Source organism: Podarcis filfolensis (genome assembly GCF_964270895.1).
Source record: "Podarcis filfolensis genome assembly, chromosome: 2".
In the NCBI taxonomy this organism is placed as follows: domain Eukaryota; kingdom Metazoa; phylum Chordata; class Lepidosauria; order Squamata; family Lacertidae; genus Podarcis; species Podarcis filfolensis.
In genome coordinates, this window is record NC_139605.1 from 106,597,688 (window position 1) to 106,659,504 (window position 61,817).

The window sequence follows — 61,817 nt, forward strand, 5'->3', positions numbered from 1 at the left end:
TAGTGTTTCCCCTTTTTTCTTTTTACTGCGTTCAAACTCTACCCCCCTCCCCAGTATTTGAGGGGTGGTAACAAAGGACACGGAGGGAGGGAGGGAAGATTAAAATGTGACAACAGAGGGTGGGGCAGAGCAACCCACGACCAGCAGTGGGAAAAGAAACAGCATTTTGGAAAATGTGTGGCCAGGTATTAGTTACATTTGATGAAAAAAACAACAAAGTAAATAATGTTTTAATTAGCAAGTATGCCCTGTGACGTTTTAGAACAACGGATCTAATGGGGGAAATACTTTGGCAACTATGGTGTTGCGGCACTCTTCTCACTTTCAGGCCGAGGGAGTCGACGTTTGTCCACAGACAGCTTTCCGGGTCATGTGGCCAGCATGACTAAACTTCTTCTGGCGCACCGGGACACCGGGATGGAAACTAGAGCACACGGAAATGCTGTTTACCTTCCCGCCGCATTGGTACCTATTTATCTACTTGCACTGGTGTGTTTTCGAATTGCTAGGTTGGCAGAAGCTGGGACAGAGCAACGGGAGCTCACCCCGTCGTGGGGATTCGAACAGCTGACCTTCTGATCGGCAAGCCCAAGAGGCTCAGTGGTTTAGACCACAGCGCCACCTGCATCCCATAGGAGGAAATGACGTTAAACAGGTCAGTGTAGATCGAGCCTAAGGTTCAGTCATGAAGCACACCTTTGAGCTGGTCATTCACTCTCAGCCTAGCCCACCTCACAGGGTTGCTGTGTGGATAATAATAATAATAATAATCATAATCATAGGAACACTAAAAGTAAAGGCACAATGTTTTTCCAAGAAAAGGGGAACTGAAAATGGCTTGCCAATCCAAAGACTGTAAGCACATCAAGTTAAACATCCTCAGGCAAAGTAAATGATACGACCAGGAAAGGTCAGGTATTTCTCTCCTGGGGGCTTCCTTGCTGTGACATGCCGCTCTGTTGAATTTTGCCAAGCGGCTTTTAGTATTCAGGCTTAACGATCACAATCTGTATTAAGACTGAAACTTTGAAATGCAATTCCCTTAATTGGCGTTGGTTGGTGAATATTAATAGATTCTTATGATATAGCTAGAGGCTAATTTCTAGGGTTGGAGCAATGCAGTCAGGCTCACACGGAAAGCCAGACTGCCTCCATGTGAGCAATCAGTGAGCAAAATGTGCCATGCACTCAGAGAGCTCCATCTGCCATAGCTGGCAGTGGGAACAATAGGATCTGGATCCCAGCCACTGTATGTTTACATATTCGTATTTGTACTGATGTCGTGAAATCTATATATAAGGAGGATGTGAACTGGAGTTTTGAACCCCCTGGGGTCCATCATCTATTTCCCTTCAGCCTCGTGATGCCACACCTTGGCTGGATCTACAGTTATCTGTAAAAAGGCTATTAAAAGCTATTTTTAAAAATGTTATATGGCTTTCAATGCAATTTCCCATTGCTGATGGATTGCTGCTCTGCAGCACCCTCTGGTGTTACATTTTTATAATGCATTTTTAATGTTAGAACCGACCAGTGTAGATTTGGCCCTTGTTTCATCCTGGCCCCTGTTTAAAAACATGAGCTACAACTAATTTCAGGAGTAAGAGATTTGGGAGGGAGGGAAAGGGAGATGGAGAATGGTGGGCTAGCTTATCCCCTGCACAACCTCCATTCCAAGTGAACTGCTGACAAATCCCATTGGTATTTGTTTCAGGTCTTCTTAGCATCCCATGTAGAGATGAGGGAGAAGTTTGATTCAGTTTGCATTTAAAGACAAATCTATCAAATCCATCCTTTCTAAAACAATACAAGAACCGAAGCACAGCCATCCATTGAAATTCAAGCTTCTCTGAATTTTGCATCACAGTTCTCCAAACGATGTTTACAGAAGAAGGATATATTCGGGGAAAGTCTGCATAAAAATGAATATATTTTTTGGGTAAAATAACAAACAAAAAGTGCACCATATTCGGGGAGATGGTTTGTGTACATTAGTCAAAGCTATGTGGAAAAAACAGGTGTTTATTAGGAGAAATTTGCACTAAAATGCTGACAATTTTTCTTTTTAAAAAAATGCTTTTAATTGGTGTTTCATTTAATACAAACAAACAAAATACAGTAAAATTCAACAATCATTTACCCACACTCTGCTGAGCATTGATTTCCTTCCCTCCCTTCAACAGGTTTTCTTATGTCAGTTACTTTTCCACAGTTTCTCATTGTATCCAGTCCTATCTACATCGTAATATTTATTTCAGTCCTGCCAGTGTCTTCAGATTTCCACAGTTATTATTTATGTCCTCCATAAATTTACTCCAATCTTTTTGGAATTTTGTTTCCTCCTGATTTCGGATTCTACAGGTCAGTTTTGCTAGTTCCGCATAATCAACCAAATGCTGATGAATTTTCAGTGGGTTTTATTTTGTTTTCCAAGTTGCTGCAAAAATGAGGTGCGCTGAATTTAAGATGGGGAAAATGAGGACCAAAACTGACAGATCCATCCACCTCTAATCTCTTGTCTCTGCACTGATAAGTGGCACAGTATGTGTATGGCAAGGGAAACTGGTTCTGTTCTTCTCAAGGGAGCAAGTTTGGCTCCGGAGCCTTCGGTTTCTAATCCCGATTTTACCATGAGAGATACATACCTGGGATGAACCTATGTTGTTGTGTCAGGCTCCATTTACCTTTGAGGATGCTTGGATAAGAGGGATTACGGTGTAAGTGGCTGCGAGACAGATGAAGAGAGAGAGAGTGTGTGTGTCTCAACCTGGGAGCCAGCCAATGAGATATGCCTGAGAGGTGCAAATGATACTGTACTTATTTCCATTATGATGCCTCTCATATTGTTTCATCTCTTTTATGGGCTGTTTCATGGCCTATTTTGATGAGTTTGCATTGCCTAATGCTGTTTTTTATTGCTGTAAGGGTCTATGTGCCCTCCTCAGCAGCGCTGCCTTATTTCTCCCCATGCAAACCGGTCATGAATCGCCTTGGCAGGCAACTCAGCAAACCGCTAAGTAGTATCAGAGTGAGGCTTATGGTTCGCTAGGCAGCCCTGCCTCCTGTCAGAGCTGATAACCTTCAGGCAGGGAAAGAAGTACAGCTGCTCAATTGCAGCCACTGACCCCTTTCTCTCATTCATATATATATATATATCACACACATATCTCACATATATAATAATAATAAATAATAAATTTTTATTTATACCCCACCCTTCCTGGTTCAGAAAACCAGGCTCAGGGCGGCTAACAACAAATTTAAAACACTTAATTGACGCAACAAAAAACAGCATAAAATACCAATAAAATAACAATAAATTCAGAATTCAAAAAGCAATTTAGGGGGGAAATCCATCCAATAAACATTAGATGATCACCAGGGCTAGCTGGCTAAGTTAGTCCTATTTGGGCCAGCGTGGAGACCAGGGGAGAATTAGCTATGGGATTCCAGAGTGGGTAATCTTCATAAAAAGGGGAGGGGGAGGGAAGGAAGGGGAATAAAAGATCAGGCTAAGTTCAAGTTGAAAGCCGGGTGGAATAGCTCTGTCTTACAGGCCCTGCAGAAGGAAGTTAAATTCTGCATGGCCCTGGTCTCATGGGACAGAGCATTCCACCAGGTCGGAGCCATCACTGAGAAGGCCCTGGCCCTAGTGGAGGATAATCTGTCTTCCTTAGGGCCCAGGACCTCTAAACTATGATTATTCATGGACCTTAAGGTCCTCTGTGGGGCATACCAGGAGAGGGGGTCCCGTAAATACGAGGGCCCTAAGCCATCATATACCATGAGTCATGAAATTTAATGAGGCATTATAGGACAGCCAGTGTAATGTAGTGGTTAGATGAGAGGGGTATAATTAATAAAATTAATAAAATTAGTTATTATTATTATTAGAGTGATTGGACTAGGATCTGGGAGACCAGGGTTCCAGTCCCCACATGGCTATGAGGCTGCGGGCAGGGTGGGGTTGTGCCTGCCATTTTCTTGCAGCTAAACCTATCTCACCGGGTTGTTCTGAAGATGAAATAGGTGTGTGCATGTATTCTACTTTTACCTCCTTGGAGGAAATGTTTGGGGGGGGGAGGGAAAAAATGGAGGGGGGAGAAACAATGTGGATGATGTATTTTGTTAAAATTATTGTGTTGAAATTTATAATAAAGATTTTTATAAAAAAGAGGACTGCCTCTTTCCATATGAAGCTTCCCAGACCCTGAGAACATCTTTTGAGGCCCTCCTTCGTGTCCCTCCTCCTTGAGAAGTCCGGAGGGTGGCAACATGAGAACGGGGCCTTCTCTGCAGTGGCTCCCCATCTGTGGAATGCTCTCCGCAGGGAAGCTTGCCTGGCTCCTTCATTACACACCTTTAGGTGCCAGGCAAAAACATTCCTTTTTAACCAGGCCTTTGGCTGACCTGTTTGACATCCTATACCCTTTTAAAATGTGGCTCTTTCTTGCGGGGTGTTATCAGGTTATTGTTTTTATTTTTATTTTATATATTGCGATCTTTTCTGAGAACTGCCCTGAGACCTCCGGGCATAGGGAGGTATATAAAACCGATAAATAAATATATCCCAGAGACACAAAGGCTGGGGCTGCCTGAGGAATAGCTGCCCCAATCCAAAACCAGGCATCTAATTCTGGTCACACCCTTAATTTAGGGGAATTAAGACTGATCTCAACTTGTTCCTTAGTTAACAACAACAACAAAAAAGCCAAGCCAAAGCATTCCTGTTTTCTGGACACAGTTTACTGAGCTTAATAAGGATTTCAATCGGCTCCATTGACCTGAAGTGAGAGTTAACAGCACATTAACCCTTTGTTGTGAAGGGCAACCCGCAACCTGCCACCATGGCAGGAATTTTATGATGTTGAGACCAAGTTATTTCAGACCTCAGTGATTACATGCTCCCTTTGGAACACTGCAGAGAGTTGCTGCACACTGAACTTTCTGTGTCCCCTGCTGGAAGCTGGAGATATATATATATATATATATATATATATATATATATATATATGCAGATATGAATGCAGCATTAAAGCAGTGAGTCTCCCTTCCCTGAACTATTTGGCACTATCTTCTTGGCACACGTGCTTCTGCTGCTCAGAAACGTTTAGAGAGAAAGTAGGAGCAGAATGATAGTGAATAGGGGGAAAGGAAGAAGAAGAAGAAGAAGAAGAAGAAGAAGAAGAAGAAGAAGAAGGGGAGGAGGAGGAGGAGTTTGGATTTGATATCCCGCTTTATCACTACCCAAAGGAGTCTCAAGGAGGCTAACATTCTCCTTTCCCTTCCTCCCCCACAACAAACACTCTGTGAGGTGAATGGGACTGAGAGAATTCAAAGAAGTGTCACTGGCCCAAGGTCACCCAGCAGCTGCATGTGGAGGAGCGGGGAAGCGAACCCAGTTCACCAGATTATGAGACTACCGCTCTTAACCACTACACCACGCTGGCTTCCTCTCTCATAGCACTCAGGGCCATTCAGTGAAGCTGAATGTTGGAAGAAGAAAAAGAAAATACTGCTTAGCACATGGAAATTATGAGCCATGCTCCCGCAAGATGGAGTGATGGCCACGTCTTTATAAAAGAGGATCAGAAAAATTCATGGAGCATAAGGCTAGCAGTGGCCACAAATCACTATGGCAAGGTGAATTCAGTCATTTCCTTCAGGTGGTCTTACTGAGGGGCAGGGGGACCAACAGGGTTTTCTGGGGCCAGTCATCATCTTCTTTGGCGATCACTCGAAGCCGAGTAAGATTGTCTTCCATGAACATGGTTTTAACAGTGAGTCTGTAAGTGACTCGTCCGTAAGTGACACGTCCTTCCACAGTGGGGACCGAAGTTTCTGGACAGGAGTTGATCATGGTGAGGGTTTGCCAAATGTGCCTTCCTCTTTTTCTGTTAAATCGTTTTTATTAATTTTCCAGTAAAAAACATCCAATTAACATATAAAATCATAATCCAATAAAAAATAAAAAAGACCAAATTATCATCCAAATTATAATTATTAATTTTGGGGGGCTTCCCATAGTCTGGACCTTGAAGCATATCTCCAAATCTCAATCCTGCCTTTTCTCGTTGTTTCCATATTTTCCACATCTCAATTTTAACGCTTCAAACTTCTCTGTCTCTGGCTCTGCGATTCTCAATTATGTAAATGTGCCTTCCTCCTAGCACGTTTCTCCCTTCCGTCCTGAGTTCAAGCGTCTTCAAAGCCCATGACACCTTTGGTAAAGGCAGTTCTCCAACTGGAGCGCTCTCAGGCCAGTCTTTTCCAGTGGTCGTTTTTTATATTGGGATGAGCCCCATCTGTACCGGTTTCTATGCTACATTTTTTCAAGATTTTCCTTGATAGTGTCTTTAAACCTCTTTTGTTGTCCACCAGTATTACACTTTCCATTTTTAAGTTCGGTACACTGTATGTGGATTGTGCCCTCCATCCTATTCGCAAATAGAGGGCACAGATTTGGCCATCTCACAGACATTTCATAGAAGATTTCATTTCATTTTGAACCATAACTTTGTGTTTGTGTGTGTGTGTGTGTGCGCGTTCTGAGGCCAAACACCCTGCTGCCACCCCAGTGATGGGGTGGGGTGTGAGGTTCTGCCTGGGCTTTCTGCCCAGGAGAAGCTCTTGCAAAGCCTCACCCCCCTGCTTGCCTGGGGTAGATTTGGCAAGGGATGTGGGTGACGCTGTGGGTTAAACCACAGAGCCTAGGACTTGCCGATCAGAAGGTCGGTGGTTCGAATCCCCGTGACGGGGTGAGCTCCCGTTGCTCGGTCCCAGCTCCTGCCCACCTAGCAGTTCAAAAGCACATCAAAGTGCAAGTAGATAAATAGGTACCACTCTGGCGAGAAGGTAAGCGGCGTTTTCGTGCACTGGTCTGGTTTGCCAGAAGCGGCTTAGTCATGCTGGCCACATGACCCGGAAGCTGTACGCCGGCTCCCTCGGCCAATAAATCAAGATGAGCGCCGCAACCCCAGAGTCGGCCATGACTGGACCTAACGGTCAGGGGTCCCTTTAAGTTTACCTCTCCTTCAAGAAAAGCTTCTTTTGCTTCCCTCCCAGCAGGGAGACTTTGCGAGGGGTTCTCTTAAGGAAAAGGCCTTACAAAGCCTCGCTGGGGGGTGGCAGCACAAAACAGGAAGTGCCACGCTTTTTTGCCATGTCTCCCACACCTCCATCTCCACCACAATCCCTCAATCAAGAGTGCAATTCCTTTTCTGCACATCCCCCCTTCTTGGGGAGGCTGTTTCAAGCTAGCAAGCTATACTGGCAGCCTGGGTTTAAAGCCTGAATGAAAAATGTTTTTTTATGCCAGCAAGCACTCTCAGATGTTACATAGTCACAGTTTGACTCTCACTCAACTGCTTATCAGCTGTAACAAACAATTTGTAGTTAAATTCCCCCCATGATTAAATCCACGGGGCGCTTTGAAGCCTTGAGGGTGTGTATGTGGGGGGTGGGGGTGGGAACGCTGAGTGAATTGTGAATCATTCCCCGGATCCAGCGGCTGGGCGAGATGCTGCCTCTCTTCCCATCTGCTGGCCTACGGTGGGGCAGCGGGAGGCAAAGCGTCTTCATCTTCACAGGGTCCTTTTATTTATAATATATGATGCACAAAGATGACATGTCAAGGAGGCCTGCAGTCATGGAGTGGAAAGGTTCTGTCTTGCCTCCCAAGGCGAAACTCCAGGCAGGGCCAATTGCAACCCAGTGTTGGCACTGGGATGGAAAAGAAGCTGTGGCTTATTTATTTATATTTTTTTTACAAACCTCCAAACTGTTTGGCAACCAGAAGTCAGGTCCCTGTGTGTGGTAGCCACCAGACTATTTGTTGGAGAGCGCAGTGGGAAAAGAACAGCACAAATCAGAGAGAACAGGGCAATTTAGTGTTGATTGCCTATATATTATTATTATTATTATTATTAATTGAATTTATATACCGCCCTATAACTGGAGGTCTCAGGGCAGTTCACATAAAAGATCACAATACAGTGGTACCTCGGGTTACAGACGCTTCAGGTTACAGACACTTCAGGTTACAGACTCCGCTAACCCAGAAATAGTACCTTGGGTTAAGAACTTTGCTTCAGGATGAGAACAGAAATCGTGCTCTGGCAGTGCGGCGGCAGCAGGAGGCCCCATTAGCTAAAGTGGTGCTTCAGGTTAAGAACAGTTTCAGGTTAAGAACAGACCTCCAGAACGAATTAAGTGCTTAACCTGAGGTACCACTATATTGCCCTATACCTGGAGGTCTCAGGGCAGTTCACATAAAAGATCACAATACAGTGGTACCTCGGGTTACAGATGCTTCAGGTTACATACGCTTCAGGTTACAGACTCTGCTAACCCAGAAATAGTACCTTGGGTTAAGAACTTTGCTTCAGGATGAGAACAGAAATTGTGCTCCAGCGGTGCGGCGGCAGCGGGAGGCCCCATTAGCTAAAGTGGTACCTCAGGTTAAGAACAGTTTCAGGTTAAGAATGAACCTCCAGAACGAATTAAGTTCTTAACCTGAAGTACCACTGTATATAAAATCAAAGTAAAAACAATAACCCAATAGCACCCCCCCCAAGAGCCACGTTTTAAAAGGGCATTGGATGTAGATCAGGTCAACCAAAGGCCTGGTTAAAAAGGAACGTTTTTGCCTGGCACCTAAAGGCGTGTAATGAAGGCGCCAGGCGAACTTCCCTGGGGAGAGCATTCCACAGATGGGGAGCCACTGCAGAGAAGGCCCCGTTCTCGTGTTGCCACCCTCCAGACAAAAATACTGGCAGGATTATTGTAATAACCTGCGACTACATAAGTGTATATATTTAAAGAAGATAAATAAGTGAGTAAATTAAGTGAATTTGGATATGCAGAAGATATTAAAAATAAATTTAAGGAACCTCAGAAAGATGGGGAAGGAAGTCAAGTTTTGAAATGTCAAAATGATTGTAAAATTGTTGACATGTATATATCTGAAAAGTATAATTTATTTATTTTTTAAAAAAAGATGGGCCTGGCACTGGATTCAGCAGGCTCTTCTTATGATAGCGAAATTAAACCTCAATTTTTTTTAGGTAGAAGACCTCTAAATATCATCCACTGGTAGTGATGGGAGAAATGCTGTAGTCTTGCTTGTGGGTTTCCCAGCACTTGGACACTGTGGGGAAGAGGAATCAGAGCCTAGATAGGCCTTCATCTGATCCAACATGGCTGTTCTTACCCGGCCTAGCTCTTTTGGAGATGCTAAACCCACCTTGTCAACAAAGGTCCGTATAGTAAAAGCTATGGTTTTCCCAGTACTGATGTATGGAAGTGAGAGCTGGACCATAAAGAAGGCTGATCGCCGAAGAATGGATGCTTTTGAATTGTGGTGCTGGTGGAGACTCTTGAGAATCCCATGGACTGCAAGAAGATCCAACCTCTCCATTCTGAAGGAAATCAGCCCTGAGTGCTCACTGGAAGGACAGATCGTGAAGTTGAGCCTCCAATACTTTGGCAACCTCATGAGAAGAGAAGACTCCCTGGAAAAGACCCTGATGTTGGGAAGGATGGAGGGCACAAGGAGAAGGGGACGACAGAGGACGAGTTGGTTGGACAGTGCTCTCGAAGCTACCAGCATGAGTTTGACCACACTGCGGGAGGCAGTGGAAGACAGAAGTGCCTGGCGTGCTCTGGTCCATGGGATCACAAAGAGTCGGACATGACTAAACGACTAAACAACAACAAACCCATCTCTGGCCTGTACCACTTCATACCGCAGGTGGGGGATTGAACAACTGAATGCTTCTCCATCTCTGTAATTCTCTCTGTATAAAAAGCTAGCTCTTAGGAGACAGAATCCTGACCTCATTTTCTTCCCAACCTGGCAGTTTCTGACCTGCAGCAATCTTGGTGATTTGTTGTTGTTTTGGTGAGGAGGAACATTCATTCAAGTGAGATCCTTGGCAGTCTGCAACATTTATATGGCGTTCTCCATTTGCCAAATGTTCACCCAATATTTGATATCTGCATTTGACATCTGATGTTTGAAATCAATATCTGGTAGCATTTAACAACACTTGACAGTTGGCAAGCAGCAGCGTTTAGTGCACGGCACTGTTTACTGATTCACAATGGGATTTGAAACTTGACAGTACTTGACAGCTGACAGTTTATCCGATTGCAAATTTGACGCCTACCGAAATCATAACAATCAAGAGGTGCCAATGTATTTAAGGCTGCAATCTTGTGTGTGTGGATTACCTGGGGAGTAAGTCCTATTGAACCTAATGGGGCTTACTTCTCATAGAATCATAGAATCATAGAGTTGGAAGAGACCACAAGGGCCATCGAGTCCAACCCCCTGCCAAGCAGGAAACACCATCAGAGCACTCCTGACATATGGTTGTCAAGCCTCTGCTTAAAGACCTCCAAAGAAGGAGACTCCACCACACTCCTTGGCAGCAAATTCCACTGTCGAACAGCTCTTACTGTCAGGAAGTTCTTCCTAATGTTTAGGTGGAATCTTCTTTCTTGTAGTTTGGATCCATTGCTCCATGTCCACTTCTCTGGAGCAGCAGAAAACAACCTTTCTCCCTCCTCTATGTGACATCCTTTTATATATTGAACATGGCTATCATATCACCCCTTAACCTCCTCTTCTCCAGGCTAAACATGCCCAGCTCCCTTAGCCGTTCCTCATAAGGCATCGTTTCCAGGCCTTTGACCATTTTGGTTGCCCTCCTCTGGACACGTTCCAGTTTGTCAGTGTCCTTCTTGAACTGTGGTGCCCAGAACTGGACACAGTACTCCAGGTGAGGTCTGACCAGAGCAGAATACAGTGGCACTATTACTTCCCTTGATCTAGATGCTATACTCCTATTGATGCAGCCCAGAATTGCTGCCACATCACACTGTTGGCTCATGTCAAGTTTGTGGTCAACTAAGACTCCTAGATCCTTTTCACATGTACTGCTCTCAAGCCAGGTGTCACCCATCTTGCATTTGTGCCTCTCATTTTTTTTGCCCAAGTGCAATACTTTACATTTCTCCCTGTTAAAATTCATCTTGTTTGTTTTGGCCCAGTTCTCTAATGTGTCAAGGTCGTTTTGAAGTGTGATCCTGTCCTCTGGGGTGTTAGCCACCCCTCCCATGTGTTCTGAGTAGACACATGTACCAGGCTTGCACTGCATCACACTTAGCCTTGAGGTAGAATTTAAATTTGAATGTTGCATTCAACATTTGAATGTCTAAACTAAAAAATTTTCATTGCATTGTAAGGGGTTGGACTAGATGATCCTTGGGGTCCCTTCCAAATGCAAATTCTATGAGTCGGCAAGATTTTGAACATTCAAAAGATATACCAGTACCCAGGTGGCATTCTACTGATGAGTCCCATCAGCACAACAAGTTCTGCTTGCAAAAGCAGGACCCCCCTCTCTCCTTCTCCCACATGCAACCTCTCCAGAGAGCAATTGCAGTGTAATGATTAGAGTGCTGGACCTGGAAGACCAGGGTTCAAATCCCCACTTGGTGTCAGGCTTCAGAGAATTGGCTTCCTGTTAGAATTCCTGTTCCATGATTGCAGTCATGGGATTTTTGTCTATCACATGACGGTGTATGTTTGACTCCACAAAGTGGGAAATGACAGAGACAGGATGTTTGTGTTACTGTGTTCCGTAAAGTGGGACTATTGTCCTTTGTTCTCTTTCTTTGCTGTCTGATGCTAGAGAGAGAGGGAGCCATGTTGCAGTGCTCCGTGTGTCTTTATATGTAAATACAGTGGTACCTCGCAAGACGAAATTAATTCGTTCCACGAGTCTTTTCGTCTTGCGAGTTTTTCGTCTTGCGAAGCACGGTCAAGTCGCAACTGCACCTCTTCAAGCGGTTTTAAGAAAAAGGAAACAAACTTGCAAGACGTTTTCATCTTGCGAAGCAAGCTCATAGGGAAATTCGTCTTGTGAAGCAACTCAAAAAATGAAAAACTCTTTCGTCTTGCGAGTTTTTCGTCTTCCGAGGCATTCGTCTTGCAAGGTACCACTGTAAAGTAGATTAGCCAAAATGCTGAGTTGCTGAGGTCTGTTACGCAAGCTGTGAAGACTGCGGATCCCTAAGTGTGCTGATGTCTGTTGGCATCGGTCGCTGTGATGTTCAGGCATCACGAACGAGCTCCTGAACGATTGACCAGGAGGGAGGGAATATGCCAGTTGGGCATGTGTCTCTGCCAGGGTCCTACTCGAGAGAAGGACGAGCTCCTGACACTTCCTTCCCTGTGGCAGTAGATAAGCAGAACAAAGAAAAGGGAGTCTTCCTACCAGTTAGAAACTTTAATAATCACAGTAGGAGAACAAAGAACCCATCTCCTAGAAATGGCGGTGCTCCCAATTAAGGGTTCCACCCCTTACATCCTTATTAATCCACGTCACTTCTACGTCTTGTAATCTGAGCTTGTCCCCTCTGTGCTTTGTGTGCTTTCTGTTCTGCCACTTTCTCAGCTCTTCTTGACCTTGGGAAGAGCGGATGAATGCTGTCCAGAGACCATGAATCTGTTAACCCTCTCCCTCCCAGTGTTTCTTCTCCTAGCTGTTCCCCATCCAGTATTTCCCAGCTTCTGCCTTCTGAACTGTGTCCCTCTGCAAACCACTGTTCCAAATCTATACTGTCCTCCTGCTCCTGGGAAGATTCAGGATCAGGATCAGGGGGAGGGGGTGGCTCCCACCATTCCTGCTCAGTGCAGCCCTCCTCAGCCCGTTCCCTGACACTTGGCCATGATTATCACTGGGTGTCCTTGGGGCAGTTGCCACCTCTCAGACTAACCTACCTCAAAGCTTTGGGATCTGAGGCATTAACTTCTATAGATGATTGAGGCGCCCCATTGCGACATCCTGATATTAAGCACATGACATCACAAGGAGCCAGAGGGCAGAGCTGAATGCCTTCTGAACATTGAGGCCCCCCCAAAAAATAATAATTGGGGGGGGGGAGTGCCTCAGTTCCCAAGAGCTGGTGCCTATTTTTGGGATTAAATGAGGAGGGGGAAGAATCACGTCCAACACCTTAACCTCATTGGAGTAAAAGGTGGGTAATATAAATGCCATAAACAAATAAATCTGTTCCAGAGAATTTGAGGAATCCTTAGAGGCTATTTATGGAGGACAGGGAGAGAATGTTCCGCTGCCCAAGCAGAAATCCTTGTTCTGAAGGAACATTTGCCTTAGCACTCGTATGTTGAGTTCCACCCACGGTCTGGAGACATACTCTGATATTATGGCAATAGAGGGACAAACTAAACAGCTGAGAGAGTGAACAAAATTGCTACTTCACATGTGGGAAAGATGGGGCAGGGAGAGGCTTTCTTTATTAGTCAAACACTTTGCACGCATCCCTCCTAATCTCTACTCCTAATTGTGGCAAATCCTTCTTATATTAGCTTCCTAATGCATTAGACAATGCCCGAGTCTAGCCTCCCTCCTGGGATGTTAGTGCTCCATCAGTGTTTGGAATTACTTATGAAATAACTCTGCTATTTAACAGAGATTAAAGTGAAGCCTGGCAGGGATCATGTGCATGTTCGTATTATAATAAACAGATCCCTTTCTGGAAAGACGGTGAACTTTGCAGAGGAGCATTATGTCAATAACATGGCAAGACCCGCCAAGGGTCTTTTCAACGCCGTTCTCTGTAGATTGTGGGGGGTGGCAGCTGGCTCGGTTTCAGCACTTTGTAATTTAAGGACAGGATTATGTGTCCAGAAACGCTCCCGAGCAATTAACGGAACTGCTCTTTAGGGAAGGCTCAGTGTACTCTGCTAAATATGCTGGAAATTATCCACGATCCCTTAAGGCTTCTGCTGGAACAAAAGCCAGATTTAGATCCCAAACTTAATAACGTACGGTAGGATAAATCTTACGGCCGCTTGACAGCAAGATCTCTCACCTCTTTGCCTTACGTTAACATCCCATCCAACTGCGTAAGTTTCTATTAGCACATGACTCGAGTTAGGGGATTAGAAGTGAAACATTTAGTTTAATTCTTCTTTGCCCTGCTGGTGAGAAATGCCATGGGGGTCTAGATGGACAAGGCAAGGCTTTGCAGTTGGCCACAGCATATGCCTGGAACATTCAGACAGACTGAATGGGCCTCACCAAGAAACCAAACAGGGGTGCCATCTCAGGATTGTGTGTGTCCGCCACTGTAACGTGGATGTGTGACCTGCACGTGTTTTGGAGGAAATGCGACTGACATCATGCAACACGCGTGCGCCCCCCCCTGCCTCACTGATGCGGTCCTAAGGAAAGTAGAGCAATACGTTTGGCACCAGTTGGGCTGCAGGAGTTGCCAGAAAGAGGTGTACAGTGGTACCTCAGGTTAAGAACTTAATTCATTCTGGAGGTCCGTTCTTAACCTGAAACTGTTCTTAACCTGAGGTACCACTTTAGCTAATGGGGTCTCCCGCTGCCGCTGCACCTCCGGCGCATGATTTCTGTTCTCATCCTGAAGCAAAGTTCTTAACCCGAGGTACTATTTCTGGGTTAGCGGAGTCTGTAACCTGAAGCGTCTGTAACCCGAAGTACCACTGTACAAGGTTGCTATCCAACTGTCTCCACTCTGGATTTGTTTAGGGTTTGCTCCATAGCTTTTTCTTCTCCTGAAGATATCCCACAAGGCAGTGGGAGTTTAGGATCAGAGTTTTCCATCTCCTGTATGGGTTACCTTCACAGGCTGATGATCCCCATCTGTACCTTGCTGCCAGTGTACACGTTCTAAAACTGACAATTTCACTTTCTCATTTTTCCATGTCCAGTTCACTACCTTTCCATGCATTTTTAAAGTCCTTAGGAAAATTCATCAGAATTAATTTCTCCTAACATACCTTTTTTTTGGGGGGGTGGGGCCCTGCAAAGCAATGTCCCCTAATAAAATGCATCATTTTCACAGACTTGAGCATTTTTTGATGCATGCTTTACCCTAACACAAGGGATGTGGGTGGTGCTGTTGGTTAAACCACAGAGCCTAGGACTTGCCGATCAGAAGGTCGGCGGTTCGAATCCCTGCGACGGGGTGAGCTCCTGTTGCTTGGTCCCTGCTCCTGCCAACCTAGCAGTTCAAAAGCACGTCAAAGTGCAAGTAGATAAATAGGGACTGCTCTGGCGGGAAGGTAAATGGCATTTGTGTGCGCTGCTCTGGTTCGCCAGAAGCGGCTTAGTCATGCTGGCCACATGACCCGGAAGCTGTACACCGGCTCCCTTGGCCAATAAAGTGAGGTGAGTGCCGCAACCCCAGAGTCGGCCACAACTGGACCTAATGGTCAGGGGTCATTTTACCTTACCCTAACACAAGCCTTTTCATACACACAACTTACTTAGAGAAGTGCATTGCAAAATTCAGAAATGTGCACATTTGGAGCGAATGCATTTTGTGTATCATTTCATAAATTGCAGATTAGGTAAATGTGCCTCTGGATGCAAACTCCTAGAACCAAGGCAGCTGAAGAAAGGACAATTCAGGCAGTAAGAAGCAAGGCAGACAGAAGTCATCGCCACGAGCAGCACTGGTCGATTCCATATTTCCGGTATTGGGAAAAATATTTGCTCTAAGGCTTACAAATCCTGCCGGACTTTCTGTTTACATGTGTATGTAATACACCGCATGGCTAAGGACAGGAGGACGATGCTCAAATAACCAGCTACATCCTGCAGAAGGCTTTGGGTTGCCTTCTTTCATCTACGCCTCAACAAACCTCAAGCTCTCCTCTCCTGGGGTGCTGCTTGTTCACCTGCTACCTGACCCTGCTGAATTTCCTTTGCACGCACCTTTGGGGGGCTGTTCCTTCAACAAGATTTGCTGGCTCTCAGATCTCTGCATGCAATTCCGAGAGACATCCTGTGCGTGGGCACATATTTGCTTCTCCCGATGTCCAAACATGCTTCTTGGAATGGAAAGATTTGTAGATCACACGGCGCTGCCTCTGACTCTCCATGCTGTTCACAACATGTTGTCCCTATACAAAATGAAGATTTAGTCCACTGACGTCAAATGCCACTCCAAAGTCTGTTCAATAGAATCGTCAGGTACGTGGATGACAGGCACTATATTAATAATGCTAATCAGAGAATTAATGAATAATTGGAAAGTGGGGATGGGTGGAAGGCCAAAAACATAAATCCCATAAAGATAGAGAATTATTCCCAACGTACATAAGAGAAACAGGGGGAGAGGGTTAACAGCTTTCCCATGTGATGTGCCATTTTCAGTGCTGGGTCTGAACCACACTGAGTCAATGATTATCTGATCTTCCACCGGACAGAAAATTAAGACCTTCCTGGTAGACCTTGAAGGATGCTGCATGCTTGTTTTGAGAATAGCTACGTGCAAGACAGGTCTTCTTCCATATATTTTATGCCATTGCTGCCTGTATTTTTCTTGATTCATTCAGCTTGGAGACAGATCCCATTGGCTTCTCTTGTTCCGATTGCCATCCCAGACCCTGAAGGTGCCGGACGAGCTGAATTAAGTGGCACTTCTTCTCGTGGTCCCCTTGTGATGAAGATTGCTCCACTATAAACTAGGGCAAACTTATCTTGCACTATTTCATGTGGTGACCTTTAGAGCAGACAGCCCCCGAATGATTTTCAGTCAGTGCTCTCTGGGCTTGATTTAGAAGTCCATTCTGAAGGTAAAAAGGCCAGCGCATGGAGCCAAGTCATTATTTTGCACTTCTACCCAAATTGGGCGGATAACAAATACCAAAGTAGGTCACTTGCTGTGTGAAGTTTGTGCTGAGCGACACAGTCAGCGTTAACTTGCAACAGAGGAATGAAATAAAATACAATGGGGGGGGGGGCAAGAGGATGAGCAAGAAGAACGAAGGAGGCGGGGAAATATCAGTCCTAACCGTGATTTTATGCAGAGCTTGTGTTTTGACATGCCATTTCAAAAGTAGAGTTGGGTTTGTATGTATCCTAGGGTTGCCATGGGACGCGGGTGGTGCTGTGGGTTAAACCACAGAGCCTAGGACTTGCCGATCAGAAGGTCGGTGGTTCGAATCCCCACGACGGGGGGGGGGAACTCCCGTTGCTTGGTCCCTGCTCCTGCCAACCTAGCAGTTCGAAAGCACGTCAAAGTGCAAGTAGATAAATAAGTACCGTTCCGGTGGGAAGGTAAACGACATTTCCGTGTGCTGCTCTGGTTCGCCAGAAGCGGCTTTGTCATGCTGGCCACATGACCCGGAAGCTGTAAGCCGGCTCCCTCGGGCAATAAAGCGAGATGAGCGCCGCAACCCCAGAGTCAGCCACGACTGGACCTAATGGTCAGGGGTCCCTTTACCTTTACCTTAGAGTAGCCATATGTCAACAACTTTGCATTGGCCAAAAAGAGCTCAACGACTTTTGTGTCCATATTTTTGAAATATGGCAACCCTAATACATATCCTGCTGTTCCATGTTAGTGCAAAATATGGTATCACTGGGCACAGTATCCAGTTTTGGAAGTAATCTCAGCTTTCACCTTAAAGGCAAAGTTTCTAGCCCTCGTGGAACATGTTTGAAGGTATGTGGGCAAAGCCAGGTGAAAACTGTGAAATCAGAGGGGCAGCTAAAGTAGAGTTTCAGGAGCCTGAAATGAAGCATTAGTGCATTAGTAGGAGACAGAAAAGTGCAGATTTACAGTTTGAGCCTATGGCTGTGTCCTCAGAAATGAGTCCCACTGAATTTGATTTGATTTGTACTTTCTCAAGTTGCAAGAAAGGCGATTCCTATTAAACATCAGGAAAAACTTTGTGGCAGCAAGAGCTGTTTGACAGTGGAACGGTCTCCCTCTGGAGGTTGTGGACTCACCTTACTTGAAGGTTTTAAAGCAGAGGCTGGATGGCCATCTGTCATGAATGCTTTAGTCGAGATTCCTGCATTGCATGGGGTTGGACTAGATGACCCTTGGAGTCCCTTCCAACTCTAAGATTCTATGATAATGTGACTTGTTCCCAAGAAAGAGTGCAAAAGCTTGCAGTCTAGATGATATACGATTTAACAAGCATCCTTCTGCACCATTTGCATATTTCCTCCCAAGATGCAGAATTCAACTTTTCTTGATGTAGAATTTTGAGTGTCTGGGTTCAGCTGCATTTTTAAAAAAGCATGGAGTACACACAGCCAATGTCTCATATCATTTGCATATCCAGCCCAAGAGGGGAAAGGTCAGTCCTTTGGTCAGTCCTGGGGGCTAGAAAGCTGGGGGTGCATTTGACCCCTGGGCCTGTTTCCCACCCTTGTTCAAAGAACTAGAATATTTTTAATATTCTGTTGGGAGCCACCCAGAGTGGCTGGGTAAACCCAGCCAGATAGGCAGGGTGTGTGTGTGTGTGTGTGTGTGTGTGTGTGTGTGTGTATATATATATATATATATATATATATGGATCAGATCATATATATAATTAGTATTATTATTATAGTGGTGCCTCGCAAGACGAAATTAATCCATTCTGCGAGTCTCTTCTTCTTGCGGTTTTTTCGTCTTGCGAAGCATGGCTATTAGCGGCTTAGCGGCTTTAAGAAAAAGGAAACAAACTCGCAAGAACTCACAAGACGTTTCGTCTTGCGAAGCAAGCTCATAGGGAAATTCGTCTTGCGGAACGACTCAAAAAACGGAAAACTCTTTTGTCTTGCGTGTTTTTCGTCTTGCGAGGCATTCGTCTTGCGAGGTACCACTGTATTATTATTATTATTATTATTATTATTATTATTATTATTAAAAGTCTCCTGTGAGAATTACTGTTTCTTAAATGGTGTCTCTTTCCATCTTCTAATCTATTTCTGTTCACATACTTTCTGGAGGTACACAAGCGCAGCCATCTTCCACTGTGCTTAATGAGCATTACCTTTCTGCAAGATTCCCAGATATTTCAAATAAGGCATGTCAACAAATGCACCTCGACTCAAGAATTTCTGTTCTCTGTTTCTAGCAGAGTCAAAGCCTCAGAGAGCCATGCATGTTCTTCTGTGCAATGGCAGACAGGGGTGGGGCACAACAATCTAGCAATCAGGTTTCCCCTCCAAAATCAAGTCCTACGTTTCCTACCTGAATCAAAGCCACTCTCGAAGGATGTTTTCTTCTGCCGACTGTACTTGAAATCTACTTGAAATTGAACCAGTGAGCCCAGCGGTGCAGGCAAAGAAATAAGCTCTTAATAATACAAGAAGCAGAGCGGCTGTGTGCTCTCACAGTTAGATACAGGTTAGCACCATGGAAAGTGTCATGGTGTATCACAGCATCGCTGATGCTTATGAGTCAGACTTGAATTTTGGGGCCTTCCTGTGTTGTTACTGCTCAGACAAATGCCTATTACTGTTTTCCCTTCTCCTCCATCTCCCTGGCCTTCATTGCATGTTTGTTATTTTAACCGGCAACTTTGCTTCCTCTCCCAGCCGACCTCCTCATAATAACAGACGGGTTCATTGGTGAACGCACCAGCCTTCAATTTTTCTGAGTTGCTGCCTCCCTTTCATACTCCTTTCCCAAATCCCTCTAAAGTATGCTCCAAAGCCAGAGTAACCATAAAGCCAGAGGTCAGAGTGTTAGACTAGGACAAGAGAGACCAGGGTTCAAATCTCCATTGGCCATGAACCTCACCTTGTGACTTTGGACTGCTCACCGACTAATAGCCTAATTTAATACCCTCCAGCCAGTGGCGTAGCGTGGGTTGTCAGCACCCGGGGCAAGGCAAGTAATTTGCGCCCCCTAACCCGTGGATTTGCGCCCCCTAACCCGTGGATTTGCGCCCCCTAACCCATGGATTTGCCCTAACCCCAGATGTTGCGCCCGGTGCGGCCCGCCCCCCCTGCACCCCCCACGCTACGCCACTGCCTCCAGCACTCCTCAGATGAAAATAAGGACATTTCTTATTCCCCCCACCCTCAACAGACACTCCTTGACCACCTATTTTTGGTGTCCCACCCCCCACAGAACATTTCCTATCAGAAGATGCAGCACACATGCCTTCCACTGTCCTGGAAAAACAACAACCCCTAATCCTGATTTTATTTTATTCTTTGGTAGATTTACAAAAAGAAAAAACACACACCAAGAAAGCAGAGCAGCACTGGCAGGAGAAATAGAGCCATTTCAGGATCAGATCAGAAGCCGGGATGGCTTTTGTAATTCCGGGACTGTCCCTGGAAAATTGGGACACTTGGAGGGTATATTATTTACCTCACAGGATGGTTCTGAGAGTGATATGAATAAGGGTAGGGCCATGTTCTCCACCTTGAGCTCCTTCGAGGAAAATTGGGATATAAATGCAATAATAAATACATTAAATAAATACAACTTGCTAAATGAGGAAGGATATTGTGATTAGCCAGTTGGCTTAGATTTCCCTGATGAAAGGCCTTGCAAGCTTGAAACCAGAGATAGGTAAATCCGTGGGGGGTTTTTTGTTTCTCTTAGTCTCTCCTTCTTCCAGTCTTAAATTCAGTTCTCCAGATTGCCACACCAATGAGCAATCTGTCCTCATGAAAATTCACCAGGATTTTAGAGCAAATTTCTCCTAATATACACCATCTTATATGTAATTTTGCCTTAGACTTGGGAGATATAGGACCCCTGGACGGTTAAGTCCAGTCAAAGGCGACTATGGGGTGTGGCACTCATCTCACCTTTCAGGTCAAGGGAGCCAGCGTTTGTCTGCAGTCAGCTTTCTAGGTCATGTGGCCAGCATGACTAAACCACTTCCGGCGTAGCAGGACACCATGATGGAAACCAGAGCGCACAGAAACGCTGTTTACCTTTCCATTGCAGCGGTACCTATTTATCTACTTGTGCTGGTGTGCTTTCAAACTGCTAGGTTGGCAGGAGCTGGGACAGAGCAACAGGAGCTCAACTCGACGTGCAGATTCAAACCACCAACCTTCTGATAGGCAAGCCCGAGAGTCTCAGTGGTTTAGACCACAGCGCCACCTGTGACTTGGAAGATACAGTGCTACCTCGGTTTTCAAATGTAATCTGTTCTGAAAAACCATTCGGCTTCCGAAATGTTTGAAAACCAAGGCACAAAGGACTGGCTGCAAATGCAATTGAGAAAATCAAAAAACACACAGCGGAAGCTATTCGACTTCTGAGGCGTGTTCGAAAATGGAAGCAGTGACTTCCAGATTTGGGGCGTTTGGTTTCTGAAATGTTTGGCAATAGAGATGTTTGAGAACCAAGTTACCACTGTACCTTGAAATTGCACGAAGCCAGAGAACTTTCACCTGAGTTCATAGCACTGGGTCCATAACACAGCAACAAAATTATAAATTATGAGGGAATCTGTTCCCCTCTCACTATCCTCAATCCATGTATAAGGGGTACAGATTTCTGTTTGGACTGGGGATCTGAGATACCTGCTCTAGGTGACTCCCCCCCTTCTCTGGTAGCCATTATGCTCTGGCACCCGCAGTACATTTATCGAGATATGAACAACGAAATCTTGCTTTTTTTAAAGAACCCAAAATGCAATATGGTTTCTGAGGCTCCAAAGTGACAGAGAGTTCTGACTTCAAAACTACTTTGTTGTGCAGGATATTTCTCCAGGTAGCTCATTAACAATTCTGTGAGGAAAAGTCGATGCTGGCCAATCTGTTCCCAACTGTTAGCTTGTTCCTTTAGAGAACAGCAGTTGAGGGAAATCACTGTTTATTTGTATGTGACAGCCATTCTGCCAAAAATAAAAAAACGACGTAGAAGAAGGACGTGTTTGATTATGTAGAATTCCTGAAGGGGAGGTCCGCCTTCCCCATCCAGAACATCTTCTATCAAAATCAGATGCCAGTCAAAAGCAACACTCATGTCTCCAAGGTCCCATTGGCCGTGATAGATGGATATTTTAACAGCATTAGAGTGAGCACTTGGCAAGATGATGACATGTTTGTTGAGAGCATCTTCAAGGCTCTCTTAATCTGAGTAGATTAAGGCAAACCAAGGCCAAGATTCTTTTCATAATGTATTTAAACAGCACCTATTTGTGGTGTGTTATAATGCCTCCAAAACAAAGGCCAATTTTGCACACCTTGGAGTGATTGAGCCATACATCATGTATATAAAGAACCAGAAAGGGGAGTAATGAAAGAAAGCTCAGGGGACAAGGAGACAATCTGAGTCTTGGTTGCCCTTTTGCTATGACAGATTTATTGGCCCTCAGGCAATTTTCCAAGATGAAGACCAATCCAATCCAACCCAATCCAAATAACTTTATTGTACTAGCCATTGGCCATGACAAATCTGAATCAAAAATAAATACAAGAGAAAGGGGTGTTACACCACAAATAGGGGTCTCTATTTAAATCTTTGCGTCTCCCTTACATTTCACTGCTATATGGTCCAGAGTCTTCTTCCTGAACTTTTTGTCCACCAAAGCAAAAAGGGTGACTTTATGAATCATTGAAGTGTTCGCATCGCTAAGAAGCCATGGGATCTTCTCGGCCAGAGAGAGACATCTTTCCAATACGGACGTTAAAGTGAGAAATTGCCTCCCGGGTCCAATGTATAGCAGGCAATATAGTAAATAGTGCAAGATGTCTTCCACCCATGGTTGCCCACATATTCAGAGTCTGTCTTCGTATGGTACCCAGTTATAATAATTAATAATAATTTATTATTTACACTCCGCCCATCTGGCTGGGTTTCCCCAGCCACTCTGGGCGGCTCCCAGCAGAATATTAAAAACACGATAAAACATCAAACATTAAAAACTTCCCTAAACAGTGCTGCCTTCAGATGTCTTCTAAAAGTCAGATAGTTGTTTATTTCTTTGACATCTGTTATGTCATCCATCAAGGATGGCGGAGGGCATAGCTCAAGACGAAGACCAGATATGAACCAAAATAAGCCACTGATTCTTGTGAACATTGCATATATAGTGCCCTCTCTGTCGGTTTCTAGCATCTTCTTATAGGATGGAGAAAGACCCCCTTTTCAATTTGCTGCCAGTCCGTGTAGACAATACTGAACTAGATGGAGCATCATTCTGTTTCGGTTTAAGGCAGCTTCCTATCGTTCCAGACATATTTTTTAGAACTCTCTAGAGACCTCCATAAGGGATGCGGGTGGCGCTGTGGGTTAAACCACAGAGCCTAGGACTTGCCGATCAGAAGGTCGGCAGTTTGAATCCCCGTGATGGGGTGAGCTCCCGTTGCTCGGTCCCTGCTCCTGCCAACCTAGCAGTTTGAAAGCACGCCAGTGCAAGTAGATAAATAGGTACCCCTTTGGCAGAAGGTAAACAGCGTTTCCGTGTGCTGCTCTGGTTCGCCAGAAGCGGCTTAGTCATGCTGGCCACATGAACTGGAAGTTGTACGCCGGCTCCCTCGGCCAATAAAGCGAGATGAGCGCCACAACCCCAGAGTCGGTCACGACTGGACCTGATGGTCAGGGGTCCCTTTACCTTTTACCTAGAGACCTCCATAAATGATCGTGATAGGTTGGTTTTTTCTCCCCCCTGTTGTAAACTGAACTGTAATCTAAAAGCATAGGCCTGCAGTATATCCAAGGTACTGTAACTGGAAATTTGCCACATCCCTATTTTATATGTTTGATTTTCTGCAAATGAATTGGCCATATATATTTGATGGCTTTTGATTAGAACATCACTGAAACATGTAGGAAAAGCCCCCTGTGTATTATGAAAAGGGTATTGAAGAACAGGTTAAGAAAGCATATAAAGCTGGCGAATAGTGCAGTAAAGATCATAAAGAGGTTATAGCTATGTAAAGAGCCTGAGAAAACTGGTTTTATAGTCATTAGGGAAATGATAACATAACTTCCCCAAAAGCGCACACCTTTAATTACTTAGTATGCAGCGCAAGCTGGGTTACAGCTTGAGAGTTTGATTTATTTTCGTGTTTGCCAGAATAAAGCCCCCTCCCTGCTTTTATCATGAACGATTCGGCAGTATGCACTCAAGAATGTTGAAATCAAGAATGCTTTCGTTTTGAACACAAGCTTCTAGCTCTCATGATGTGTAGCATTTAAGCTGCAGTCCTACACCTACGTTCTTGGGAGCAAGCCTCATTGAACTCAGGGGAATTTACTTCTGAGTAGATCTGTATAGAATTTCTATGTTAATGTGTATGTTATCCTTGGAGAATCAGTGGCCTGCATACCTTGTTTACTCTGTACTCTGTACTCTGTACTCTGAGGGTGTAATCCCAAACTCACTTAGTAAGGAAAAAGCCCCATCATCAGAGAGGACTTGCTTTTAAATACAGTGGTACCTTGGTTCCCAAACACTGAAAACCTGGAAGTAAGTGTTCCAGTTTTTGAACCTTTTTTAGAAGCCAAATGTTCAGTGCAGTTGTTGGCTATTGTTTCCAGGGTGCCTGTTCCAATCAGAAGCTTCGCCTTGGTTTTTGAACATTTCAGAAGTCAAATGGACTTCCGGAATGGATTATGTTTCACGCTTATGTTTTTGCTATTTATTTTGCATCTTTGTTTTGGAGGCTTTTTCGGTTAATTTGTTTTTGTGACTGCGTCGAACCCAGTTCAGCTACTGATTGATTGACTGATTGTGTGACTGCGGAAATGGATAAAAGCCCCCCATCCAAACAATGACTATCATCAGTGTAGGTAAGAAAAAAACCACAACCATTTTAATTTTAATCATCTACAATACTGTCTTATTTATTTTATAGTACAGTACATTGATTATTGCTTTTATTTTATGGAACAATGGTTTTGCTAGATAGTAAAATTCATGTTAAATTGCTGTTTTGGGGTTGTTTTTAAAAGTCTGGAACAGAGTCATCCATTGTGCATTACTTTTTATGGGAAAGAATGCCTTGGTTTTGGAACGCTTTGGAACTACCAAGGGCCTTCTCGGTAGTGGCACCTGCCCTGTGGAACACCATCCCACCAGATGTCAAAGAAATAAACAACTATCTGACTTTTAGAAGACATCTGAAGGCAGCCTTGTTTAGGGAAGCTTTTAATATTTGGTGAATTATTTTATTTTAATATTTTGCTGGAAGCTGCCCAAAGTGGCTGGGGAAACCCAGCTAGATGCGTGGGGTATACATAAATAAATAATAATAACTCTTCTTCTTCTTCTTCTTCTTCTTCTTCTTCTTCTTCTTCTTCTTCTTCTTCTTCTTCTTTTGGGATGGACTTTCAGAATGGATTAAGTTTGAGAACCAAGGTACCACTGTATATATGTTAGGAGTGAGCTGACATGCCTAGGCTCATGCTGTTAACCAGGGTTTTCCCTCAACTACTTCAACCTGTTCCTTCTATCTACTTACAGCTAATTCATATTTACATTTGGGAACTGGTTTAGGGACAGGAGCTGTTTAGTTTCTGGTGTTTAATGGAATCAGTACCGTTCTGAATACTGTATTGTAGAATATCAGAGAAGGCTTGAAAATGTACCTCCTTTAGAAGCAACAATTTCTGTCATGTTCACAGGGATACAATTTCTAATTCAGTAAATAACTTCAAGGATAGATATGTCCAAAGGCACTTCCTCTCTAGTTACTGAATTCTCTTGGCGTCTTTTACACTTTTGCTCCCCCTCCCTCTCAAGCCTTAAGGTGTTGTCAGCTATAAATCTACAATCACTCAGTTAGGTTGTGAATATGAAATATGGACTGTTGGCACTCAGGAGTCTCTTCCTGCATTTCTGAACATTTGCAATGGGACTTTCAACATTCTCATATGATAGTCCTTTTTTTTTAAAAAACAACAACTTTCACTAGGTTGAATGTTCATAATCTGTTCAAAATTTTGGGAACGATGACATCCATGTGTGAATGATGACATTTCTAGATTAATTTCACGAACACTTGAAAATACATATAAATTTCTCACTTTTCCATAATCACCAGTTGGAGAATTCTGGCAGAAATGGAAACAGGAGCAGAAATTGCTGATGTTTGCTTATTCATCCCATGTCCAGAACGAAAATAAATTTTGAGAATGGAATTAAAATATACTGTTGTTGTTGTTGTCAGTCCACAAACAATTGATTATTTTCCCCTTCCCATTTGTATTCTGTTTCCTTTGCACGAATGGTGTGGAATAACATAGGCAATTACACAAAGCCGTTCCACTTCCGAGTGGGATGGTGTTGTGGTCAAATCACGTGGCCTCCACACACAGTAGGGGTTGGTGAAGCCCCGTGTCATGGCCCCCGGACGGCTAATCCAGTCAACCGGGGGAGCGCGGCTTACCCCTTTTTAAACTGCAGCACTGCAAGGGGATCTCCTTCTTGTTCCAGCTTCCGCAGATCTTCTCCTGCATTGTTGGAGTGGCTTCTGCTACAGAGCGACCCATCGATCCTCCGCTCCACTCAGACGAGCCTCTGAGTTTGTATTGTGTGCTTGTGTGTGAGCAGTAGTTGGGGGAGGGATCGGTACGGTGTCCACATGTTGTTATTCAACATAAAGGGGAGGCCTTGGGGTCCTGACACACAATTAATTGCATAAAGGTAAAGGACCCCTAGGGACACGGGTGATGCTGTGGGTTAAACCACAGAGCCTAGGACTTGCTGATCAGATGGTCGGCGGTTCAAATCCCCGCAACGGGGTGAGCTCCCGTCTTTCGGTCCCAGCTCCTGCCAACCTAGCAGTTTGAAAGCACGTCAAAGTGCAAGTAGATAAATAGGTACTGCTCTGGCAGGAAGGTAAACGGCGTTTCCGTGCGCTGCTCTAGTTCGCCAGAAGCGGCTTTGTCATGCTGGCCACATGACCCAGAAGCTGTACGCCGGCTCCCTCAGCCAATAAAGTTAGATGAGCGCCGCAACCCCAGAGTCGGTCATGACTGGACCTAATTGTCAGGGGTCCCTTTACTTTTAAAGGACTCCTGGATGGTTAAGTCCAGTCAAAGTTGACTATGGGGTTGCGGCGCTCATCTCGCTTTCAGGCCGAGGGAGTAGGCATTCATCCACAGACAACTTTCCGGGTCATGTGGCCAGCATGAGGAAACCGCTTCTGGTGCAATGGAACCCCGTGACGGAAACCAGAGCACACGGAAACGCTGGTGGCACTGTGGTCTAAACCACTGAGCCTCCTGGGCTTGCCAATTACTGGTAGAAGGTCGGCGGTTCGAATCTCCATGACGGAGTGAGCTCCTGTTGCTCTGTCCCAGCTCCTGCCAACCTAGCAGTTTGAAAGCATACCAGTGCAAGTAGATAAATAGGTACCATTGCAGCAGGAAGGTAAATGGCATTTCCATGCGCTCTGCCACACTGGACAGTGAGATAAATAAAGTGAGATGAAGCAGTTTTTGATGGAAGATGAACTGCAGAGGAATGGAGGATGGCTGCTTGAGATGAGTATGGGTCAGAGTGGAAATTGGTGACAGCCCCTTTTAGAAAACAGTCAATGTTCATCAGTTTGCACCTCAAGAAATTCCTCTAGGATTGTTAGTGTTCACATCTGAATGTGGACGTTCACCAGATCTCAGACATTCACTATGACCTATGTACACATTCTGGATTAGACTCTCTGCTAGTATGTCTATGTTCATGAGAGTTTCATCTCTCGTTTCAATGAATGGCTATAAATGAGTTGAGAGGGAGCTCAGCATCTTTAACTGGACCAAACTTTCTTTAAGATCAGCAAAGTGCCTGGCAGAGAGGAGCAGCTTAAAGTATTTTATTTTTATTTATTCGAACAAACAACTGTTGCTGAGACATTTCATTCCGAATCTGCTAGACAGAGCCAGACAGAGGATGAAGACAGGTGGGTGTCCTGTCCCCGCAACATAAATCCTGGCTACACCCATGCAAACATCCTGTTGAAATTGTATTTGAAATTCTCTGAATTATTGTTGTTTTCTTAACAGTGCAGACACAGTGACCCTGATTAAGTAGGATTAACTTACATTTCACACTTCTATTTTTTTTAAAAAAATAATTTTTATTAACTGGCCAATCACATCAAATTAAATCACATCACATAAATTCCAAATTACAAAGCCAAATTTTTAAATTTTGTTGGGGGAACCCATACTTCAAGATCCAAAGGGGGATTCAGATCATCTTCTTATTACTGCGTTAATGTCCAAATCAGTCCCAATCAGTCCAAACAAAATTCATAATTCTATCCAGTCTTATCTTGGTGTTTCCACATCATATCTTGTTCAGATAATTTCTATTTTTCCTTTACGATCTCTTCTGTTAGTCTCCTTAAGCCGATAAGCAAAATAATAATCCTGTGTAGATTTCCCGTTCCTCCACTAAGTCCAGATGGTTTCCATATATCTCCTTCGTAGATAACATCGCTCTTTCCATCATAAATTTGGCATTTGTCGCTCTTAAGTCCCACCGAGAAGTTGATCCACGATATGTAAACAACTCTATTTCTCTCTTTCTCCTCCCAGACCCAAGAGCTCCAACAATGCCTCCCAAAATGGCGATGGCATTTTTAACTGCGTCATTCCAAAACTCTTAGCTTTCCAGCTTCATCTTGAAACATTGCTTTGGTTCGAAAGTTTATCTCCACACAGCCTTAAATCCACAGCTTAAGTCCTTAGTTTCTGACTCATTAGGGGAGGGGATTCTTGTTAAATCACATAAGAAAAAGGAAGGCAGGTTTTTTTCCCCCTCCCCCCTCAGTCATACCGTATCTTGACGTATCTTCTCATATTTTATTCTTGTCTTGTTATCAGAGATCTCTTCTGTCAGCAGTCTTTACTCCCCTTTTTCCTTGAAGCATGTGCAATTTATCTCGTCCAAATTGTTTCTTTTGAAGATGCTTGCAACTAGCGGCGTGAATCAGGGACGGTGTCCAGGAGTGCCGGAATCCCACAGGACGGCTTTGTGCCTAGTGCCCCCACCCCCACAAATTCGGGGGTGGTATAGGGCACAGCAGGCAAGGGCCGTCCCCCCCACAATCCTGGGGGGGTTAAGGAGGCTAATTACCCCCATCATAGCCTCCAAATTACCTCGTGTGGGTCGGAGAGATGTTATTGTCAGCCATCTTCCGATGCGCCACCTAGTGGCCCCCCTACATTTCACACTTCTAAACATATCAAATCATGGAGCTGGAAAAGACCACTGCTATATTGATCATTGCAAAATGTTGCCTGTCGCTGAACATTCAGGCCATTTCATTTGATTTGTGGCATCAAAAGGTTGCTACAAGGCACCTTTTCAGGCAAAAAGGATCTGAGTCCAAAATACACACAGGCTCCTCCCCAGATTTTAAGCAGTGCTGAAACTCTGATCATGTAGCATGATTCTTAAGCGGATGGCATCACTCACCTGACATCTAGGGAAGAAGCAGTAGCCAGGGAAAATAAAGGTTCTAAATAGGATTTCCAAAAGTACAGATTCTTAAAACCTGGGCTTTGGGGTGGGACAGGGATGGGGAAAATCTTCACTCCACCAAAAGAGTTTCATGGGGTGGGGGACCCCCTACACTTTTTAAAAGGAGAATATTTGATGTGGCTCTTCATCCTTGCGTGATGAGATCAAGACACATTAAGCTAAAATCTTATCCAGCATCAAACATCAAACCACTGGACCACACCAAAATTGCAGAGAAATGTTAGCTGGTGGGATCTCCTCCCGCATCAAAAATGGTCATGAGAATCAGGCATAAACTTGGCAAAGTGGAAGGAAAAGCCTATAGAGAAGTATCAGGGTCTGAGGAGAGGCAATATTTTAAGTCATGGGTAGGCAAACTAAGGCCCAGGGGCTGGATCTGGCCCAATCGCCTTCTCAGTCCGGCCAGTGGATGGTCCGGGAATCAGCGTGTTTTTACATGAGTAGAATGTGTTCTTTTATTTGAAATGCATCTCTGGGTTATTTGTGGGGCCTGCTTGGTGTTTTTACATAAGTAGAATGTGTGCTTTTATTTGAAATGCATCTCTGGGTTATTTGTGGGGCATAGGAATTCGTTCATTTCTCCCCCCAAATATAGTCTGCCCCCCCCCACAAGGTCTGAGGGACAGTGGACCGGCCCCCTGCTGAAAAAGTTTGCTCACCCCTGTTTTAAGTCATGCTTTTTCTTCATGATCTGCACTATATGTTGTTGTTGTTGTTGTTTAGTCGTTTAGTCGTGTCCAACTCTTCATGACCCCATGGACCAGAGCACGCCAGGCATTCCTGTCTTCCACTGCCTCCCGCAGTTTGGTCAAACTCATGCTGGTAGCTTCAAGAACACTGTCCAACCATCTCGTCCTCTGTCGTCCCCTTCTCCTTGTGCCCTCAATCTTTCTCAACATCAGGGTCTTTTCCAGGGAGACTTCTCATGAGGTGGCCATGAGACTATATACACTACCCTCCACTGCACTATCTACCCTCCCCTAAAGCAATGGAATGTAAAGTTTTTGGGAAGAGCGGACTTTAAAGATACCTCTTTGCGTTGGATTTGTTTCATAACTAAGGACTTCGCCTGAAAGATAATGGGGAGTAACAACCTTGAGGGACTTTTGAGGGATTTTGACCACCCCCTGGAAATCCATATTGTGAATAAAAATAGTAAAGAAGAAAAGATTGGTAACAACTGGATTGATTGTCTGTTAAGCACTCAGAAGCAAATAAACTGTGAAGTTGGATGTAATGGAACTGAGGATTGGCAAGATGGACTGCAGGAAGATTTATTAGTTTGGGGGGGGAAGGATGGAGAGGAGATGTGCTGGTCCCGGGGGGTTACCGTGCGGCATGGTCCGAGTCCAGTCCGAGGTTGAGGGTGTGGTATGGAGGCTGTCCGTCAAGGTTGAAGCTGGGTCCAAGGCAAGGAGTCAGGTGAGGTCAGGAACTCTGGCAGAAGAGCAGGACAGGGTGCCAGCAGGAACAGGCTACCAACAATGTTGCTCCCGCAACCTGGGACTGGGGCTGGCTGGCTTTTATCTGCCCCGAGGCATAGGGCGGACCTGGTCCACAGGTGACTCACCTCTCCTGGCCTGGAGGTGAGCACTCCTCTTGCGAGAACTTAGTTCCCTCCACCTCTCTGCCCTGAGCCTCTGCAGCTCAGGAGAGGCTGGAGGATTACCGGACCCAGAGGCAACCTGACGGGGCTGAGAGTGGAGCCCCTGCAGGCAATGGGTCCTCCATCACCTCAGGAGCCAGAGCAGACTCAGCTGGTGCCTGCTCCTGAGGATCCGGCACAGGTGAGGACCCTTCAGGTTCAAGCCCCAGTCCTGGCTCAGCTGGTCCTGGAGGCGGGGACTCCTGTGCAGGCTGCGATTCCTCAGGTTCAGCCTCTGAATCCAATTCCCAGGCCATCATAGGAGATATGGATTTTGTTGAGATTACATCAGCCCACCCACCTGCCTTGAAGCTTGAAGTTGGGGATAAGAACAGTGAAAGGGACAGGATGGGCCACAATGTATACCATCTTGATGGTTTCTGAGACTTTCAGACAGAGAAGACGAGATATGGAATATGTTTATTTATTAATGATTTATTACTGAGCTGGTTGTATGTAAAATTGAGCATTAAATTTGGTGAAATGTGAGTGGTGGGTGACACTGGGAGACTGGCTGTGTGAGAGTTGGAGAAATGTATATTATATATTTATACAATAAATAAATTCTAGGGGTTTCATTTTCACCCTCTGCACACAGCACCAATGAGGCTGAGTTGTTTATTACTGGGGCCAGATGTCAGAAAGCAACATTCAAGGCCATGTTAGGGAGGAATGTGTGCATGTTGTTTGGGAGGAAGCAAGATCTGTTTTCCCCAGGCAAAGTGTTTCTCAAGAGGCATCAGAAGGAAATGTCTCAGAATTGATGAATGACTGTTATAGATAGATAAAAGAGGATTTACTTTACTCGACTATTTTGAGGACAGGTTATAACAATGCATAAAAGCCATGGCAGAAATTGGTAACTGAACAGGGGATGTGTAGGGAGAAGAAATGAATGTATTTTGAAATGATAGTTGGAAAAGCTATTTTATTGGGAGCAGCAAAGCAGGGAGGAAAAATGGATGGGACATCTGAGCAGGTGGGAAGTAAGCTTTTAAATTTGTATAGAATTTGTGTGAATTTGGTGACAATTTGTTAAAAATCATGGAAAATCAATAAAAATAATCGGTACAGGAATGTCAGGGTCTTCCCAGTCAAAAGAGGTGTTCAGCCATTATATGAATAGGGCAGGTGGTTTATGCCTTTCTTTCATTTCTTAATGGAGCAAGTAGCATTTCTTGCCACTTTGTTGGCTTCAAGACTGTAGGGCTATTTTACACCTCATAAAAAATGTTAATAAAACTACAAAAGAGAAACATTCATTGCTGTCCTTCACAGTTATGTTTTGGGTCAGTAAGAACGTCCCTTACAGTGGGGCTTCTTCTTGTAAGAAGGTGATAGGCAAATGTTGGCATGTACAGCTTGAAATGGCAAAAGGCTACACAGTAAGACACGTCCTACAGTGGAACCTTGGGTTACAGACACTTCAGGTTACAGACTCTGCTAACCTAGAAATAATACCTTGGGTTAAGAACTTTGCTTCAGGATGAGAACAGCAATCGCGCAGCAGCAGGCCCCATTAGCTAAAGTGGTACCTCAGGTTAAGAATAGTTTCAGGTTAAGAACGGACCTCCAGAATGAATTAAGTTCTTAACCTGAGGTACCACTGTACTTTTTAAAAAGTTAAATGACCCTTGGACAGTTAAGTCCAGTCAAAGGCGACTATGGGGTGCAGCGCTCATCTCACTTTCTGGGTTAGGTAGCCGGCGTTTGTCCACAGGGTCATATGGCCAGAATGACTAAACTGCTTCTGGTGCAAGAGAACACCATGATGGAAACCAGAGCGCATGGAAACTCCTTTTACCTTCCCACCGCAGCGCTACCTATTTATCTACTTGCACCCGCGTGCTTTTGAACTGCTAGGTTGGTAAGAGCTGGGACAGAGCAATGGGAGCTCACCCCGTCACATGGATTCGAACCACCGACCTTCCGATCGGCAAGCCCAAGAGGCTCAGTGGTTTAGACCACAGCACTACACAGCACCACAAAAGACTACCCAGTGTGACTTGTCCTACATACCTTGTGACAAGACCACTCATACTCTCAGCAATGGTAAGTCACAACCTGACAGGAAGTGCATTACAGGAAACCCAGTATCAACAGGTGAAATCAGGATGCTACAGACCATTGATACTCCAGCTCAGTGTCTTTAATTCTCAGTCACAGTGGCTCTCCTGGGTTTCTGGCAGGAAACCCTACCTGGAGATATCAGGGATTAAACATGGGGCATTTTGCAAAGTCTATCTTCTACCATTGAGCTATGGCCCTAAGCTTACAGCTAGGTGACTCTTAGAACATGATGTGGCAAATTTGTATCATGTAGGGAGTTTTTTTAGTTCCTGTTATGTGTGATTTTATTGCTGTTGACCCTTATTTTCATTTATCTGTTTGCAGTGCTTTTTTCTGGGGGTATGCATACCCCCTAAACATTTTGTGAATCTAAGTTTGGCTTCACTGAGGGACAGTATTTCAACATGAGTAGGAAAATGAGAGTACCCCTAAACATTTTTTTAAGAAAAAAAAGCACTGTCTGTTTGTATGGAATTCTGTGGGTTTGCTATTTAACTTTTTAGACCCATAGATCCATTGAGCTTAATGACCATGACTAACTTAGGCCTATTAATTTTGATGTGTCTACTTTGAGTAAAACCTAGTTGAATGCAACCCACAGAATTAATGCATCATACACTGCAAACACTTTCAACTTCATGAAAAATCCTAAAGGGGGGGGGAACACCATTTATTTTTTCTGCTGGAAACACCCTCTTTAGACATGGATCCCCTTATTATCAGTCTGAACAAGGCAACAATCTAAAGCAATCTTTTAGTTGACCCAAATCAATAATTTCCAACAACATAGCAATAACTTGTGTGCTGAGGTTTGTTGTACTGGAAAAAGGAACATTTGTCAGGATGCAAGCATTTGGCATAGGAAAGATATTTGAGGAGTCCTTTTGCACTTTTTAAGATTAACAGATTTACTGTGGAATAAGGTTTTCCTTGACCACATCTTCAGATACCAGAGATGCAGGCCACAAATGTTTATGCCACAATAAATCTGTTAATTTTTAAGGTACCAGAAGAGAGCTGGCTGCTTTTGGAGCAACAGATACTCTCCAGAAAATACTGTTGTTTGTTTTTCCGAAATCCCACATTCCTCCACATTGTATCTCCCAGGAAAGTGCTGCCAAGGAGATTAAAAGGAGAGAGGGAATAAAGCAGATGTGGCACTAGCAGGAGTCAAATAATCAATTGCAAAGATTTTTCTATGAGCCCCTGGAAAATAAATCAGGCAGGAGGATGGATGCTGAAGAAAAGCTTATTACCTTTGGCTTTGAAATGTTCCTTCAATGATCTATCCCCTCTGCATTAGGTAAAATATGTTACACTCCCCAGTGCTCATTCAGTGCTCCTGCTATGTCTTTGAGAAGGTATTGATTGATAAGAGGGCAGTAATCACAGATCTGGGATAAAGATATTGCTTCGGTGAAGCCCTGATTCAGCAAAGCAGTTAACTTCCAGAATTGCCCCACTTTGCATTTCATTGACCCAGGGTAGTTCTCTGCCTAGAATTATTCACATGATGGCATGAATTTTGCTCCAGGAAAGTCAGTAAATATCTCATCATAAAATTGCTGAATTATTGCTACACCCCCTCCCAACTAAATGTTCGATGTCTCTGTCTAGCCTGTTAACTTCGGTTGGGGGCGGCGGCGGCGGGGGGGGGGGGATAAGAACATATATTTTCAAACAAATTGTCCTCTGGCAAGACAAGAGTGACAACAAGCTCACAAAATGGTTAAATGTATGCTGTGGTAAGTTCCCACTTGGTTATTGTTCTCTGTTGTTTTGACATTTATTTTAGGTCCATTGTCTGCTGTTTGCCTGAATGTACCATGGACAGCACCTTGTGAAGCTTTGCTGCTCTATCAATAAAACAAGAAAATGCAATCCCTGTTAAGCAGGGGTAGGCAACCTAAGGCCTGTGGGCTGGATGCGGCCCACTCGCCTTCTCAATCCGGCCCACGGATGCTCCGGCAATCAGCATGTTTTTGCATGAGTAGAATTTGTTCTTTCATTTAAAATGCATCTCTGGGTTATTTGTGGGGCCTGCCTGGTGTTTTTACATGAGTACAATGTGTGCTTTTATTTAAAACGCATCTCTGAGTTATTTGAGGGGCATAGGAATTTGTTCATTTCCCCCCCCCCCAAAAAAAAATAGTCTGGCCCACCACATGCTCTGAGGGACGGTGGACCAGCCCATGGCTGAAAAAGGTTGCTGACCCCTGCTGTTAAGGGTTGGTATTCTGGAGATACAATCACAAGTGATTCTAAAGCCGCTACGCAAATTCTCACATTTGTATTTTAAATTCAGGCTGAAATTGACTTTATATTGCATGAACAACGGTTAGAGGTGGAAGACTGTAGGCTAAAAAAAGAGCAGAAGTCCAGTTCTAACCAATGAGCTGTGCAAAACAACGGGAGTCAACAAAGCTTTTGTTCTCTTTCTAAATATTTGAAATATCAGGCTGATATTGACATTTTGAGAGACTGTTCCATAACATAACTGAGGTGCCAAGACTCAAAATGCACGATCTGTGTCCTCACATAATTTCCTTACTATAGTTGTACCTCGGTTTACGAACTTAATCCAATCCGGAAGTCCGTTCTTAAACCGAAACTGTTCTTAAACCTAGGCACGCTTTCCCTAATGAGGCCTCCAGCTGCCGGTGCCCATCCACCATTCGGATTCCATTCTTAGACCGAGGTAAAGTTCGCAAACCAGGATTTTGTTAGGATATTGATGTTCCGTTCCACCTTAAGAACAGGCATGTCTACCAGCCCCACCTGGTACGCAGGCTAAGACCCTACCTGCCCGCGGACTGTCTCGCCAGAGTGGTGCATGCTCTAGTTATCTCCCACTTGGACTACTGCAATACGCTCTGCGTGGGGCTACCTTTGAAGGTGACCCGGAAACTGCAATTAATCCAGAATGCGGCAGCTAGACTGGTGACTGGGAGTCCACATAACACCGGTTCTGAGAGATCTGCATTGGCTCCCAGTACATTTCCGAGCACGATTCAAAGTGTTGGTGCTGACCTTTAAAGCCCTAAACGGCCTCGGTCCTGTATACCTGAAGGAGCATCTCCACCCCCATCGTTCAGCCCGGACACTGAGATCCAGTGCCGAGGGCCTTCTGGCGGTTCCCTCATTGCGAGAAGTGAGGCTACAGGGAACCAGACAGAGGGCCTTCTCGGTAGTGGCGCCCGCCCTGTGGAATGCCCTCCCTTCAGATGTCAAAGAGATAAACAACTACCTGACATTCAGAAGACATCTTAAGGCAGCCCTGTTCAGGGAAGTTTTTAATATTTAACGCTGTACTGTTTTTAATACTTGATTGGGAGCTGCCCAGAGTAGCTGGGGAAACTCAGCCAGATGGGCGGGATATAATTAATAAATTATTATTATTATTATTATTATTATTATTATTATTATTATTATGTCTGTTTACTTCCAGCACAGCCTGCTGGGAACTTCCATTGTGTATAGCTTTTGCTTTTGCTTCCTGCTCTTGGACATGAGAGAGAGCAGACGTGTTTTCTTTGTCGTAAACTATGCTGAGTAAACTGCTTGCAAATATGCTTTGCATATGCCTCTGTCCGCCACTTCTGTTGCGTGTTATCCACTCTGCTGATTAAGGCGTGCTCAAGCTTCTGAAGGCTTCTGAAGTTGTGTGCCGCTGTTTTTGATGCTGTTCCAAGGACTGGAGTTTGCCAGGCTGCCGGCCAGTGGGCTGGAGCCAGCAAGGGGCCTGTGAATTACCCCCGTTCTCTTGGACACATCCCAACACTTAAACCCAGGTGTGCTTTCTTAATGAGGCCTCCTGCTGCCGGTGCCCTTCCACCATTTGGATTCTGTTCTTAGACCGAGGTAAAGTTCACAAACCGGGACACTACTTCGAGTTTTGTGGAGTTCATAAACTGAATAGTTCTTAAATAGGGCTGTTCTTAAACCGAGGTACCACTGTAGTTGAATGGGATTTAGAGCAGGGTTTCACCTGAAGATCTAAACACACACACACAAACCCTACAAAGCGAAACACACACACACAGTTTATAAATGTAATTTTCCCAGAGGAGCAAAATTTAAAACCCCAATTGTGTGATAGACGTAAAATCCAGGGCACTCCAATGCATCTCTGCAAGCCCTGTATCATTCCCACTAACAGATGCCCCATATTCCAAAAAGTGGCAGAGTTGGCAACTCGGCGCAGTTAGCAAATTTAATTACAGCATCAGATGCAATAATGGAGCAACCTTCTCAAGCTATAATTGGATCGTCACTTGGCACAAGCAACTTTGCTTGCTGTGCCATATGGGGAACTGCTGAGCAAGGTGTGGTGTATGTTTCTGCTCAATTATACAGGTCAGACCAGGGTCAAAGAAGAAGAAGATGGAAAAAAGATTCATTTCCTATTAGGAGGAGGCAGAGCCTGTGTAAAATTAAACTGTGGAGCTATTTGTCAGCAGCTGGCTGTCTTTTGCAAACCCCCAGCCACGCTCTCTTTGAAACCTAAAAGGAACACTTAAAAACATTGTTTTAATTAGGGGAAGAGAATTCCCAATGTATCCGGTGTATCAGAATGTTCTGGGCAAGAAATCAGGAGGGATGGAGATTTGCCCCACTGTGAGGCTGTCTGGGGAGGAAATGGCAGAGAGGAGGGCAGTGGGAGGGAAAGGATAGGGAATTAATTTACATTTGATGCTGCTTTCCTCGTCAGCAGATCTTCCTTCCACTCTAGGGCTAACATTCAATTACATCAACAAAGCTTCCGGATAGGACACTGAATGCATATTTAAGCTTTTGTTAGGTTACTGGTGGTGATGCTGCTGTTGTTGCTACAATGAGGCTTTGAAAGGGGAATGTGAAAAAGAAATACATATACAGATTGGTAACGTTAATCTGAATAAAGGGGGAGATGTTATTGGGCAAGGGAAGCCAAATAAAATTCAAGGAAAGAAGCTTACTGGCACAGCTTCAGAGGAATGATAGCTATTATGAAATAGTAATTGCTGCACCCTTTGAATCCCCCACTTCTTCTACTTCTTCTTCTTCTTCTTCTTCTTCTTCTTCTTCTTCTTCTTCTTCTTCTTCTTCTTCTTCTTCTTCCCATTGTTGTTGTTGTTTCATTCCAGAAGTTGGCAACTTCTTTGGATCACATCCCTGGTGTAGTGGTTAGAGTGTTGCCCTAGGACTTAGGAGACTGGGGTTCAAATCCCCACTAGCCAGGAAGCTCATCTCCATTTCGTTGGCTGTGGATGGTTTGGCTTCAGGTGGATGGATGAGCTAGTGGGACTGTGATGGCCTGGGACTCAGGCTCGGACTCGAAGCCAGAGGAGTCTCAGTCCACACTGGATCCTTTGCGTCAGGCGGCAGCTGAACCTAGTCTGGGGCCTGATTCTGAAGAGCCCCAGTCTGCACAGATTCCCCTGCAACAAGCACCAGCCGGGCTGAGTCAGGGGCCTGAGCCTGCCCTGGCTCCAAATGCGGGGATTACCTCGTTGCCTTCAGCTGGGCAATCACTTACAGCTGCTCCACTACCAGTCAGGAGAGGCTGAGGCAGCCTCTGGGTCTAGTAACCCACCAACATCTCCCGAACTACAGAGACTGAGGTCTGACAGAAGGAGAGACCTGAGTACTCGCAGGAGGAGTGCTTGCCTTCGGGCGAGACAGGGAGGTGAGTCACTGGGGGATCAGGACCGGCCGTTACCCCGACAGATATAAAAGGCTGTCGGACCCCACCCCAGGTTGCGGGAGCAACGTTGCTGTTTGCCAGAACCTGCCTGTAACCCTGTGCCTGACCTTGCCTGGTTTCCTGCCTCATGTCCTACCTTGCCCCTGTCGGACTGATTCCTCGTGGAACCCTTGGATTTGGAACCGGACCTGGATCGCGTTGCTCCAGGTCCAGCTCAGGGACAGAGGGTGAGAGAGGGGAGAGATGGTGGTAGCAGGAAGGAGCACATGGAATAGGAGCAAGCAGGGGCAAGCAGGGCAGCAATGGCGAATGGCTGGCTGGTCTAACCAGCCACCCAATCATTTCTGGGTGGCCCTGTGAGTAGTGAATGAGGGGGTAGGGGGCCACAATCTGCCACAACTCGCAATCCACCACCTGAGTCATGTGACTCATTGTAGGCCCAGCACTGGGATTACTTCTGAACTGGGTCCAACTAGTTGTATCTGTGGGCTAAATTTGGCTTGGGAGCATCTCGCAAGAATAAGCCATGGGAAATCATTGAGACAAAAACAATAGCCAACCTTTCAAAATAGCTTTCAAAATGAGAAAACTAATGGAAGACACATCTTTTAATATCAGTAGAGCTTTTTGTTTGTTTTCATTAAGTTTCTCTCCCCAGAGCCTTCCAGAAAATAACAATTGTGTGTATCAAATCTTCCTGGATTCATACCAGAAAAATTAGATAATGTGTTGAACAGAAATCTGCTTTAACCTAAAACTATGCAAATTTGGAAAAAACAACATAGAAATTGATCTATAGGGAAATAAACTTTACTGTAATGCCATTCTTGAAGTGTCATGTTCAGAATATATAAAATTCAGCGTGTAATTATAAGAAAGCTACACAGCATTAGAAACATTCTCTTCAGGAAGAAATGGGCATGAAGTATTGAAGTAATCCAGTCAAATTCAAATGATTACACTTAGGAAAATGGGAAAACTGAAGATGCAGTTGCATGTTACGGGTTGTGTAATGCATAGTTTGGCTCTAATATTCCAACCATATTGCAGAAGTTAATGTTGTGGTCAGAGACCAAGACGGTCGTTTCCCAGACAAGACCCTGAGCACCAAACTGAAAGTGAAAACCGTGGCTGTGCATTTAGCTCTCCATCCATGCATCATTACACTATGGCATTCTATGTTTCACTGCCCCCATCACTGGCTAGTTGAACAGGTGCAGCACACAAACACCAGTGATTTTTACTGCATTGCAGGAGGCAGAGGGTGGGTGGGTGTTAGGGACCATGCTGAGGAGGGCTGCACTGAGGAAGAATGGTGGGAGCCTCCCTCTCCCTCTCCCCCTGCTCCTAATCCTGAATCTTCCCAGGAGCAGGAGGACAGTATAGATTTGGAACAGTGGTTTGCAGAGGGGCATAGTTCAGAAGGCAGAAGCTGGGGAATACTGGATGGGGAACAGCTAGGAGAAGAAACACTGGGAGAGAGAGGCTTAACAGATTCACTGTCTCTGGAAAGCATTCATCTGCTCTCCCGAAGGTCAAGAAGAGCTGAGAAAGTGGCAGAACAGAAAGCACAGAGAGGACAGGCTCAGATTACAAGACGTAGAAGTGACGTGGATTAATAAGGACGTAAGGGGTGGAACCCTTAATTGGGAACACCGTGATTTCTAGGAATTGGGTTCTTTGTTCTCTCACTGTGATTATTAAAGTTCCTAACTAGTAAGAAGACTCCCTTCCCTTGTTCTGCTTATCTATTGCGATGGGGGGTAGGGGGGGAGAGAAGACCCTCCACCCCCATCATTCAGCCCAGACACTGAGATCCAGCGCCGAGGGCCTTCTGGCGGTTCCCTCATTGTGAGAAGTGAGGTTACAGGGAACCAGACAGAGGACCTTCTCGGTAGTGGTGCCCGCCCTGTGGAACGCCCTCCCTTCAGATGTGAAGGAAATAAGTAGCTATTTCATCTTTAAAAGACATCTGAAGGCAGCCCTGTTTAGGGAAATTTTTAATATTTAATGCTGTATTGTTTTTAACACTCGACTGGAAGCCGCCCAGAGTGGCTGGGGAAACTCAGGCAGATGGGCGGGTATGTATAAATAAATAAATAAATAAATAAATAAATAAATAAATAAATAATTGTTGTTTGTTTAGTCGTTTAGTCGTGTCCGACTCTTCATGACCCCAAGGACCAGAGCACGCCAGGCACTCCTGTCTTCCACTGCCTCCCGCAGTTTGGTCAAACTCATGCTGGTAGCTTCACGAACACTGTCCAACCATCTCATCCTCTGTCGTCCCCTTCTCCTTGTGCCCTCCATCTTTCCCAACATCAGGGTCTTTTCCAGGGTGTCTTCTCTTCTCATGAGGTGGCCAAAGTATTGGAGCCTCAGCTTCAGGATCTGTCCTTCCAGTGAGCACTCAGGGCTGATTTCCTTAAGAATTGAGAGGTTTGATCTTCTTGCAGTCCATGCAGTCCAATTATTATTATAATATAAGACGACTCCCTGAAGCCTGACAGTGAGTGGTCTTAAATGCCTGATCGTCATTTTCAGTGGCAGCTAAGCATCTAGCGCAAGGATAGAGTACCTGTGAACCTCAGAGGTTGTCAAATCCCCATTAGTCCCTACCAGTATGGCCAATAGTAAGGGATGATGGGAGCTGTACAATGTTTGGAGAGCCACTGGTACCCCGTCTCTAGTTTAGCATAATGTGTAACTGGCTTCCCCCCTCCCGCCCTCAAATAGCCTTGAGTATACCAAAATAGGCTTTCCCCACTTTGGAGATTCACTTTTTAACACAAAGTTTAAGTGCCTCTGTTGCAGTCGAAGCTACATAGTTCAAAATAGGTCATCTTAGACATCCCCACTTCTATTCACATTTGTGTAAGTTCCAGCTAGTTTGAAGGCTATATATTTCTACTGGAATAATATATCTTTCTTGCATGTGCAGGTTCACAGACCCCCAGTGGTTCAATTAAATTTGTGGAGAGGATATATTTTAGAAGATACGGATAAAGTGATTTTTCAATGCCTTGGATTGTGATTGTAAAAGATGACTCACATGAATTAATGTAGGTTATTATCTTCCCTTCCCTTCCCTTACATCCGTTCTTGTCTTCCTCCTTTTTCCCCCTTTTGTACCAGTGTGTTTGATGCTGTTTGTATTTTGTCTTTATTTTAAAAATTAATAAAGTTTCTTTACATGTGCAGGTTCCTTTGATCAAATGTGCTCTGCCCCAAGCTGATTCTGATCCAAGGTTGCTGCACGAAGCACTCATTTAAATAAAATAATAGCCCCATAAAAATCTCGTGGGCATGGGAATTCCCCAGTCGGATGGTCTTCCAGGGCAGCTATGTATTAATGCCTTGGGGGTTAAAATATTTGAGCTGGATTCTCCAGCTAAAGGAATTTGAAGATAAGTAGCCTCTATTTGTGCTGATATCAGCTCCTTGAGACTCATATCCCATACAGTTAAGAGAGAACTAACTTCTTATTCATTGAAGACAAAATTCACCTCTCTGGGCCTTCCTCAGAGTATAGCATAAACAGATATATTCATTTCACACAATCTGTACTATGGTTATATAAACTGGCCAATATTATAGTCACGAGCCAGTCCAGGTTTATCTTTATGGTATGATAAACTGTTCATTAAATGCTTGGAAGAACTCTATTGTAACCCTGACAAAATCTCAACCTCCATATTCTCCTTTGCAAATGCTGACACTGCATATTCACTAGCTGTTTTGTGAATATTGGATCTCAGAATTTGGTACTCGGCTATGTCTGCTTTCATATCAGACATTTTACATCGATGTTTGATTTCATAATTTGATACCTGACTTTGATATTTGCCAGTTGGCATGCATGTCTCACACAGAGCAATATTAAGAAGAATTTTAAAACTTGTTCGTGGAAGAATGGATTTGGCAGTATTTGATACCAGCTATTAAATACCACTATGCTTTAGACATGATTTCACAGCTGACATGCAATAGTAGTAGTATAGGAGAAGCTACATGCAATGTCAGTTAGTATTTGACAGATGAAACCTTGTTTCATTTACCCAAAATCATCAGGAAATGCCAACATCTCTGAAAGGAGGGTGAGATCTCCAGAATAATACGTCCCATGGTGCACCCTCCAATGAACTGTAGGATTGCGTCCTAATAAAGAATCTGAATTTTGAAGCAAGATTTCACATTCAAAATTCAATTGCTGATTTTAGATTTAAAATGCAAATGGCAACACCAATATTTTCTCTGCTTGCTGAAAAAGGAAAATATGGCTTGCTGTGTTGACGACAGCTAAATATGATGGATGGGTTTATTCACCACTGTTTAGAGTCTTGCAAAAGAACGCCGTATTTTCCAATGCAGTAATATGAGTTGGCCAGGCCAAATGCCCCTGGCAGGCCTCTTGACCTTGGCACAACGCTTGTTTAATAAAAGCCACTTTGCTGTGAGCATCTGCCCTGGAATCTTTGAGCTGTTTACTTTGAACTTGCTTTCTGCTATATTCCGCTACTGTAGCACCCTGCTTGTGGTTAACGCTTAGCTGGAATGAAATATTCAACGCAGCAATAGAGAAATTAAAATAATAATTTATTTGTCAGACAAATAAATGTGAGGCACAGTGGTATATGGTTACCAAGCTCTGGCCTGGCCTCCTGTCATTATGGCCAGCACTTATATTCCCTCAGCTCAGCCCCCTTGCTCCTCCTTTGGCTGCCTCTGTCCAATCAGCCTGGTTAAAATTCCTATTGGCTGTTTGCTAGAACCAATCATAAAAGATACACCCATTTCCTATTACCTTTTATGGGAGACAAAGAGCTATATTTCCTTCTATTTATAATTGGCAAACAGCCATTAACCTCTACAAGGCACCTTAATTACCAGATAACCTTTTGCCCTAGACTAGGCACCTTAACTAACATTTCATCTTTTGCCCTATTGCCCTATTCACTCCAAAACAGATGGTGGCTAATTTTATCTGAACAGATCTTTTTGTTCACCTTCCCACACATTATCAATGAAAGATCTCCTTCTTTGGAGGTCATTAAGCAGAGGCTTGACAACCATATGTCAGGAGTGCTCCGATGGCGTCTCTCTGTCTGGCAGGGGTCCGGACCCAATGGCCCTCGTGGTCTATTCCAACTCTTCTATGATTCTATAATTTCTTACTTTCTAAATCATTTGCATAATTACATTTAAGCCAATATATTTACATACATAACATATATAGATAAGCAAAGACCTTTTCTTAAGTAAAAAGGAACTTAGTAAAAGCTAAGTTCTATAAGTTTTCTAAATTCTCTGAAGCTTCAAAGCAGCTTCAGAGAGAGAGAGAGGCCTCTTCCCTAGCCAGCTGCTGTTTGTATTAGCTCTTGCCCTTTTAACCTTAGGAAGATGTGGCTCAAGTTTAATGGGAGGCACAGTGTTTTTGCAACCTTGATTGATTGTATTCTATAATTTGTATGGTCAGTGTGACCTTTTGCTCCCAGCCTGTTTTATGACCGCAATAAACCAAAGGGGCCTCTGACAAAGACCTTGCCTGCGACAAAGACCTTGCCTGCTGGTGTCCTGTCTCGAAAGGAAACATTTGTGATTTTTAGCTCATTTTTTTGGAATACAGGAATCTGATCAAAATATAAGCCTTGATAAAAATGCAGGCTATGATCAGATGCCTCACTACAACTCCCCTCATGCAGGTAAACTTGCACAGCGGCTGGGTCTGCTCCAATCAAATGATCCATAACCTTGTATCATGAAATTATTTTGATTTAATATAGAGGGGGAGCGACAACTTATTGCCTTTCCCACAGAATCTGGGAGTGACTGGTTACACACACACACACACACACACACACACACACCCCTCAGCACATCTTGTCCAATCAGCTGGATGCAATCAAATTCAGGCTCTGCTCTTAAATTCTTAAATTCATCAATACATTGGCACATCATACCTGAAGGCAGGGAGCATTCTGCTGGAAAAACTTTGTGAAACATACTCAGGGGGTATTTTAAAGGCTGCACCTGTTTCATTTCCCCCAAATCATCAGGAGACCTCCCCTTTGTGGGTCCTATTGTTAATCATTTCCTCCTGCATCTTTTATGATAATCCTAATCTTTTACATCTCCATTATGTCCAAAATTCACATTAAACGACAAGTGTTATTGATTTTAATGGGTGTACTCAGTGCTTCCCCCTCCCCCCCAAATGTTTGGGTACTCTCATTTTGACTCAAGAAAAGCATGGGGTGTACTCAAACTTTGTTGAATGCCATCCAATGAAAATATAGCACCACCATGACAATAGCTCAGTGGTTTTGTGTGCAGAAGGTTCAATCTTGTAGCCTCCAGGTAGGACCGTGAAAGACCTCTGAAACCTCAGAGGACAGCTGCCAGTCAGTGTAGACAATTTTGTCCTAGATGGGCTGGAGAACCATCAATAGATTAGCTTAGAAACAGAGCGCTGGTGAGCCAGGCATTTGTCCTCTTAAACAACCACCCCCCGCTCCATCTTTTGTGCTTCAAGTTTTCATTTAAGTCTCACATTCAGGCAAGGCCCACATGCAAATCTTGAATGCAGCCTCCATTCTGCCAGATTTATTTTGCCACAATACATGCCACCATGGCCCAATTAGTAGTTCTTATGTCTGATGTATTCAGAATACAAACTGGCGTGCTTAAAAGAAAGAAGAAGAAAAAGAATCAGTTCCTGGGGAGCCGATTGCAAAAAAGCAAATCTACTACTAAAAGAGAGAGTGAGGCTGAGCTCTCATTTTCAGGCCTGAAAAGGAAGCCCTGTGTAAAACGATGATGCTGATTAGTTTTTTAAAACACAAAGCATACTTAAGGAGACCCATAAAAGGAGTGTGCAATACCAAGCCTATAACCAAGATAAAAATACAGATTATCCCTTATGAATTCTTAAAGAGATCTTCAAGTAATAAACTGCTGAGATGATCAGAAAGTGGAATTTCAAGCTTTAAATGTGCATCTGTAGAATAGTCGCTGGATGCAAGCCACATCGAGTCCCAAGATTAATGTGCATTTTCTTATTCAGTAAACCTTTTCCTTGGTCCATGGCTCCGTAACAGTAGGAACACAGGGGGAACCAGGATGCAACAGAGAAAGGCTTCAGATCGGGCTTCTGCCAGATGTGCTAGTTTTCCAACTGCAGGGTAGGTTTTTCCATTTTTTAAAAAAACACTTCAGTTACATAGATAAAGGCATTAACAAAGACAAAAATAACCATGCATCTTAACTTACATTACATCCATAACTGTCAACTTAAAAATTTGAAAATAAGGGACCAGCAGCCTCGAAAATAAGGGATCAGCAGCCAAAATAAGGGATTTTGCTATTATAAAAATTTACATATATTGGTAGGATTGACAGATGCTGTCAATCCGGCATGAGGAAGTTGTGGCGCCGCCGCGGCCGCTGAAGCGCCGCCCTTCTGCGTCCCTCCCCATCCCCTCCTCTTCCTCCTCCCTCAGGCCGCCTCCTCAGCTGCCACCACCGCTGCCGCCTCTGGGCTCACGGGCGGCGTGGGCGAGAGTCTCTCTCCCTCCCCCCTCTCTTGGGCGGGGAAGAGCTGATGGAACTCCTTGCACCAGGACGACGGCGCCAGTGCGCTCTCTCTCTCTCTCGCGGCGGAGGACCCGGAGCCGGTGCTTCCCTCCCGAGCCGGGCGAGCATGAAACCCGGGAAATTTAAGGGACATCATCAATAAGAGACAGCAGCGGGACACGGCGCTGGGATAAGGGAGTTTCCCGCCAAATAAGGGACGGTTGACAGCTATGATTACATCACGTTAACTTATTTAAACAATGAGGTTGTTGCAATTCTTATGGTTAGTGCTCTGTTTGTTAAATGACAACCAAGCCCTAGTTTCCAGCTTCCTGACACTTTGTTCTTTAAAAAAATAAAAAATAAAATTATTTATACTTTTCAGATTTATAGATTTCACTGATTTTACAACCATTTTGACATTTTAAAACTTGACTTCCTTCCCCCTCTTTCTGCGGCTCCTTAAATTTATTTTTAATAACTTCTGCATGTCCTAATTAACTTAATTTGCGCATTTATTCATCTTCTTTAAATATATACTCTTATGAAAATATACTCTTACAATAATCCTGCCAATGTTTTGATCTGCTTACAATTTATTTGTAAAAATTCAATAAACCAATTCCATTCTTTTATAAAATGTTTGTCATCTTGATTTTTTTATTCTTCAGGTAAGCTTCGCCATTTCTACATATTCCATAAGTTTTTGCATCCATTCGTCCTTTGCTGGGACATCTGATACTTTCCATTTTTTGCCCTGACAATTTGTTCTTTGGTTCCTGTACAGAATGGTCTTTACACCAACAATCCAAGAAATCTTCCTTTTTCTTTCCACTTTCTTTTTGGCAGATCCTTCCCACTGTTTCTTATAACACTGTTTTACACATCAGCCATCTACTCCCCTTTCTCATCTACTGTTAGGAGTTGCTTCTTTTAGGGGTGATGAACCTGTGGACTCCCAGATGTTGCTGAACTACATCCCTGACAATGGTCCATACTGGCTGAGACTGATGGGAGCAAGAGTCCAACAACATCTAAAGGTAACAGGTTGCCAACACCTGCTCCATAAGTTTTTTTTGTTTTTTTAAAAAACACCCACACACCAAAGTAAAACACTTCCAAACACGCCCCCAGCTGAATGCTATGGTCTAAAACACAGCTGTCCTGTATCATGCCTCTGTAAGTAATCAACCATCTTTCCTTCTCCTGGTATGCCCCACGGAGGACCTTAAGGTCCATAAATAGCAACACCCTAGAGGTCCCGGGCCCTAAGGAATTTAGATTAGCCTCAACCAGAGCCAGGGCCTTTTCAACACTGGCTCCAGCCTGGTGGAATGCTCTGTCTCATGAGACCAGGGCCCTGCAAGATCTGATTTCTTTCCGCAGGGCCTGTAAGACAGAGTTGTTCCGCCTGGCTTTTGGCTTGGAATCAATTTGATTCCCTCCCCCTCTTTCTTTTTTCCTTTCTCCTCCTGTGATGAGGCTGCATTAATGTTGTAATTTAATCTTGTTTTTTAAGTTGTATTTCAATCAACTTGCTTTTATTATTGGTTGTTAGCCGCCCTGAGCCCGGTCTTGGCTGGGGAGGGTGGGGTATAAATAAAATGTATTATTATTATTCATTATTCTTTCTTTCCTTCATTCTCTCTTTTCTCATTCTTTCTTCCCTCACTAAGGATGCAAGAAGTCATTGTTTTCTGCTCTGCATCAGTTACATGCAGTGATGCTTCCATTCTGCTGATGTTCATCTCCCCGCCCCCCAAAGCAAACCATTATTGTTCTTGCTGTAAACTGTGGTGAAATTACGTAACTTACATAATTAATTACATAAATTTCATTGTCATGACCTTATTTCACCCCGTGCAAAGGAAACACAATGCAAATAGGGGGACTGTCGGGATTCACAGAATGCTGTGTGAGATAGTAAGTCTGCAGGCTTGAGTTTGCTAGCTGATGCAACTGGCCTCTGCAATCAGCCTGCAATACTTTCTATGGAAGTGCTGGGTCAAAATGACTCAGCAGTAATGTCCTCACAGTTGATTGGCTGTCATCGGTTTAAAAGGGAATCCTGTCCAGCAGTAAGTGGTGGTGTAGAGGAGTGTGGTCAGAGAGAGAAAGGTCTTCGTGTTGGCCTTAAGGTGCAGCCAGGTACTCTGTTTGACTGTATGAACTACTCATGTATTATAGGTTGTAGATATTTGTATATATAGCTCACAATAAATATACTGCACTGAAGAACCTGGAACGCGGAGCATTTCTGCTACAGCGCCGTGGAAAATTCACAACAGGGACATGTAATCCATTGCCCATTATTTGCAGACTGAAAGCATTTCTGAGCACAATTCAAAGTGTTGGTGTTGACCTTTAAAGCCCTAAACGGCCTTGGCCCAGTATACCTGAAGAAGCTTCTCCACCCCCATCATTCAGCCCAGACCCTGAGATCCAGTGCTGAGGGCCTTTTGGTGGTTCCCTCACTGTGAGAAGCCAAGTTATGGGGAACCAGGCAAAGGGCCTTCTTGGTAGTGGCACCTGCCCTGTGGAACGCCCTCCCACCAGATGTCAAAGAGATAAACATCAACTATCTGACGTTTAGAAGACATCTGAAGGCAGCCCTGTTTAGGGAAGTTTTTAAGGTCTGATGTTTTAGTGTATTTTTAATCTCTGTTGGAAGCGGGGTACAAATAATAAATTATTATTATTATTATAACCATGAATACTAATTGTCTTCACTGGATTGATTGCTGTCTGGACAGTGGCGTAGCGTGGGGGGTGCAGGGGGGGCGGGCCGCACCGGGCGCAACATCTGGGGTTAGGGCAAATCCATGGGTTAGGGGGCGCAAATCCACGGGTTAGGGGGCGCAAATCCACGGGTTAGGGGGCGCAAATTACTTGCCTTGCCCCGGGTGCTGACAACCCACGCTACGCCACTGTGTCTGGACATGGGGCAAATAAGTCGACACCAGAAATTTCTGACTTTTGCCATTTCCATTTTTGTCAGGATGCTCAAACATCCCTGCCCTGCCTGCCTTTACCTGCCCCTGGATTCAGGGACTCCTGTGCTCTTTCCAAAGATGCCCCTCTGTTCCCTGTACCACACAGCTACAAGCATGATCCGATAAGCCTGCCTGCTGAGTCTGCTTTTGTTATTGGTGCCAGGTATTATTTAGTTCATTTTATAATGAAACCTTTGATGTGTTTTCCATACTCTTAATTGTTGAACTGTCAATGTTATAGTGTACTGTTGTACTGAATTTTACTACGTAAATGGACTATGATAAAGGTAAAGGGACCCCTGACCATTAGGTCCAGTCGTGGCCGACTCTGGGGTTGCAGCGCTCACCTCGCTTTATTGGCCGAAGGAGCTGACATACAGCTTCCGGGTCATGTGGCCAGCATGACTAAGCCGCTTCTGGCGAACCAGAGCAGAGCACGGAAAAGCCATTTACCTTCCCGCCAGAGCGGTACCTATTTATCTACTTGCACTTTGACATGCTTTCAAACTGCTAGGTTGGCAGGAGCAGGGACCAAGCAATGGGAGCTCACCCCGTCGTGGGGATTTGAACTGCCGAAATTCTGATCGGCAAGTCCTAGGCTCAGTGGTTTAACCCACAGCGCCACCCGCATTCCTATGAAAATGGACTACTGTGCTGTTATTCATTCACGTTGTCTGTTTTCTGTGAACTACAGTGGTACCTCGGTTGTCGAACGTAATCCGTTCTGGAGGACCGTTCAGCTTCTGAAACGTTTGACAACCGAGGCACAATGGGCGGTCGCCAAAATGGAGAAACACGCCTCGGAAGCCATTTGGCTTCCGAGGCGTGTTTGTAATGGAAGCATTCACTTCCAGGTTTTTGGCATTCGAAAAACGAAACGTTCGGCTTCGAAAGCGTTCGACAACCAGGTACCACTGTACTTTGAGAACAAAATATCTGTGGGAAAATGTGCTACTGTATATGACTAGACTGACAGTGACTATGCATGATACTTTGGCCGTGTTCTCAATGCTCCCACCTAAACTGTTGAAATGCCTTCCCTAAATTGGTGGTGAAACTAGTGAGAGAATTTTGGCTCTGCACTTTGTGTGTGTGCGCGCGTTTTACATATTTTTTGCAAACACATCTGAGTTGATTTGTTCTAATTTTCCCTAAGGCACCAGTCTGGTTATTCATGAACTTCTGAGCTGTCTTCAGCAGGAATGACATTTGCCTTCCCAGCCTCCTTTTGCTATCCTCCTAGCATCACATGTGGAACAAGGAAGGAGGAAGGAGTTTGGATTTGATATCCCGCCTTTCACTCCCCTTCAGGAGTCTCAAAGCGGCTAACATTCTCCTTTCCCTTCCTCCCCCACAACAAACACTCTGTGAGGTGAGTGGGGCTGAGAGACTTCAAAGAAGTGTCACTGGCCCAAGGTCACCCAGCAGCTGCATGTGGAGGAGCGGAGATGCGAACCCGGTCCCCCAGATTACGAGACTACCGCTCTTAACCACTACACCACACTGGCTCTCCTGGGTGACAACTGGTCAGGGTGGATACACCAATAAGGTATTTAATTCCACACTTTTTTTATACTTGAAATCTAGTATAGTTACCCTTCCTTGTGACCTTAATGGCATTGAAAGGAGGAAATTTATGGCATAGATCTGAGGAATTTGCCAACAGTTTTATTGCTATGTGAGTAAAGGATGTAAATCTGATTCCGAATCAAATCCATCCACACCTTTAAGGAGGCACTAAATGGATTCAGTCAGCCTTGACAAATTAGTCTATCTGAAACAGTGCAAATCACATAATTCAGGATTAGCACATTTTACTGGAAATTGCACAAGCCCAAATTGTTGGTAATTTCACATGCATAATTTACAAGGCCAATGATTTAATTCTATGGACAGGGAGAGATTAAAACTAAATTTGTCCTTTCCTCTGCTAATGAAATAGGGCTTGCAGGAGTAATAAAAAAGGAAGTTTGGTCAGCGTCGTCTTATAGCTCATTTCTGTAAATTAAATACACTTTGTCTTTTAAACTGTGCACGGATGTGGTAGCGACTTGAAGATGGGAGAGACCATTTCTGTGGCCATGAATTTGCAAGCTTAAATGATCCTGAGGCGTTCTCAAAGTAAAGGAAGGATTGAAGTCTGATTAATAAGAATACACACAGAGGCTTGAACCAGCAAGACTCTGGGAAGGGTGTGTATAATAATCTCTCTCTGTGTCTCTCTACCCCTCGGACCAGGTCGTTTTATTCACAAAAGAACTTTTTCAGAGTGTTCGTAAGAACCAATCAGATTTCTTCTGAGCATTTCAACAAACCCCACGTGGGGAAAAGTTAAACTACCAAAACTAATTCAGCACACATATTTCTGGGGTAAACAAAGAACAGAACTACAAAGGAGAGCATTTGGCAACCCCTGGGGTGATAAACAAGCAATATACATGATAAGAAGGATGGCCAGGAAGACAGCGATTATTATCACCTTTATGTGAGATCTGTTTCCTGGCCCTAAGATTAACATCCTAAGTTTAACATATCAGAAAAGCTACATCCAAGAAACTTGCCCACTATCTTTATGGGCCAGGACACCTGCCTGGCTAAGCAACTGGGCTGTGTACATGACTTGTCAGGCAAGAAAGATGGACAGTAGAAGAAATGGCCAGAGATGCAGAGGGTTGTGGGATTTGATCAGAAATTATTGTCAATGTATCAAACCCAGTCAACACAATGCATTCATCGTGGACATAATGGCTTGATACATATTTTATAATTCCTCATAGTAATCCCACCTGACCCCACACTCTGGATATTTGCACTCCTACAGATCCTTGTGGAATTCCCCCAACCCACCCATTTCAATGCAACAGCCTCCCCATCTTAAATACTCTCTATCTATGCTGTATTACTAGAAGGTGTACGACCAAAGGACTTGGTCAGCTAGTTTAAAGCAATGTATGAAATTCAGTCTCCTTGGAGGGAACAGCAGAGGCCACAACTAGCAGAACTACCTCGTCAGGGTCTCTAGGCTGGGGTGGGGAACAATTTTCTGCACGCAGACCACATTCTTATGTACTTTTATGTTGTGAACCACCCTGAGATCTTTGCAGTGCTATTTTTCTAGAAAAAGAGGTGCCGGAACTCACCATGAACGCCTCCGTTGTTCTCTTAATAATGATGCTCACCTGAGAGGTGCTGGAAATTAGTTCTGGTGAGTTCCAATTGAAAAAAAAGCCCTGAATCTACAGATGAAGGATGATAGACTACTACTACTAATAATAATAATAATAATGATGATGATGATGACAATGATACATGTGGGTAGAGGTAAAGCAGGTGGAGCAACCAATGGCACTGTTATATTTTGAAAGCACGCCTGTGCAAGTAGATAAATAGGTACCGCTGTGGCGGGAAGGTAAATGGCATTTCCGTGTGCTCTGGTTTCCATCACGGTGTCCCATTGCGCCAGAAGTGGTTTAGTCATGCTGGCCACATGGCTCAGAAATATGTCTGTGGACAAACACTGGCTCCCTCGGCCTGAAAGCGAGATGAGCGCTGCAAGCCCATAGTTGCCTTTGACTGGACTTAACAGTCCAGGTTATATTTGTACAGTAGGCTACATTCCAAGCAACCAAAAGCCTGAGGTTTGCTACATATATTCAAACCCCTCCATCTCCCATCATTCGAAGCAAGAGGCATTTTTACAGTTCAAGGAGACGTTCCAGAATATGTTTTGGGATGGCAGTCTGCAGGTGAGCTGCCACAGCAGAGAAGGCTCTATCCCTGGCAATGACCTGCCTAATCCGTCAAGGTAGGGTACCCCCAGAGCAAGGCTTCCTGTCTGTGATCCAAATGATTGAGTTGGTTGATGCTGGAGGAGGCTGTCGCTCATGCATAAGCAGCAACTGCATTTTACTTTTGGCAGAAGAAGGCAAGCCCGCAATCATTCCCTTCCCAAAACCGCCACAAGAAAAGCTGCAATCCCATACACACTATTACAGACCCTCCAAGTGTCCCTATTTTCCGGGGACATCCCTGATTTAGAGAAGCCGTCCTGGTTTCTGATTTGATCCTGGAATGTCCTGCTTTTCCTTAGGATGTCCCTATTTTCAAATGTTGGAGGGTATGGAGTTATCTGATCCCTGAGCCGTCTGAAGGCAATCCTGTATTGGAAAGCTTTTTTTTTTAATGTTTAATGCTTTATTATGTTCTTATATATGTTAGAAGCTGCCCAGAGTGGCCGGGGCAGCCCAATAAGATGTGTGGTGTATAAATAGTAAAAAAATAACATCATGGAATGGGATGTCCCTATTTTCATTGGAGAAAGGTTGGAGGGTATGCTTTTACTACTACTAATTTATTAAATTTATATACTGCCCTATTCTTGCAGGTCTCAGGGCAGTTCGCAAAATCAAAATACAAAGACACAAAATACATAATAAAAACAAAAACAACCCAATAATACCCCCCCAAACACATTTTAAAAGGGCATTGGATGTCAATCAGCCAAAAGTTTGGTTAAACAGGAATGTTTTCTTGGTGCCTAAATGTACATAATGAAGGCGCCAGGCAAACTTCCCTGGGGAGAGCATTCCACAGACGGGGAGCCACTGCAGAGAAGGCCCATCCTCGTGTCGCCACCCTCCGGACCTCTCGAGGAGGAGGCACATGAAGAAGGGCCTCAGAAGATGATCTCAGGGTCTTTGTAGCTTCATATGGAAGGAGGCAGTCCTTGAGGTATTGCGGTCCTCAACCATTTAAGGCTTTATAGGTCAAAACCAGCATTTTGAATTAATTCCTGAAACTAAGCCCTAAGATGCACAGCGGAGCTTCCTTCTGCATAAGCATGCATCAGGTTAATCACCCTAGTGCCTAGGATACAAGACTTAATGTGTTATATATACAGTGCTTCGTTCCTCTCCTATTATGCACTTCCATCACTCTGCAAAATTCACACACTGCCATAAAGATATTTATATTTAGTTCCAGATTGGCATGTTCTTTTGTGAATTCATATCTTCAGAATGAGACGGGAGAGCACTTGGATGTGCATTATCCTATTACAGGCCAATTTGAAATGTTGTTGTAATACTTGGGCATAATCCAGCTCAGTCACATTGACTTCAGCAGGTCTTCAGCTGGCAAAATTGAAGTGTTCAGCTTTGTGGATGAAGCTGTTAATTGGCTACAGCATTAAAAAAACACACCCTCCACTCCTCTCCAGCGAGATTACGCTGCCATGTCTGAAGGCAGAATTTGTTCTTCTGGATATGGTTGCTGACAGCCATTGCCCATGAAGGTGAAATTCAGTTAGCTACAGCTGCTAAAATAACAGAGTACAGCCTGTCAGATGCAGTCCAATTTGCTGGATACATTTTGTTGGAGACACTAGGGAAATATTGCATTCCCCAGTTCAGCAAGTTTCATCTACAGTCTATATTTCTCCTTTAAAGAGGCTGCTAAGATGGTGAAGGAGAGAGAGGGAAGGGCAAGCTTTTTTCCTGGAGAAACTAAGTATTTCCCCTAGCAACTGCTGTTGAGTCTGGCTAAATAGATTAAAAAATAATAATAATCTAGGAAATGGATGAAGTGAACAGAGAAACACATTCCCAAGCACATTTCTGAATCTAAAACTGCTTACCAAAAATACTAATTCTATTTCAGCTTTGCTTCCCTCATCACACTTTCTAGTAGCGAACTCAGGTGGTGAGTGCCAATAGGACTGTGGCCAAACTAGAGTGATTGAGAAGTATCAGCTTGCTCAGGTTTAAAAAGCTGCGAAGCATCTTTTAAAAAGCCATAGGAGGGCATCCCTCCCCCTAAGAAAAAGGTAAAGAATCCCTGTAGAGTTAAACACAGTTGAATTTGACTATGGGGTTGCGGCGCTCATCTCGCTTTCAGGCTGAGGGAGTTGGCGTTTGTCCACAGACAGCTTTCTGGGTCATGTGGCCAGCATGACTAAACTGCTTCTGGTGCAATGGGGCACAATGATGGAACCCAGAGCACACGGAAATGCCGTTTACCTTTCCACCACAGTGGTATCTATTTATCTACTTGAACTGGTGTGCAGGGCTGTCTTAACCATAGGTGCTAGGGGTGCGGGGCACCCGGGAGCTGGGCTCTCAGGGGCTCCAGGCCGAGAGTCTGGGGCCTGAGAGTTGAGTCCAGGTAAGAGCCCACTCATTGGTCGGAGCGCTGTGGTGGGCTCTTCTGTTGTGGGTGGCTCTGCGCCGTGAGCTTGGGGGCGACCGAGCCAGCGAGATGCTGAGGTGGCCAGCCGGCTCCGCCCTCCTGCATGCCTGGAACTGGGCAACCTGAGGGTGGGGGGCACTGGGCTGATCTTTGCACCCCGGCACTGCATATGCTTAAGACAGCCCTGCTGGTGTGCTTTTGAACTGCTAGGTTGGCAGGAGCTGGGACAGAGCAATGGGGGCTCACTCTATCATGGGGATTCGACCACCATCCTTTTGATCAGAAGCCCAAGAGGCTCAGTGGTTTAGACCCGATAAGGAAACCACTCCATGAAGACTAAGAATTCTACTAGCTATGGAATGCAAAGTGACAGAAAACAAATACAGAGTTTGCAGTGGCAGGTGATAGAGAATGTCAAACCAGGAGGGGATGACTGCCTCCAACCTGAAATGGATCAGCTCTTTTAGGAGGCAGACACACTGCAACATTTTATTTTAGGTCCCAAATGTATTTTCAATTATACATCTTTATGAAGGGTGTTTCTCCCCCTTTAAATTACGTGGTGCAAAACTACTACTACAAGTTTTATTATTTGTACCCTGCCTATCTGACTCGGTTGCCCAGCCACTCTGGGTGGCTTCTAGCATATATGGAAACATAATAAAACATCAAACATTGAAAACTTCTAGATGTCTTCTAAACGTCAGATAGTTGTTTATTTCCTTTACATCTGATGAGAAGGCGTTCCACAGGGTGGGTGCCACTACCGAGAAGGCCCTCTGCCTGGTTCCCTGTAACCTCACTTCTCGCAGTGAGGAAACTGCTAGAAGGCCCTCAGAGTTGGACCTTAGTGTCCTGCCTGAACGATGGGGATGGAGACGCTCCTTCAGGTATACTGGGCTGAGGCTGTATAGGGCTTTAAAGGTCAGCACCAACAAGTTGAATTGTGCTCAGAAATGTACTGGGAGTCAATGTAGGTCTTTGAATTTGGCATGTTGCTAGTGTACACCATTGTTTTAAAAACCCATTGTAAAGATTTAAGATTTTAGTATTATAGAAGCACCTATCAAAGCTGAGGTTGTAACATGAGATTCAAAGAGGCACGAAGATGCTTCTAGGGTTTGCTTGGAGCTGGACTACAGAGACCCAGACTTGGCCCCTGCAGTCTGGAAATAACAGCACCACTGTGTGAGTGGGAGAGAAAAATAATTCAAATTCATATTCTGAAAGCTATGATATCTCAGCGTGACCTTTTATCCGAGTGTGCACTACCTTCTTATAAAGAAAGAGTTCTGATGAGAATGAACACTTTATTAATGATAGAATCAAAACTGGGTTTAGTTTTCTGTGGATAATTTTTGGTTTGTAGAAGGGAGAACTTGTAGAGGGGATGTGGGTTTGGAGGGGCAAAACATCCTCTCAGCTCACTGGATTGGGCAGATCTTATCCAACTTTATCTGATTTATCTGTTCCCTGGTGGCTGTGGTTAGCACAGCAATGCCTCCACAAGCTCAAGGGATGGGCTAATATTTGCCCACCTCTCCAGCTCAAAATGATGCCTAAGGTAATGTGCGTGGGTGCCATATATTGCTTGATTGGAACCAGGCAATCCCCAAGCTCATTGTCATCATGCCAGTAAATATTTAGGTTCAGCTTTCCTAAATTCCAGCCAAACATCTGCTCACCCATCTCTAACTCAAGGAATATTTGAGGAGGTACCAGCCATGATGGGTCTTCATGGTTTGAGGCAGTAATGCTACTGAATACCAGTTGCTAGAAACCACAGGAGGGGAGAATGTTCTAGTGGTTGGATCCTGCTTGTGGGCTTCTCGTAGGCATCTGGTTGGCCACTGTGAAAACAGGGTGCTGGACTAGATGGGCCATTGACCTGTTCAGGAAGGGACATCCCATGTTTCTGTCTGGGGTGTTTTGAACTGTTTGGGATTCCTGATGACTGAGTGTTGGGAAATTTGGAGGTAGGGGTGAAGCTGAGTTTCTGATGCATCAGTCCAGAATCCTGCCTTCAGGTTTTCACTGAAGAATGATAGGCTAGCACATAGCAGTGCGGTGTGTGTATTTTTGGGGAGGGGGGTGTTGGAGCATGTTTGATTGAATGATTAAGGGCTGAACAGCTAATTTCAAGAGGAATCCTAGGAGGAGATGCAAAATTTGTATCTATTAAGGCCAAGGTGCCCCTGAAATTGCAATCTGTTGCTTTGTCAGAAGCTTTGCACCTGGGGGAATACAGTTTCCCAGCCTCCTCACAAAGGGCACGTGGCAGCATGTTTGAAATATTCCTGAGGACTATAAAACATAGCACATGCAAGATGTAAAATTAGAGGGAAGACCACTGAGATATTAAGGGGAAGTCCCGTACAGCAGGAGCTCTGTATCATAACAGAAGTGAAGGGAAGGGATGTTTACTGTATTCCATTGATTAAAGTGAACAGTAACATATTGCAGATGTACTGGAATAATTATACCATTTCATCAGTTAGTGATTTCTAATTTAAAGAAATTCTGTGATTCTATGCAGTGCACATGTGAGATAGAAATGAGCTGTTATTTGGACAATTTTCTCATAGGACACCAAAACATGCTAGTTCATGGTCAAGAAATCGTTAAGTAGCTGCTGCCAGAGAATCTTATTACTTGGTTGTTAGGCGCCAGAGGATCCAACCCCCATGGTATGGATAAGACAAGGAAAGTTCTTACCAATGCTTTTTATTCCATATTCACAGAGAGAGGCTTAGAAATGCAGCCTCTTGGAGTAATGACATTGCTTCAAGTAAGTCTCCCTCCAACCCTCTCTCCCATTGTGTGTCATCACTACGGGTGCTGATATGTGCCCTTTGCCTCTGAGCTCTCTGCTCTCCTACTTTCAATACAGAACAACAAACCCCTGTGTTGCAAACTATTCTTATTGCATAATATACATAATTTAGTACAACAAAGACAAAGACAAAATGTGTACACTTGTAAATTCTCTAATATATTTGAAATCAAATGAACACATGCCTGTCAATCTTTGAAAGTCCATAGAAATATAATGAGTCTATAGTTGAAACAAAGTAATAGATGCTATCCTGTGGGCGAAGTGGTAAAACTTTTTAGGCGTTCATGGTGCCGAAGTAGTAAGTGAATAACAACGTAGGACAGTGATCCCGGATAATCTGACTGTTTCGCTGGAATCTTCTTCAGCACAACCCATAAATTTGAAAAATGCGCAAGGAGCAGTGGTCATAAGGACCACGACCTTCCACCCAAAAGGGTTTATTTGTGATTGGATGTCACAATTCAGTGGGTCCAGGGTGGGCTTTTATATATACATAGATATCCTTGTGCATTTTTCAAATTTATATTATGCAATAAGAATTGCAGTGCTATCTAGTATACTGGTCTTCGTGTTGCTTGTGTTGTTTGTTGTTCTCCTACTTTCAATGCTCACCGGGTTCTGGGAGAGGGAGTGGTCTGGAATTGCTTTCTAAAGACTGTCAGCTGTCCTCCCTCTGGTGCTTCTTCTTCCTCCTCTCCCATTATTTCCCAGCTTTCCCCCTCATCTGCCTCTGAGCTGTGATCTCCCTCAAACCCCTGATGTAATTCTCAACTGTCTCTTCCTCCTCTGGAAGGGTCAGGCTGGGGAGGCAGTCGCCACCATTCCTCCTCTGCCTAGTCCCTGACACTGGTGCCTGTTGTACAATTCCTCCATAGCAAATAACCAACTAAAGAAGAGAAAGTGTTGTGGGCAATCCAGACAATGCAACCCACATGTAGGAGAAGGTTGCTACAGGATGGCCTATAGTTGGTACTACTCACATTTCCCTTTCAGGGACAAAGGTGAGGAGATTGCAGCTAGATGTATGGTGGCATGTGTTTAATTCTATGCCCAACATGCTGTGGCAGTCTCTCTCTCTCTGTGTGTGTGTATATGGTGCAAAGCAGGGCACCCTACTCTATACACACAAGATACCACATGAGTTAGTGCAGTGGGTAGCCTTCTAAGCCTCAAAATAATTCTAAATTAAAAGTTGAAATTATCAAAGAAAGCTATGGGTTAATGCAAACATGCAGAAATGGCAAGTATTCCCCGTTGTGCCACAGGGAACCCTGATGGCAAGGTTGCCCAGTCTGGACCCATCAGCTTTCTTCTGATTTCTGTTTGATGCTTAATGTGTGGTACAATTTGCACAAGTGCTTCATGACATTGCTTTCAAAAGATGGTCACAAATAAAGAAAAAACCCCTCCAAAGACTCATAAAACCTGTCAAGAACACAATGATGAAAATGTATCTAAAAAATGGAATATTTCTCGTACTCCTCCTCCTTTTTTTAAAACAACAACAACAAAAAATGCTGCTAGACATAATTATAAAATGACATACAATGATGATCCTGTGATGACAGATAGACCTTGAGGTGCCCAGATGTCTAGCCACTCACAGATTATGTTGCTGGAATGGAGTCTAAGTGATCTACACTCAGGCTTCTGCCCATCCACCAAGGTCAAATGCAGATTGCCATGCAAACGGTAAAAGAAAAGTCTCAGCACTGCATTTATTAACGCAACCAACAAAAGGCTTGCTATTTTGACAGCTGGGGAAGGTGCACTGCACAGCAAGGTCCCTGTCAGTTGGGGCTAAGCTACACAACACTGGACTGTGTAGCAAAAAGCTTTTCATTTATATATAGAATTGAATAGCAACCATTCACCAAAGTAAAAAGGGCACTGCTCCTGGTTTTCATGATCCACGGTGATCTCTGCCATGAGGAAGATGCAGTGGCCCAAACAATATGATGAGAGGCATGGCCAGAACTATCTGAGCCTTCTTTGTCTTGGAGTGAGATCAGGACCTTGGACAGGAACAAAGGCACAAAGGCAAAGGGGTTCAGGACCATGGACAGCAACCCCCAGTGCTTCTGCTTTCCCAAATTCAGAGTTAGATATTCATCCCCCAACTCTAGCCCTCCACAAAGTCCAGGCACTGGTCCAAGACTTGCATGGTCTCTCCTGATTCGGATGCTACAGAGAAATAGAGAAGGGTTCCATCAATGTACTGATGACACCTTCCAAATGACCACCCCCAAGAGCTTCATGTAGATGCTAAATAGTATTGGGGACAAGATGGTGTCCTCAAGACCATGCTGCACCTTACAGCACAATGACCAGGGAGCCAAAATATAATCACCAAATGCTAATAGCAGAAACTGTTCCCAGAGATTGGACCAGAACCACTGTAAAGCTGTGCCTCCAATAGTCATCTCACTGTTTGTTGAGGAGGATACCATGGTTAGTGGTATAAAAAACCACAGAGAAATCAAGAACAATAGGGTCACAACAGAGTCCTTCACCCAATAAGAATAATCCTTATTGGCCTTGGTGAAGACTTGATATTTTCATCCCCCAAAAAGTTTTTGATTTGAGTTCCTACTGAAATGAGGCTGCATTTTAATGTTTTAATGTTGTATTTTAATTTTGTTTTTAAGTTGTATTTCAATCAATTGTTTTTATACCTGGTGTCAGCCACTCTGAGCCTGGTCTTGGCTGGGGAGGGTGGTGTATAAATAAATTATTATTATTATTATTATTATTATTATTATTATTATTATTATTATTATTATTATTAATCCATCAGGGCAGCCAACTCAGAGCAAGGCCAAGGCTTGAACCTGGACCAAGATAGGACATGATAATTCATCCAAGAGTACTTGTAACTGTCTCACCACAATCTTCTCCACCACCTTCCCCCAAAAAGGGTTTATTTGTGATTGGGTGTCACAATTCAGTGGGTCCAGGGTGGGCTTTTATATATACATAGAAGTGGTTGAATGACTGCATCTTTGAAGATGGCCAGGACAAATCCGTCCCGCAAGGATGTGCCTTCCCAACCTTTCCTGCTGTTGCCAATATATTTCTACCTGTAGTCTTCAGGAATGCACACTTTTGCTGTTCTGTGGATCTGTATATTCCTGAGTAGCCATGCTTCTAGTAGTCTGACCTGAGGCTTTCCAAGAGAGCCAGGTAGCAAATAAACATAAAATACGCCCCATCCAAAATACAGGTCTCTAACGGCAAGACATTATTAGCCTTCAAGCTTAATACGCACTTGGCCTCGCTTTACTGCCAGGCAATAACATTATACATTCCTAATAAGAATCCCAATGTGTGAATCCTCTCCCCCCCCCCCCCGAACTGCTGGTGTTGCTTGAAGAAATAATAAAACACTGGAGCAAAACAATAAAGTGGGTTATAGTGGGATCCACATCAAGCTACCTTAGCAACAGCCAAGTTGAGAAACTTGCTTTTCATTTTGCTCTAGGTTATGAAACATTGGCTTGGTAATGCGGGACATGCATATTTGATACTTTAGCTTCAGGTTTTGTTCTCAGGCTCTCCAAAGCTAAATC

At 44.2% G+C, this 61,817-nt stretch overlaps 2 long non-coding RNA genes across 2 annotated transcripts; both read left to right on the plus strand.

Annotated features, from left to right (window-relative positions):
* Window positions 1–12,895: 12,895 nt before the first annotated feature.
* On the plus strand, window positions 12,896–19,127 carry LOC310755733. The gene is made up of 3 exons (XR_014544485.1): window positions 12,896–13,047; window positions 15,411–16,040; window positions 18,926–19,127. It is a non-coding gene; the product is annotated as an uncharacterized lncRNA (long non-coding RNA).
* Window positions 19,128–20,110: 983 nt separating this feature from the next.
* Window positions 20,111–49,322, plus strand: LOC310755768. Its single transcript, XR_014544527.1, has 5 exons — window positions 20,111–20,159; window positions 22,357–22,457; window positions 45,725–45,842; window positions 47,083–47,273; window positions 49,232–49,322. It is a non-coding gene; the product is annotated as an uncharacterized lncRNA (long non-coding RNA).
* Window positions 49,323–61,817: the final 12,495 nt, after the last annotated feature.